Source organism: Symphalangus syndactylus, chromosome 19, assembly GCF_028878055.3.
Source record: "Symphalangus syndactylus isolate Jambi chromosome 19, NHGRI_mSymSyn1-v2.1_pri, whole genome shotgun sequence".
Lineage (NCBI taxonomy): Eukaryota > Metazoa > Chordata > Mammalia > Primates > Hylobatidae > Symphalangus > Symphalangus syndactylus.
Window position 1 is genome coordinate 34631184 of NC_072434.2, and position 72089 is coordinate 34703272.

Genomic DNA, 72089 nt, shown 5'->3' on the forward strand with positions numbered 1-72089 from the left:
AATAATAAAGATCAGAGCAGAATTAAATGAAATAGAGAATAAAAATATAATACAAAGAATCAGTGAAGCAAAAAGTTGGTTTTTCAGAAGACAAGCAAAATTGACTAATCTCTAGCTAGACTAATCAAGAAAAGAAGAGAGAAGACACAAATAAACTCAGAAATGGGAAAGAAAAGAAACGAAAATAGAAAAGGAAATAAAGAAAATCAAAATTACAAAAGATCATCAGAGACTATTAGGAGCAACTATACACTAACAAACTGGAAAACCTCAAGGAAATGGATACATTTCTAGAAGCATACAACCTACCAAGATTGAGTCAGGAAAAAATGAAAAATCTGAACACACCAATTATGAGTAGCAAAATTAAATCAGAAATAAGGTCTTTCAACAAACAAAATCCCAGGACCAGATTAATTCACAGCTGAATTCTACCAAATATATAAAGAAGAAATAATACCAATACTCCTTAACTATTTTTAAAACATTGAAATGGAAGGAGCTCTCCCTAACTTATTCTTCAAGACCAGCATCACCCTGATACCAAAACCAGACAGGACCACAGCAAGGAAAAGACTACAAGCCCATATCACTGATGAAGAGAGACAAAAACATTCTCAAGAAACACTAGCAAACTATATACAACAGTGTATCAAAACCAAAAACAAACAAACAAAATAGCATAACCAAGTGGGATTTGTACCAGGGATAAAAAGATGTTTGAACATACACAAATCAATTAATGTGATACATCACATGAAAAGAATGAAGGACAAAACCATATGACCATATAAATAAATGCAGAAAACATATTTGATAAAATTCAACATTTATTCATGATGAAAACTCAACAAACTAAGAATAGAAGAATCTTACCTCAAAGCAATAAATGCCATATATACTGTATCCATTGTTCCTTATCCTCAGCTCTGGGAGGCACAGGTGACTCTGCCACAACTTTTGTCACCCTGTGGAATGCACAGACTGTTGACATTCAGGAAAAAGGCCATAGAATTCTCTCTGGAGGAGTAGGAATGACTGAACTCTGCACAGCAGAATCTGTATAAGAATGTGATATTAGATAACTACAGAAACCTGGTTTCCTGGGGTCTTAAAATCTCTAAGCCAGACCTGATCACCTGTCTGGAGCAAATAAAAGAGCCATGTAATGTGAAGAGCCATGAGGCATAGCCAAACACCCAGGAATTTTCTTTGTGATCACCTTTAGAAACGGAGAATACATAAAACATCATAAGCTTATAAAATGTATATTTTAATCATATAACAACTTCAATTGAATTAAAAAAAAAACCCTATACTTTGAGTACTACATCCCTGCACCACCACCACCACTGGTGCAAACACACATGCAGAAACCTGTTGCCCCACAACCACACCCCTGCCAAGCTGCCACCACCACTACTATGAACGTCCATTCAGAGGCCAGCAGTCTCATGCCCACCAGAGCCACACCCTAGCCAATAAGCATGCACCCTGCCATGCTATCACTGGTGCTGGCAGGTGCAAACAAGCACAGAACCTGCTGCTGCCCTCTTACAAAATCTTTGGCTGCCACCACCCATTGGAGGCATTTTTACCACCCAGTGGTCTGGTAACACCTCAGCTCCTCCAGTGTAGCAGGTTCCTAAACACGATGGGCCAGAGAACAAAGCCGAGAGCCCAATACCTGCCACCCAGAGATAGAGCACACAACACTGGAGTACTGAGCTGAGTCTTAGTCCCCTAAACTCTTTCAGAAATGAAGTCAGTAGACTGAACCCATCTTAGACTATAATCAAACCCTCAAGGATATAAAAGAAGCTAAAATCAAAACAAAATCCATCCAAACAATAGCAGCTTCAAAGATTCAAGGTATATCAGCCCACAAAGATGAGAAAGAACCAGAACAAAATCTCTGGCAACTCAAAAAGCCAGAGTGTCTTCTTACTTCCAGGTAACTCTACTAGTTTCCCAGCAATGGTTCTTAATCAGGCTGAAATGGCTAAAATGCCAGAAAAAGAATTCAGAATATGGATCGGAAGGAAGATCACTGACATTCAGGAGAAAGTAAAAATTCAATCCAAGGATTCTAAGGAAGATAATGAAATGACATAGTAGATGAAAAATGAAATGGTATTTTAAGAAAGAACCAAACTGATCAGATAAAGCTGAAAAGCTCATTACAAGAATTTTAGAATACAATCACAAGTATTAACAGCAGAATTGACCAAGCTGAGGAAACACTGTCAGAGCTCACTGATATAACTTAGACCAAAAGAAAGAAACAATAAAGAAGAATAAACAAAACCTCCATGAAATATGGGATTATGTAAAGACACCAAATCTATGACTCATTGGCATCCCTAAGAGAATGAGAGAAAGCAAGCAACCTGAAATACATATTTTAGGATACCACTCATGAAAAATTTCCCAACCTCACTAGAAAGGTCAACATTCAAATTCAAGAAATGCATAGAACCCCTGAAAAATACTACATGAGAAGACCATTCCCAAGACATATGTTTATCAGATCATCCCCATGACACATAGTCTCCAAGATTAAAATAAAAGAAAAAAATGTTACAGGCAGACAGAGAAAAATGGGAAGTAACCTGCAAAGGGAGCCCCATCGGGTTAATAGCAAACCTTTCAGGTGAAAACCTACAAGCCAGAAGAGATTAGCGGCTGTATTAGTCTGTTCTCACACTGCTATAAAGACATAGCCGAGATTGGGTAATTTATAAAGGAAAGAGGTTTAATTGACTCACAGTTCTACATGGCTGGGGAGGCCTCAGCAAATATAAAATCATGGCAGAAGGCAAGAGAGAAGCAAAGGTATGTCTTACATGGTGGCAGGCAAGAAAGAGAACAATGAGTGAAGGAGGAGGAACCCCTTATAAAACCATCATATCTCGTGAGAACTCACATACCACCACGAGAACAGTATGGGGAAAACACTCGCCCATGATTCAATCATCTCCCACCAAGTCCCACCCTCGACACATGGGAATTGTGAGGATTACTTACACTTCATGATAAAATTTGGGTGGGGACATAGAGCCAAACCATATTAGGGGCCTGTATTCAACATTCTTAAAGACGAGAATTTCCAATTAAGAATTTTATATTCAGCCAAACTAAGCTTCATAAGCGAAGGAGAAATAAGATCCTTTTCAGACAAGCAAATGCTAAGGGACTTTATTACCACAAGACCTGCCTTTCAAGAGTCTCTGAAGAGATAGCTAAATATGGAAAGGTAAGACCATTACCAGCCACTAAAAACAAAAAGAAAAACAAAAAACTCACTTACGTGCATAGACCATTGACACTATAAAGCAACAACACAAACAAGTCTGCATAATAACTAGTTCACAACTCAATGACAGGATCAAACCCACACATATCAATACTAACCTTAAATATAAATAGGCTAAATGACTAAATTAAAAGGCACAGAGTGTCAAGTTAGATAAAGAAGCAAGACAAAATGATATGCTGTCTTCAAGATGATATGCTGTCTTAAATGCAATGACACCCATAGGCTCAAAGTAATAAGATGGAAAGAAATCTACAAAAAAATTGAAATCAGAAAAACAGCAGGGATTGCTTTTGTAATTTCAGACAAAACAGACATTAAAAGAGATCAAATAATACAAAGAAGAGCATTACATAATGGTAAATGACTCAATTCGACAAGATCTAAGTATCCTAAACATATAAGCACCCAAAGCCAGGGCACCCAGATTCATAAGCAAGTTTCTAGAAACCTATGAAGAGACTTAGATAACCATACAATAATACTTGGAGACTTAATACCCCACTGGCAGTATTAGACAGATCATTGAGGCAGACAACTAACAAAGATATTTCTGAACTCAGCCAGGCCGGTGATTCACGCCTGTAATCCCAGCACTTTGGGAGGCTGAGGGGGGTGGACCATGAGGTAAGGAGATCGAGGCCATCCTGGCTAACACAGTGAAACTCCGTCTCTATTAAAAAATACAAAAAAAATAGCTGGGCGTGGTGGCACGTGCCTGTAATCCCAGCTACTCAGGAGGCTGAAGCAGGAGAATCACTTGAACCAGGGAGGTGCTGGTTGCAATGAGCTGAGTTTGCACCACTGCACTCCAGCCTGGGTGACAGAGTGAGACTCTGTCTCAAAAAAATATATATATATATATTTCTGAACTCCACACTTGATGAAATAGACCTAGTAGACATCTAGAGAACTCTACCCCCAAAACAACAAAATGTACATTCTTCTCATCTTCACATGGCACATACTCTAAAATCAACCAAACAATAGGATATAAAACAGTCCTCAGCAAATTCAAAACAACCAAAATTATACCAACTACATTTCTGTACCACAGCACAATAACAATAGAAATCAATGCTAAGCAAATTGCTTATAATTATACAATTACACAGAAAATAAACAATCTGCCCCTGAATTATTTATATGCAAACAATGAAATTAAGACAGGAATCAAGAAACCCTTTGATACAAATGAGAGCAAAGATACAACATACTAGACTCTGGGATATAGCAAAAGCAGTTTTAAGAGAGAAATACTCAAATTGAAAAGTTAGAAAGATCTCAAATTAACAACCTAACATCACAACTAGAAGAATAATAGAAACAAGACTAAACTAAGCCCAAAGCGAGCAGAAGACAAGAAGTAAAAAAAATCAGATCTAAAGGAAGCTGTGAAAAATCAGGAACTATTTTTTGTTGTTGTTGTTTTTGTTTTTATTTTTGAAAATTTAGTAAGATAGATGGACCACTAGCTAGACAAATAAATAAGAAAAGCGAGAAGATCCAAATAAACACAATCGGAAATGACAAAGAAGACATTACCATTGACCCCAAAGGGGAAAAAAAAAAACCCTCAGAGACTACTTCTGTGCACACAATCTAGAAAACCTAGAAGAAATGAATAAATTCCTGGAAGCATACAACCTTCCAAGATTGAACTGGGAGAAAATTGAATCCCTAAAGAGACCAATAATGAGTTCTAAAATTGAATCAGTAATAAAAAGCCTACCAACCAGAAAAAGCCCGGGACAAGATAGATTCACAGCCAAATTTTAGCAGATCTATGAATAAGAGCTGGTACCATTCCTACTGAAACTATTCCAAAAAAATTGAGAAGGGACTCTACCCTCATTCCTTCTATGAGGCCAACGTCATCCTGATACCAAAATGTAGCAGAGACACAACAAAATAAGAAAACTTCAGGCCAATAACTTTGATGAATACTGATGCAAAAACCCTCAATAAAATATTTGCAAACTAAATCCAGCAGCATGATCAAGTAAGCTCTATCCTTGGGATGCAAGTTTTGTTCAACATATGTAAATCAATAAATATGATTCACCACAAAAACAGAACTTGTTAAAAGCACATAATCATCTCAATTGATGCAGAAAAGGCTTTTGATAAATTTCAACATCGTTTCATGTCAAAAAGCCTCAATAAACTATGCATCGAAGTAATATACTTCAAAATAATAAGAGCCATCTATGACAAACACAGCCAACATCATATTGAATGGGCAAAATCTGTAAGCATTCCACTTGAAAACCAAAACAAGACAAGAATGTCCTGTCACCACTTCTATTCAATATAGTACTAAAAGTCTTGGCCAGAGAAATTAGGCAAAACAAATAAACAAATAGAGGGCATCCAACTAGGATGAGAAGAAGTCAAACTACGTCTGTTTGCAGATGACATTATTCTAATACCTAGAAAACCACACAGTCTCTACTCAAAATAACCAATTCAACAAAGTTGCAGGATACAATTTCAATGTACAAAAAATCAGAAGCATTCCTATATAACAACAACATTCAGGGTGACAGCCAAAGCAAGAATGCAATCCCATTCACAACAACTACAAAAAGAAGATAGAGAAATACAGCTTACTAGGGAGGTAAAAAATCTCTACAATGAGAATTACAAAACACTACTCAAAGAAATTGGAGATTACACAAATGGAAAAATATCTCATGTTCATTGATAAGATGAATCAATTTTCTTAAAATGGCCATACTTCCCAAAGCAATTTACAGATTCAGTGCTATTCTTAGTAAACTACCAATGACATTCTTGACAGAATTAGAATAAACTATTTTTTTAAATTCACGTGGGACCAAAAAGAGCCTGAATAACAAAGGCCATCTTAAGCAAAATGAACAAAGCTGGAAGCATTCCATTACCCAACTTTAAACTACTACAAGGCTACAGTAACCAAAACAGCAAGGTACTGTTACAAAACAGGCACATAGTCCAATGGAACATAATAGAGAGGCTAGAAATAATGCTACATACCTACAACCATCTGATCTTCATTAAAGTCAACAAAAACAAGTACGGCTCATTCAATAAATGGTGATGTGATAACTGGACACCTATATGCAGAAGATTGAAACTGGAGCCCTTCCTTATACCAAAACAAACATTGACTCAAGATCAATTAAAGATAAACGTAAAACCTAACACTATAAAAACCCTGGAAGAAAACCTAAGAGATACCATTCTCTGGTATCTTTGCCATATATTTACATTCTCTGGATGTAGAACCTGGCAAAGGCTCCATGACAAAAACTCCAAAAGCAATTGGAAAAAACACAAAAATTGACAAATGGCACCTCATTAAGTAAAGAAATTCTGCACAGAAAAATGAACAAACAGACAACCTACAGAATGGGAGGAAATACTTGTAAACTATGCATTTGACAAAGGTCTAATATCCAGAATATATATAAAACTGAACAAATCAAAAAGCAAAAAACAAACTACTTGATTTAAATGTGAGCAAAGAACAGGAACGGACACTTTTTAAGAAAAGACGTACATGCATCCAACAAGCATATGAAAAAGTACTCAACATCACTTATCATTAAATAATGTTAATCAAAACCACAGTGAGATACTTTCTCACACCAGCCAGAATTGTTATTATTAAAAAGTCAAAAAATAATAGATGCTGGCACAGAAGCAGAGGAAGGGAAATGCTTATATATTGCTGGTGGGAATGCAGTTAGTTCAACCATTGTGGAACACAGTTTGGTGATTTCCCAAAAAACTCAAAGCTGAATTACCATTCGACCCAGCAATCCCATATTTGAGTATATACCCAAATGAATATTAATGATTCTACCATAAAGACACATGTACATGTATGTTCATTGCAGCACTCTTCACAATAACAAAGACATAGAATCAACCTAGATGCCCAACAACAGTAGACTGGATAAAGAAAATGTGGTACACATACACCACGGAAAACTACACAGCCATGTAAAAGAATGAGACCGTGTCCTTTGCAGCAACACAGATGGAACTGGCAGCCATTATTCTAAGCAAACTAATACAAGAACAGAAAACCAAATATTGCCATGTTCTCACTTATAATTGGGAGCTCAATATCAAGTACATAATGAATGCAAATAAGGGAAAAACAGACACTGGGGCCTACTGGAGGGAAGAGAGAGGGAAGACGGTGAGGATCAAAAAACTACCTACCAGATACTATGCTTATTTCTGAGAGACAAAATAATCTGTATACCAATCCCCCATGACTTGCAACTTATCTATATAACAAACCTGCAATATGTACCCCTGAACCTTAAATAAAAGTTAAGAAAATAAAGGCCCTATATAAGAAACTCACAGCTAACATTATACTGAGTGAGGAAAAGCTGAAAGTTTTCCTCTAAGATCTGTAACAGTACAAGAATACCCACTTTCACCACTACTATTCAGTAGTGGAAGTGCTAGCCAGAGCAATTAGGCAAGAGAAAAAATTAAAAGACAACCAAATTGGAAAAATATAAGTCAAATCGTCCCTTTTTACTGATAATGATTTTATTTCTATGAAAGACTAAGGCTCCACCAAAAGTCTCCTAAATATTATAAATAAATTGAATAAAGTTGCAAGACACAAAATCAGCATTCAAAAATCAGGAGCATTTCTATACATTATATTAAGCTAGCTAAAGAAATCAAGGCAATCTCATATACAATAGATTGTAACCTTAACCAAGGAAGTGAAATATTTCTACCAGGAGAACTACAAAATACTGATGAAAGAAATTAAAGATGACACAAACAAATAGACATCCCATACTCAAGGATCAAAAGAATTAATGTCATTGAAAACGAGCATACTCCTCAAAGAAATCTACAGATGCAATGCAATCCTTAACAAAATAGTAACATCATTTTTCACAGAACTAGAGAAAGTAATCCTAAAATTTGTATGGAGCCCAAAAAGAGCCCAAATAGCCAATGCAATCCTGAGCAAGAACAAAACTGGAGGTATCACATTACCTGACTTCAAAATATATTACAAAGGTAGCCCAAACAGCATGGTATTGGTAAAGAAACAGACACAGAGATTAATGGACAGGATAGAGTCCAGAAATGAATCCATATACTTACATCTAAATGATTATTTTTAAAAGCACCAAGAGCCTACCCTTGGGAAAGAACACTATCTTCAATCAATGGTACTAGGAGACATTGGATATCTGAATACAGAAGACTGAAAATGGATGCCTATCTCTCCTCACATACAAAAATCAACTCATGATGGGCCAAAGACTTAAACATAGACCTGAAAGTACTAAACTAGGTAGAAAAACAACAGGAAAAATACTTCAATAGTGTTTTAGGTCTAGGCAACGATTTCATGTCTAAGAACTCAAAAGCACAAACAATTCTAATAAAAATAAGGGAATGAAACTATATTAAACTAAAAAGCTTCTGTACAGCAAAAGAAATTATCAACAACTTGTTAAATGGAATAAAATATTTGCAAGCTATTTATCTAATAATGGACTAATATACAGAGCATACAAGCAACTCAAACAACTGAACAATAAAAAAAAACTCATTAAAATTGGGCTTAAGACATGAACAGACATTGCACAAAAGAAGCATACAAATGGCCAATAGGTATATGAAGAATATGCTCAACATCACTAAGCATCAGGGAAATGCAAATCAAAAACACAATAAAAAAAAAAAAACCATGTTGGAGAAGATAAGGAGAAAAGGGAACTCTCATACAATGTTGGTGAGTATGTAAATTGGTACTACTATGGAAATCAGTATGGAGAGTCCTGCAAAAATTAAAAATAGAACTACCATATGACTTAACAATCCTACTTCTGGATATTTATCCACAGAAAAATAAATCTGTACATCCAAGGGATACCTGCACTCACACGTTTATCACAGCACTATTCACTATAGCAAAGATATGGTATCAACCTAATTATCCATTGTAGAAAAATGGATAAGGTTTTTCTGTGGTATATATCCACAGTGGCATACTATTCATTGATAAAAAAGAATGATGTCATTTTCAGCAGCATGGATGAAACTGGAGGTTATTATGTTAAGTGAAATAAAGCCAGACACAGAAAAATAGATGACAGACGTTCTCACTAATATGTAGGAGCTCAAAAACCTGATCCAATGGAGATAGAGAATGATAGATACCAGAGCCTGGAAAGAGTGTGTGGGTGGGAGGAGGGGATAAAGAGAAGTTGGTTATGGGTACAAACATACACTTAGAACAAGCAAGTCACAATATTAGATAGCAGAGTAGGGTGAATATAGTTAGCAACAATGTATTGTATATTTCAAAGTAGCTACAAGAGAGGACTTAAAATTTTACCAACACACAAAAATGATAAATATTTGGAATGATGGATATTCCTAATATTCTGATTTGACCATTATACATTCTATGCATGTAATAAATACTCACATATAACCTCATAAATTTTAAAGTATTTTGTATCAATAAAAAATTAAAAATCCAAATATGTACTTGTGTACATATATACCTTTATTCTATGTATTGCTAAACATATACCTGTACTTTATATTATTTATTGAAAAACCAACAGTATATTCAACTCGATACCAATAGTTATTATGAAAATGACACGGTGAATAGGGGCAATTATTAATTTTCAGGCATTTATTTTGCTTTTAGTAAACATTCAATGCAAAGTATCAAATAGAGCTATCCTATTCTTGGAGATAAAAATAAATTTTGGTGTTAAACCAACATTCAACACATGATAGGAAAACTATTGTGTATTGGTATCCCTGGGGATGGACATTTAGGAGTCCCTGGCGATAGAAAGAAGGTATGGGCAGGTCCTTATATTTTCCCTAGTAAGCCCAGGTTTCAGGTTTCTTCATTGATAAAATTCTAGAACGTCCCATGCTTTCCTGATTCTGTGCCCTCTTCCTCTGTCACTTTAAAGAAATGGATACTTCACTACTTAGAAAAATTATCTAAAATGTGGAAATAGGACAAAAAGATAACCATGTTTTTTCAACGTCATACTGAAACATTTTCTAATAGGTCCACCAAAGGATTTCTGAGCAGTAGAAAAGATTAACTTAAAAGTTATATTTTTATTGCCCTGCAGAATATTTCATATATACATATAGACGTGTATATATACATATATATACACGTCTATATGTATATATACACATCCATATATACATCCATATATATATATGGAATATATGTCCAGATATATATCCTATACATAACATGGTATATTCCATATATAATATATAACGTATATATAATGTATATAGTATATCCCGTGTGTGTGTGTCTGTGTATGTGTATGTGTATGTGTGTGTGTGTGTGTGTGTGTATTTATATGTGATATGGTTTGGCTCTATCCCCACTCAAATCTCATCTTGAATTGTAGCTCCCGTAATTCCCATGTGCCATGGGAGGGACCCAGTGGGAGGTAATTGAATCATGGGGGCGAGTCTTTCCTTGTTGTTCTTGTGACAGTGAATAAGTCTGATGGGATCCGATGGTTTTATAAAGAGGAGTTCCCCTGCACATGCTCTCTCTCTTGCCTGCTGCCATGACGTGATTTTGCTCCTCCTTTGCCTTCCCTCACTATTGTGAGGCTTCCCCAGTCACATGAAACTGTGAATCCATTAAACCTCTTTTTCTTTATAAATTACCCAGTCTTGGGTATGTCTTTATTAGTAGCATGAAAACAGACTAATACAATATGCAAATTTATCTAAGTATTCTTTTGAGTAGATAACTATGGAAATCTATATTCTTCATTTTTTACCTGAACCAACTCAGCTATCCTAAACGTTCTCTCATTAATAAGATAGTCATTGAATGCTATCAACTATAAACTTACATAAGAGTAATCTTTTAGTAAAAAATTATATAATGGCAGCTCCACTTCCGATACTCCATGCTATCACTATTTGATATTGCATGTGTAACTAATTTTACCAAAGTTATGAAGCAGAGAAATAGTTATAGCACATACAGACGTACAATGAAGACTGAATCGGAGATCTGACTGCTGTTAAGTTTCCTTTAGTTATCTCTAAAAAGGGGATTGACTTTTTATTGTGTGCTCCAACATCTGTTATATCTCTTTCCTCTGACATCCTCCCCTCATCTTTCTAATTAATTACATCTGCCCTTTTTCCCAAACAAAAATTTATATTAATTTACCCACAGACTAGTTTAGCTATAATTTTTAAAATTATATCCTAGTCCATTAAGGCTATTCCCTGACACCTTCACCTATGTGCACAAAGACAACTGCTAAAAGAAATATCTAAAATAGTGTTATTTTTCTCCTAAGGTCAGGTTGTTAAAGAGAGTGAAGTTCTATATGAAAACAAGAAATTGATCTGTAGTACAGAAGTGTGAAAAGGCTTGCGAAATGGGAGGTGGGGAAGACCTTTCAATCAAGAGGGTAGCAAGAGGAATCAATATCCTCATAAGAAAGCCCTAATTCAGTCAGGCTATATTTAAGTTTGTAGAAACATCTAAAGAAGAGTTTAATATCAAAGAGTAGTATTGAAGAATCTTTGAGGAAGAGCAGAGGAAAGAGAGAATAAAGCATCTGAACAACATGAAAATAATTTTATGGGGAAGAATATATAACCAGAGAGTTGATACTTGGCCAAGTACTAAGGATGAGAAGGATGAAAACTGTGTGATAACATGTCTGGAACAAGAAATTCCTTATCAAGACTGAGCTTCAGCATTGTAAACATAGAAAACTCATCGATCAGAATGTAAAAGGCCAGTAATGAAAGAAATTATCTATGCTAACAGAAGGGCATCCTGCCTCAAGAGAGGTAGTGTGACAGGAGACGAAATGATATATCGGCATCTGACAAAGATAAACTTAGCCTTGATGATGTATTTGGTTATAAATTACATTTGAAAAAGAAAAGCAGCCACTGACATCTGGGTTCTAGTCTGGCACTGTCGGCTTTTGATGTTGTAACAAGCTGTCCAGGCACTTACAAATGAGCTGTGCTTTTCTTCTGGTAAACATAAATATTTTCACAGAGCACCAATATTAGACAAGAATAATCTGTGATTGAGATGAATCAAGGCAAAAACAAGTCTATTCTGTCACAATCATGACTGAACACAGGCAAAAAGGAAAGTTGTCCAAACTCCAAAAATGACCAAACATGTCCTCTATTCTGGCTATTATAAATGACTGCTTCTTAAAAAAATGATTAACTTCACTCTATCTATCTTCTAAAGAAGAATTATTGAAAAGACTCAATTATACAATCATTTCTGTTTCCTGGTAATATCCAATTCAAAGAAAAGTCCCACTTCCTTGTACCTGCCCCAAAATTACTTAACACAAGCCCAAATTCTAAAATACATGTTTCTAACCTCCTTTTACTGAGACATCTTTCAGTTCCCTATGGTGTGCATTATCCCTTTTTATAGTGAGTCAATAATCCTAACTTTAAGTACAAGGGTGCTCCTCATAGCCTTTGATGATAGGGCACTGACATATAGAAACAAAATCATTTATTTATAAGCATATGCACTCAGACAATGTTAACACGATGTTCAGTCTATAATTTGTACAGAAAGTTCAGTTTTCTTTCTTTTATTCTGGTGGAAGTCTTCAGTGAAATAATTTGAAAGATGGCCCAGGCCCAGGATCCTGACCAACAAAATGCTGCTGCACACAGATAGTCTCACATGGTCACAAAGGAATAGAAAAGTAAAAAATACATGTCACAGCAAAGACACACATAGCAGTTGCTTGCTGAGGTGTGGTTGAAAACATTTTAGCCTTGATGATCATGGTGAGACCACGTCAAGCTACAAGAATTGGCATAGGTAGAACTAAGAATTACAGCCAAAACATGCCAAGTAGCTTTCATTTCTGCATCTTCCCCTAAACTGAAACCTATTTATTATTTTTGGAGATTATTATATAAACTTCAAGAAAAAGAGCAAAAGCACATCAAAAAACAAGAGGGTAGGGTTCTTGCTAAAGTTCGTTAATAAAATAGTTTACTTTATTCATTTTAGGGCTTTAAAAGAACATTGACAATTATGCTCAATACCAGAACCTAAGAAATAATGCTGATCTTGACTTACCATTATCAATACTCCTATAACTATTTGTGTGTGGGTGTGGAAGTGAGAGCTCCTTGGAGGCACTTGTTCATTTATCTAACACAATTTATCTTAATATTAGCCACTTGTAAGAATTGTAAAAATAACAGTGTCAAGTTTCAACCAGAGATAAAATGTATTATAATCTCTTTTACTTCTACAGGTGTGGGCACTGTCGTTTTTAAAGAGCTCCCTTGTGAGGGAATGTCGATAATAATTGACAACACAATGGACATAATTCAAATTAATCAGCAGAGCCGCTACCTTCCTTGAAGGATGAGATCAGAGAAACTTTAATCAGAAAAGACCCTACCTACATGGAGTCACTTCACAGTTTGCACCACTACTGTACAACTACCAAGGACCAATGAGATTAGAAGTTAAATCTCTCAACGAATATAAGAATAAGTATTGGCTACAATTCCTAAACCCCTGCAAGCATCAAAAAATTATTTCAATTAAGTTTATTCAAAAGTTACACCAAATTCAAAGCCAAAATGTTCTCACTACTTTACATCACATTTCAATATTTGCATAATCAACTATTGTCCACCCAAACTAACCAGCCCAGAATAACTCAAATCAATAAATAAGTAAATATCAATGATATAAAATTCACCAGACTTGCTTTTACTCTACAGAGAAATAACTAAAACACTTAATAAGATGTCAGCAGCAATGGCAGAGTAAGTACCTCCAAACATCATTTCTTCCATGAAAGCAATGCAAAACAGGCAGAAATGGTCAAAACCAACTTTTTCACAATTATGAAAATTAACCAAAATTTACAAGAATCTGGGAAACATTTGGTCAATGTTGGTAGCAACAGCAAGCTTTGTGGTATTTGAACATATCCAATCACTCCAGCTCTGCAACACTCTTGAAAACCAATAGTCCATAATCAAGGTGAAAGCCAGCAGCCTGATAGACACCGGAGTGGGCAGAACAGGGTTGGTGCCCCTTCTGAGCCTCATTTCCAGAGAATTATCATTATTTTACTTGTCTAGTGGTTTCCTGGAATACCCCTCTGATGGAAAAGTAGTGTCAATTTGACCTGACTCAGTGCTCAATCATTACAGAAAACCTTTTCTCCAGGAAAATCCATATGAAGAAATAAACGGCACAAGTAAAGGTAAAAACATAGGTACATTTAAAAAACATATATATGTGTGTGTGTATATATATATATATGTATGTATATATTTGTTTCTAAGTCTTACATCTTATTTTTTCTCTTATCAGATTTAGAAGAAAAATGCATAACCCAATAGTTATAAATTTGCATTGATGGGCACCAAATGGATAATGATGTAATTTTCATGGCAAAAACAGAACAAAGAAGGGGTAGTAAAATAGAGCTATATAATAGTAAATATTTGCATATAATTAAAAGTAAATTGATATTGATTCAAACTAGATTGTTATAAATTAAGATAGTAATTTTAATCTGCAGGACAACACTGAAAAATACTAATAAACAGTATACTAAAAATTACAGAGATTAAAATGATACATTAGAAAATACCTATTTAACATAGAAGATAATAATTGAGGAAAAGAAGAACAAAATAGACAAAATACATATGGGAAACAAATAGCAAAATGGCAGATATAATCCTATCAAATAAGAAATCTCATTAAATGTAAATGGTTTACATAGAAGCAGAGAGTAGAACAGTGGTCACAAGGGACTGGAGAAGACAAGAGAGAGTGGAGGATGGAGACGTTGGTCAGCAGGTAGAAAGTTACAATTATATAAAAGGAATAAGTTCTGGTGTTCTATCACACAATAGGGTAAGGGTGGATAACAGTTAAGATATATTTACAAAGCATCTAGAAAAGAGGCTTTTCAGCATCCTCACCACAAAGAAATGATAAATGCATGTGATGGTCACACTAAACACCCTGATTCGATCATTGTACAACACGTACATATATCAAAACATCAAATAGTACCCCATAAAGATGTACAATTACATTGCATCAATTAAAAATATATATAATTTGAAAATGTAAATTGTTTAAACTCTCCAGTGAAAAATAAGAGTATGTCATAAGAGATAAAAAATGAAATGATTCCAGAAAATGAGGTCTAAAAGAGACACACTTTAAAAATCAAAAGCACAAATAGATGGAAAGTAAAATAAAATGGAAACAGAAACAACATTTGACAGTAACCAAAAGAGAGCTGAATTGTCTATACTAATAATGAATGAAATAAACTTATTTTTCTTTTTTTGAGATGGAGTCTTGCTCTGTTGCCCAGGCTGGAGTTCTAAGGCATGATCTTGGCTGACTGCAGTCTCTGACTCCCAGGTTTGTCAAGCGATTCTCATGCCTCAGTCTCCCAGATAGCTAGAACTACAGGCAAGTACCACCACGCCTGGATAATTTTTTTGTATTTTTATTAGAGACTAGGTTTTGCCATGTTGGCCAGGCTGGTCTTGAACTCCTGACCTCAGGTGATACGCCCACCTCATCCTCCCAAAGTGAGGGGATTACAGGCATGAGCCATGGTGCCTGACCCTAAATAGACTTTAAGATAAAAATTGTTATTAGACTTAGGGAAGGACATTCAATAATGAAAAATATCCATTCAATCAAAAGATAAATAATATCAAACATATATAAAATAGACAAAATAGCCCCAAATACGTCAAGCCAAGATTGACAAAATTTATAGGAAAAATAGACAATTTAATAATAATGTTTGTAGACTTTCATTTCCCACTTTCAATAATCAATAGAACTGGAAAGATTACTCGGATAATAAGTGACTATTAGAGACTTAAAAGACATATATAGAACACTATACCTTCAAACAACAAGATAACACATTCATTTCAAATGCACGTAGACCATTCTCCAGGATAGACCATGTGTTAGCCAAAACACAAGTCTCAATAAAATTAAAAGGATTGAAAATATATTAAATATGTACAACTATAGTAGCATGAGATTACAAATAAGTAAAAGAGGTTGGAAATTTACAAACATGCGAAAACTAAACAATATATTCTTATATAACCAATGATAAAAGAGAAACTAGAAAATACTTGGAGATGAATGAAAATGGAAACATAACACACAAAAACATTTGGGAAGCAGCAAAAACACTACTCAGAGGAAATTTATAGTTATAAGTGCCTATATTAACAAAGAGGAATTATTCTAAATCAATTAACTGTTTTAGGATCAAGAATGAAAGAGGGAGTATTACTACCAAATTTACAAAACCTAAAGGGATTATAAGAGGATACAAGAAATAATTATGTGCCAAAAAATTAGATAATCTAAGTGAAATGGACAAATTCCTAGAAAGAACAAACTACCAATTCAGACTCAAGAAGAAGTAGAAAGTCTGAATAGATTAATACAGAGTAAAGACATTGAGCTAGTAATAGAAAAACAACAAGAAAATTTCAGAACCCTATGGGCTCACTCATGAATTTTATCAAACATTTAAAGAAGAACTAACACAAAACATTGATAAATTCTTACAAAAAATAGAGAAAGAGAAAATATTTCCCACTTCTTCCTATGATACCAATCCAGACAAAAATACTAAAGAATTGTATCAAAACTCCAAACTGTTGTCAAATCCAAAGTCACAGAATTTGCGCTTATGTTTTCTCCTAGGAATTTTATGATTTTAGTATGAAAGACAACAAATTTGGAAGACTCACATTTTCTGATTTTAAAACTTACTGTAAAGCTACAATAATCCATATTCTGTGTTATTGACATAAAAATAGACATTTTTCATGAAGGGTGCTAACATAAATCAATAGTGAAAAAGTCTTTTTAACAAATAGTCATGAAATATTCACATCCAAAAACACGAAGTTGTATTCCGACCTTGCCCCGTTTCAAAAACTAATTAAATATGTTATCAGTGAACTAAACATTACCACTAAAAGTATAAAATTCTTGGGAGAAAACGTAAGTGCAAGCTCTGGTTCTGTGACCTTAGATTTGGCAATAGTTTATTAAATAGGACGTATAAAGCAAAAGCTACCAAAGAAGAAAAAAAATAGTTAAATGAGACCTTATCAAAAATTTTCAAAATGTGCCTCAATATGTGCTATGAGAAAGTAAAAAGATAACTCATATAATGAAAGAGAATATTTGCAAATATATCTAGTAAACATCTAGTATTAAAAACATATAACAAACACAACTCAATATAAAACAAATAATCCAATTAAAATTAGCTATAATTTTGAATAGACTTTTTCTAAAAAGATAAACAAATGGCCAATAAATGCAGAAAAAGATGCTCAAATTCATACTTTTATAGTATATAAAATTTTCTATATATACTTTAATAGTATAGTCATTAAAATATATACTTTAATATATATTTATATATTATATATAATTATATATATTATATATGATTAAATATTATATATAAATATATAAAATATTAAAATATATACTTTTATAGTATAGTCATTAGGAAAATGTAAATCAAAACCACAGTGAGATGCCACTTCACACTTTCTTCAATAGCTGAAATGATTTTTAAAAATGGAAAGTAAAAGTGGCAAGAATGTGGAAGAACTGAAACCCTCATTAATTGCTGGTGGGAATGGAAGATGAAGTAGTCACTTCGTAAAACAGTTTTACTGCTCCTTAAAAATTTAAACATAGGGTTACTGTATAACCAAGCAATTTCACTTCAAGGTATATGTCTAAGAGAATTAAAAAAACACATTCACAAAAAAAGTGTACATGGATGTCCACGGCAGCATCATTCACAATAGTCAGATATTAGAAACAAGCCAAATGTCTGTCAGCCAATAAATAGGTAATGGCCAGTAAATGGGTAAACAATATGTGGTATATTCATATCATAGAATAGTATTCAGCCATAAAAAGAACAGTGTATTGATCCACACTAAAACGTGTATGACGTTTGAAAATACAGTAAGTAAAAGAAGTCAAACACAAAAGACCACATAATGACAATTTATAGAAAATGTCAAGAATAAGAAAATCCAGAGTTAGAAAACAGATTAGCAGTTGGCGGGGGCTTTGGGAAGCGGGAAACAGGAAGTATGACTTTCTTTCTCCTGGGGTAATGAAACTGTTCTGGAATTATGTAGTTGTGATGATTACACAGTTCTATGATTATACTAAAAACCACCTACACTTTAAAAGGGTGAATTTTGTGGTAAGAGAATTATATCTTAAAAATAAAAACAAAACCCTTCAATTATCCAATTAATTATTTCACTGACAAATGCATTAAAGGCCCTCAGATGGATGTCTATTTTCCAATAGAGATATTAAGGTTTCAAAATCATCATAATGTGTCTTCCTCTCTCCAGAATTTATTCGTTTAGAGAATACAAAAACATGTTCTTTGTTTTCATGACTTCTCCAACTCTATCTGTATGGGCAATCTTTCACTAAATCTGAAGCGACTCACTCCACAACTACTAAAAGATATGCACTCAAGCCTATGTCTCCACTGTGCCCCATTTTTTCAAACTTTCAGAGGGCTAGTAGGAATTTACACAGATAAAATAAATTACCAGTTAACAATCTTAATAGCTATTCTTCACTCAATTCCTAATGATTTTAATGTTCCCAAAATAAGATATATATTTTGGCCTGAACCTATATTGTTATTAAAAAATATCAGGGAGGCTGGTGTGAAAAGGTAAAATAAAAGCTAAGCACAATAACTGGCTTAGCTTTCCTGAGATGCTAGTCAATTTCTTGTCAGTGATGTGTTGTACACCATTCACCAATTCACCAGCCTAAGGCATTCCGGGGCGGAGGGTGGGGAAACTACCAAAGAGTTAATTAGGTCATCATGCTTATATCTCAGGGAGAATAATACTCTAAGACATAAACAGCCTCTTCTAGAATGTGGCGTCTAAACTCAATTTTATATCTTTTAGAAATTTGTGATTATGGTAACTGTTGCGTGTAAGTTTTCTCTGAGGTTAGCTTTGTCTTCAAAGTATCATTTCTGCATGAGTTTTAATTTTCTGGGATGTGAAAGGTAAATTATGTGAGTATAGTCTACTCACACACAACCTCTAACCTTTTTAGATAAAGGCAGATGGCATTTTTAAAACTCAATGTGTAAGGAATTGTAAAATCACAATTCTTTGCCTTGTAGTTTGTAAAATTTCTTTACCTGGGTAGAAGGTTTCCGTAGCTCTTTCTCCCTCTGCTACACTTTTATATACTTCCTAAGACAGATGTTGGAAGCTAAACAGGAAGAAATGTTTAACATAATTTCTCCTCATAACTTTCGTTTCTTCATCTGAATATGTGAAGTAGTTTGTAATCTTTGTTATTCCGATGAATGCACTAACATTTCTTCTCATCACCTATTTGGATCCTAAAAAGGGACCTAATTTAGTTTCTTCTGAAGTCACCAGTCATATCCTCAGCTATGGGTGAGAAATCGGAAAACAGCAACAGAGCCTGAATCGCTGTGTCATTTCTTAGCTCCATCCAGTCCAGATCTTTCCTTCTCCTCCAGGAATAATCCTGGAGATATTATTCCCAAGGTCTTTGATATTCATAGTTTTATGGCCCTCTTTGTGGCTTCCTTACTCTCACTAATAAAGCTATTCTCAATTATATGTGATCTTGATAATTCCGTGTAACTTGTACCAGAGTATCTCTACAATTCATTAGTTGTTTCTGAAAAGGAATTTAGCTGGTAAACCCTAGTGCCCCAGCCTTACCTTACTGCCAAACCCATGTCAAAATAGCCAGCAGCTGACTTTGAAGTGAGAGACACAACAGGAGAAACCACTTAAACTTGGGCTGAAGGCTATGGTTCCTTCTCATGATATCCCAGATCCTCACTACTGTGGCCCAAAAGGCTTGATGTTGATCCAGGATAATACCTAATCTTCACATTGATTGTGAAAAACGAAGAAGTGGGATTGAGGGTAGAAACTTGTTCTCTCTTCCGGGGTCACAAGCACCATAGGGTGCAGAGCATGCTGGAGAACTTCATTTCATAAGCAGAGCTCTGCTTTTTCAGAGAGATTATTACAGTTCTCAATGGCTCTGTCATTGGCCACAGGCAGCTCTTTAAGCCTTATAATTTCTGTTGGCAGCAAGTGTGGAATCGTTTGGTGATTATTTTGTAATAATCATAGACACATGAATCAAGGGTGAGCCTGCTAAGTGTAGGTATGGTGTTCAATGTCTATAGGACAAGACATTAGTGACTTTTTAATATGCATGTGTGCTGAATGACTTATTAACCACTTTCAACTAAAAAGGTAAAGCTAATAATCAAGGAAATATGAAATCCTATCTTTGCCCTAAAGAATATTTTTCTCTTTTACAGAGACAGAATTCTGGAGGTAGAAGAAACATAAAAAAGTTAAGGGACTTTTTGTGGATTACATAAAACATAAGTAGGAAAATAGCACTCTATCCTAAGTTCTTCGAAGTGCAACTAAGTTTTCTTACCTCTAGCTAATGAGGAAAGACCAATAAAAGCACCACACAAATACTTACTAAATATATGAATTGCTAAATATTCTACTTTTTCCCATTATCTGAAAAGATATTTCTGCATAGTAGGAATACTACTAAGATAAAGTAAACACAAAGATATAAAGTATAGCACTTCTGTCAGAGATTTTCATTAATTGAATAAAAATATATTGAATTCCAACTAGGTGCCTAATTCTGTAATAGGCATTGGAGCAGCTTATGTAACTAAGGTACCGGCTCTATCTTTACTCAAACAAGTAGCTATTAGCTCAGTGGGAAAGTGAATTCTTAACATGATGTAATGCATGCACTGTAGAGGCATCCTGAACAGAAAAAAATGAAGCTTTTCCATTTGGTTTACATTTATCACTTAGAACGATTGGTGCATGAATTTTTATGTTGGTATTTTTTTCTTGTCCAGTGTCCCTGAAACTACTTCCACTTCTACCAATTTATGATTTTGAGCTGGATATAGTATAATTTTTATTTGCTAGCATCGTTGTTCCTTATAATTTCTTTATATATTTTTATCACTTGTGTTCTTTCTTGCTCTATATCCTGCTCTTGATCCCTCCATTTTCCAGTTCTATTTTTTTAAAATGTCTATTGAAAATGCATTCCTTTCAGTTTACATGTTTCCCCTTGATATGCCCTAATTATTATTTTTGATGTTTCCATTATAATATGTGCTATGTAAAATACAAAAGTTATTAAGATCACTATTATTAGATTTAGGTGTACCTGCAACAGGTAGTAATAATGAAGCCCAGATTACTGAATTGAGCACCTCTTTTTCTTCTTTAGGTTCAAGTAGGGTAATAGGCTGGACACTGTGTATTCCAGCTTTTCGGTAGCCCCTTTGCTTCTAAACATTCAAGAGGTCCAGGTGCAAAAATATCTAAAAGTTCTTTATACATTTTTCTCAGTTTACTTTCTGCTCTTAGTAAGCTCAAAATCATTAAGGGAACTGAATGAAATGTTAGTTCAGTCTGTTTCTTTCTCAAAGCAGAAGAAAATCTAATAAGGAGTTCTTAAATGAGTTCTATTAAACTTTCAGTACAAAAAATCTTTTGAAAAATGTTCTGGGACATGTCAGAATTTTTGACAGATATAATCATGTTTAACAAACTACTGAAGCTCATGGACATATACAGAAAATAAAATGCAGCATTGAGAAAATAAAGCTATACTTTCCTTGCTGGCAGTAACTGATAACTAATTAAAAATACTAGCATTAAAGTTTACTTGGTAAACATTTTCTTATTTTTACAGAAATAACATGATAAATAGAATATTAGATATTTTTCTTCTTTCACAAAAACGCTATGCTTTCTAGTTTTATAAAACTTTGTAAACGCCATTCTTTTTGTTAACTGCACCTATTTGAGATTTAAGGTTTCTGTATTTTATGTAAATTCAAGAATGGAAATGCTTTGTAGGACACAATATTCTAAATATTCTTTATGAATTTATGTATTTTTGCTGGTATTTTCATTGGCAATGCAACTGTAAAAATGACTATCTGCTTTCCTGTTCATGCAAAGAATATAAGCATGTTCTTAGGTTCATGATAAAAATTGATTATTAAACATTTTTGTCAATATGTGAGGTCATATCTGTAAGCATAATTTTTCACATAAACACAATTCTAGCAAAGGTACATTAAGAAAATGATTTTTAAAATGTAATTTCTGAAAGCAATTTTCTAGCAACAGAAGTATTAAGTGCTGGGAGGAAAAGTGGCTCAAATGGGTATCTTGAAAAATTACTTCAAGGTGCCAATTCTGGTTCATTACTTCAAAACCATCAGATGTGCTTGAAATGTATTTTCCCACATTCTTTAATATACTTGAAATAATAACACTAAGCATTAAAATACATTATTAACACTTAGAATCTTCAGAATCCCTCCACTTAAAGTATCACATTTTAATATTTTTCTTGTTATGTTTTTCTAGAGAATAAACAGAATATTACAAACTGAAAAATTTCTGAAACCAATGCTTTAAATCACTAAAATATTTAAAATATTCTGCCTAGAATGCATATTTTATTAATATTGTATCTACATTATATCTTTCTTAACATCATATATATGTATATATATTCTTGTATTTTTTAATTAAAAGCTGTTTGTCCCAGAAACACTAAATTTTTAAAATGTATGGCCATTAAGCATATAGTTGAGAGCTGGGATAATCATTGATGTAAATACAAGCTTTTTCTTAAAACTATGTATTATATATTTTTCTAAAATCTATCTGTATAAATGAAGAAAGTTTGGGTAAATTAATTTGCATTATATAAATTCAAGAGTTTGTTATAGTTTGTATACATTTCAATAGTAGTTAACAGTAAATTAAAATGCTTTTTTAAAAGAGGTAGCTTGTCTTTTGAGAATTGTGTTAGCATAGGGTGTTGCTTTTTCAAATATAGATAAAACATAAATGTTAAACACATATGTAATTACATTACTAAAAATAAAGAAAACACATGCAATTTATTTCATTAATAACATCTGCAAATTTATACATAAGTGATACGATTTCAAAATGGTGACCATTCTTTCATTCAAAATAGATTATTAGACTGATACATTAAAGGTGCTCTTAAATTTGAAAGGGTAGCAATGGAAATACAGACATTCACTGCTAGTGTTGCTATCAGCAAAGGGATGAAGTACTAGAAATCTGTATTTTAGATGTGTTTCATTTTTGTAAAATGAGTTAAAATCTGCCAATATTTGTTTCATTTATTTCTCCAAATTTAAACTTAATAGTCATGCAATTGGGTACCTCAGTAACACCTGAATTTGATCATGATGAGGATTTGTGTGTGAAGTCATATATGTTATACATGAGAATCACACAGCTCTGTTCCTTTCTATCTGGGTCTCAGAAAAACTACTTACTCTCCCTGGGTATAAATTTCCTTTCTATAAGGAATAAATATGCCTATTACTCAGAGGTGTTGGAATATTAGTTGAGATATTATATGCAAAAGTGTCAAAAGTTGTGACTCACACATTATAAACACTAAGTAGCAGTAATGTGAATTATAAAAGAAAGGGAAGGAGGGCTAAAAGCAGTATTTTAATAGGTTGATTCAATAGATTATTTATCGCTTTTTCAATTCTATTGGGTAATTAATTTTGTTAGTGTCTAAGATGAATGTGAAAGGGGTGAAACATATTCAGTCATTCAACAAGTATTTTAAACTCTCAGTTGTGTGCAACATGGTGCTAAACTCTATAGAAAATAAGAAAAAAACACATTTCTGTGTTTAAGAATACTGCCTGCTCGTAAGGAAGCAGTCAAGTAGTTGAGAATCCAACAATAACATACTCCAAAATAGTGAGTGGTAACTTGTGTGGTGTTTTTAAGATACAATAGGAACTCAGAGAAAGAGGAACTTTGAGTATATTCCAAGAATTCAGAAACACTTATTGAGCTAGACATAGAGAATGAGTGAATTCTACGTAGGTGGAATGGAGAAAGAAGTTATTCTGACAGGAAATTGAAGGAAAGAAAGGCCATATAGACTCTGAAAGCAGAATGGAACTAGTTGTGCCTTCTGACTTATTCATTTACTAGCTGCAATATCTGGGGTATTACTTAAAACTTGAGTTTTATTAAAACGACATGTGAATAGTAATACTGTGTAATAGTATCTAATGGTGTTTCCACTATGGGGCAAGGATTCAGAAACAATGAGAACAAAGAAGCAAACAACTTGGCCACAGCAGAAATGGATATATAATAATAGGTACACCATCGAGTGCTAATGTGGCCCCTTGTCCTGCTTACTGGTATGAGTCAATGAGCTCATAGTTCATTTCCTGTTATTTCAGGATGCGTTTGTTACTCTGTAGGTTCCAATTAATAATGAATACAGGCAGAAACTTGGTGAGGAGCTAGCTAGGGAGGCACGGCAGGGCAGGGGTGGGGGGTATTCTGTTCCTTTTCATTTGTATTTTTATTAAAAATTTTTTTACACTGCTTGACTTGATTTGTTAGGAGATCTAGGAGAAAGCAATTTAAGCTAAATCTGAGGCATCATTATTAAGAACCTTCTTGGCCTGGTTTAGCTAACTTATCACATCAGCAAAAGGCAAGAGAGAGTTATTGTTTTATGTGGGGAACGTAGAAAAATAAAATAAAGATGGGAATTAATGTATTCGCATGCACACACACACACACACAAACACACGCACACACTACACTCAAACAAAATCTTCCAGGCTACATAAATTGAGTCAGAATAAACAAAAACCATACAACACTGAAACAGTGGGAGATTATTTTGTGTCTCTTTGGTTGACTGGGGAAGGACATATATTGGAGCCTGCCTGAGCTGTCAGCTGCATGACTCCAAGAGGTGGCAGCTACAAGAGATAGATGAGAAGCCCACCACAGCCAGCTCCCCTTCCCACCCCAACATAAGAAAAACAGGGTATGACACCAATTCAGAGGGGAGCCAGCATGCAGCAGCAGGGAAAGAGACTGCAGGTGCTGATTACAAAGTGCCCTCAAGGCAAGTTGCTGGCCTTACCTGTTTTACTTCAGTCTGAAGCTCACCAAATGACTTCTTTCCACAGCCTGCCATTCTGGTCGAGTTGCTGGCTTCCTGGTCATCCGGGTCTTGGAGCTAATTGTAGAAGGAAAGCAGCTGAGTCAGTGAATAGCCCTGATCACACTTCACAAGATGAACCTGTGCCTAGCTACCTACTACAATCAATGAAATAGTCCTCACCTGTGCAGCTTCATTTGTTTTTTTTTTTTTAGGTCTTGGAGCTAATTGTAGAAGGAAAGCAGCGGAGTCGGTGAATAGCCCTGATCACACTTCACAAGATGAACCTGTGCCTAGCTACCTACTGAAATCAATGAAATAGTCCTCACCTGTGCAGCTTCATTTGTTTTTAAATTCTATAAAACATGTTTATAAAAATCAATTAAAATTAATGTAAGAGCTTACCAAATCATCAAAAAGTAAAGATTCTTATTACCACTAGCCAGGTCAAAGAGTGTAACTTCGCCCTTCCATGTGCTCTGTTCCAATCACAAATTCCTGTCTTCCTCCAAAAGTAAACACCACTCTATTCCGTTTGTTTCTTTAGTAGTATCACCTAAGTGTGTGCCCATAGACAACAGAACTTTGTCTTGCTCATTTGAAAAAGTTGACATACGTGTTAAATTGCTTTCATTCATAGGTTTTCTGTTTGACTATTTCTTTTTCTTTCTGTTGAAGAACCTGGGAGGTTTGGCCTGCACACTATCACTCAGTCAATTGCACAATCTTGTAGTAGGTTGGCGTGTTCCTGTGTCTACTGCATTTCCTACAATTTGTCAACTGGATTCAGAGGCTAGATCATATTTGATCAGAGACTCAATCAAATCAAATGTAGATTTTATCCTTTGGCAGGAGTATAAATGGCATTTTCTTCTCTCGAGATATTTGTAACATCTGGTTTTCCCATTTTTCTGTGAGTTATAAGTTGTTGGTCAGTGCCTAGATTCATTAATTCACTGGAGATGATTACAGAATGATCATATTTGAAGTGTTTTAATGTATTTTTCATACTTTGCTAAAATATTTTTATAAAGAGACATCCCTTCATCTACTTCTTGGTTTCTTGTATTAGAGTTTATATTGGAAAGGCAAAATAAAGGAGCGATTCACATTTTTTATTTACCTGTTTTTATTGTAATTAATAGGCTTCTTGTTCATTACAATAACTCTCCAAAAATCAACAATCAATTTTAACGTTCTTATAAACTCATAAATATATTTCTTGGGTTTTATCCATTGCTCATATCATTCTAACTGTAGCTTAAATTATCCCATTTCAGCCCATAATAGCCTTTTCAAGTAGGTTTTTAGGTACTTTTACTATAAGGTATTTTTATTTTATAATTTTCTTGCCATATTTTGTACAAAGATATTCTAGGTTTCTCTTATGCTAGTCTAAAACCTGGAATCAGTCATTTATTCAAGAAACCCTGGTTGCCATTAGAAGTGAATTGTATTGCAAGACAATAATTTGAATAACAGGAATGCTCATCACTCCTGGATTAGTCAGGCTGCTTCTTTCAAAAGAGAAAATATGCATTTATAATTTTTTAAGATAAAATACGTCAGGTATTCATACCGATATTTTACATTCAAATCAGGTCTAACAGTTTTGTTGCTTAATCTCTTCTCTGTTGCATCTGTATCTCATTTCTTCCACACCGAGAGAATCTTAGTTCTCCAAGACCCTGGGGATGATAGAATTAGAATATCTCATAATAATTAATTTGCATTTTAGCACATTATAAAAACAGGAGTCTCAAGATAATATAGCATTACCAATATAAATTTAATTACTAAAACTCATTTTTACATATGCTCCTCCCATTCTCTCCACATCTTTTATAGTTATATTATGTCTCCATTGTCATTTATATTTACCTCTACAAATAACCATACATGTCATGTTTACTATCATCCTTGTGTCAATGTCTTTTTAGTCATTTTAATTATGTAAATATTATTGTCCAATTGAGCTACTACATTCCTGCATTTTGAGAATAGTTTATTTCTGAATTTTATAAATTGAAAGTTATTTTGTGTTCTTTGAATTTGAAAGTCTTTGGCCCATATATTATTTTCTGGAGTATATTAAATGTTAGTTCACTTTTTGCTTACTAAAAGAGTTGTTTTCAAAAGCTGATGTAATATAATATTCTCTCTCTCTTACATCTATGTTTCTTTTTTTGCCTAGATGCTCATATAATGCTTTTTTAATTTAAAGTCAGTAATTTTATTAGTATATGTTTTAATAATGGTAATTCTGGTTCAATAATCCCAGATACACAATGTATTCCTTAATATGCAGTTTCACTGTTTCACTATTTTTTAATTTCAGAAAAGTGATTTTACTTAAGTTTTTAGTGTTAGGTCTGTTTCCCTGACTTTGGTTCTCTGCTTAGTGACTCCTATTTTCTGTATAGTAGATTTTATTAATCTTTGAAAATTTTACTCAAATCATTTTAAGATTTTTTTATTTTAAAAGGTATCATTCATTTCATCTATTTATTTTGAGATATCAGTTGTGTTTATTTGCCCTTATAATTTCTCTAGTTTGATTCTTATTTATAATTTATTTCTTATATTTTTAATTCTTTTCTGAGCTATAACATCATTTCTGAGTTTTCCTTTTCTAATTTATTATTTCATTTGTTGTACAAACTTGCTAATGTCTTTTAGTTTTCTGTGGAGTAATAAGTTATATTTTTATGTTTTGGAAGCATGTTGTCTGGAGATCTAGCCATCTCTGTATGTATGGATGCTCTTTTGTCTTTATTCTCTCTTTTTTTTTTTCCTTTTCATAATTTTGTACAATCTGGTTCATTTTTGGTTGATCATTTTGATGAAATGTTTGTTTTATTCAGGTTCTAGAAGAAGCTATGGCTCAAGAGTTTTTCTAACTTAACAGTGTTATAGTGACACAAGTCAGTATAAAAACTTCCACCTTGAATAATATACCAGTAACACAAATCTTCAGGTGATTATTTTAGGTATTAAGGATGCCAGATTTTTCTTACTATACAGTTCTTTACATTGTTTGACTAATTCTTCAGTCAGTGGGGGTCATATCATGCAGCTCAGTATGGCACAGATTGTAGACAGCATGAAAATATTTTAGCCTAGAATGGCTAATTGTGGGACATATGTGGAAGATGTAAGTAAAAATTAAATTCTCCTCATAGCAAGTTTATACAGAGGAAGCCTCCCATATTAACCTTACCTTGTCTGTCTCTTACTTTGTATTAAACTCTACGATCACCTCTAATAAACTGTTGTTCCCAACAAAAGCCTGTACCATAAACAACAATGCATGTATACATCACTTATTTAATTACACAGACCAGACAGAATGAATACTCTATTTCTCCCTCCCATATGAAGACTATATTTTCCTGGTTATATACCATTCTCTCTCCTGAGCATCCATATTAACCACCTTGTCAACACACACACACACACATACATACACACACACACATTCAAACACACATATCTTAGTCATTAAGGCTAGAAGCAATGAGGAACTACCACTACAAATATACATACATGCACACACAAACAATCTAGTTAGGCAAGGCTATGAGAGAGGATTTTCCAAATGCATACAGAGATAAGGGTGAATCCTAGTTGCATGGAAAGTTTTCTATCTACAATCAAGATCGGGCATTAGGGTTCAATCCTCTGTGTGTGACTTCTAGTGGGAGCCACTAGAATGCAAGAAGAGTGATGATTTTTAAACCTCTCATTACAGTTGACGTGCGTTCCCATGTTCACGTCTTCATTTGGGTGGCAGCCATTTTCTACCAGTAATTATGAAGGCTTTAAAAGTTCACTTTTCTTTACTGAACCTTGTGCCAGCACCATGTTTCATTCACAAAGCCAATACTTTAAGATCCTGGCTTTTCAGATCTCAGAACAGAATGCAACAAAGGTGATTCTAGGATAAAGAAAATGAAATGTAAAAACAGATGGAGCAACTATCTACATGTGCATCAGAACTAGGTATTATGGTGCCTTCATGTTCCTTGAAATACCACAGGTAAAGATGAAACACTAACATGATATTTTGCATGCTGTCAGCAATGATGTGGAATGAAGCTGTATTAGTCCATTTTCATGCTTCTAATAAAGACATACCGAAGACTGAGAAATTTACAAAAGAAAAAGATTTAATGGACTCACAGCTCCATGTGACTGGGGAGCCCTCACAATCATGACAGAAGGTGAAAAGCACATCTCACTTGGTGGCAGACAAGAAAATTTCTGCAGGGAAACTCCCCTTTATAAACCCATCAGACCTCATGAGACTTATTCACTATCATGAGAATAGCATGGGAAAGACCTGCCCCCATGATTCAATTATCTCCCACCGGGTCCCTCCACAACATGTGGGAATTATGGGAGCTGCAATTCAAGATGATTTGGGTGGGGACACAGCCAGACCATATCATTCTGCCGTTGGCCCCTCCCAAATCTCATGCCCTCACATTTCAAAACCAATCATGCATTCCCAACAGTCCCCCGAATTCTTAACTCATTTCAGCACTAACTCAAAAGTCCACAGTCCAAAGTCTCATCTGAGACAAGGCAAGACCCTTTTACCTATGAGCCTCTAAAAGCAAAAGCAAGTCAGTTTCTTTCTAGATACAGTGTGGGTACAGGCATTGGGTAAATACGGCCATTCCAAATGGGAGAAATTGGCCAAAGCAAAAGGACTAAAGGCCCCATGAAAGTCTGAAATTCAGCTTGGCAATCATTTTAAAGCTCCAAAATGATATCCTTTGACTCCATGTCTCACATCCAGGTCACGCCAATTCAAGAGGCGGGTTACCGTGGTCTTGGGCAGCCCTGCTCCTGTGGCTTTGCAGGGTACAGCCGCCCTCCTAGCTGCTTTTGTGGGCTGGTGTTGAGTACCTGCGGCTTTTCCAAGTGCTCAGGGCAAGCTGTTGGTTGATCTGCCATTCTGGGGACCCCAGTGGGGACTCTGTGTGGGGGCTTCAATCCCACATTTCCCCTCTGCAATCCCCCAGCAGAGGATCCCCATGGGAGCACTGCCCCTGTAGCAAACTTCTGCCTGAACATCCAGGTGTTTCCATACATACTCTGAAATCTAGGTGGAGGTTCTCAAACCCCAATTATTGATGTCTGTGTACCCGCAGGCTCAACACCAAATGGAAGCTGCCAAAGCTTGGGGCTTCCACCCTCTGAAGCCACAGCCTGAGCTCTATGTTGGCCTGTTTCAGCCATGGCTAGAGCAGCTGGAATGCAGGGCACAAGGTGGCACACAAGATGAGGACCCTAGGCCCACCCCACAAAACGATTTTTTCCTCCTAGGCCTTTGGGCCTGTGATGGAAGAGGTTGCTGTGAAGACCTCTGACATGCCCTGGAGACATTTTCCCTATTGTTTGGGGATTAACATTCAGCTCCTTGTTACTTATGCAAAGTTCTGCAGCCAGCTTGAAGGCTTGAATTTCTCCTCAGACAATGGAATTTTCTTCTCTATTGCATTGTCAGGCTGCAAATTTTCCAAACTTTTATGATATCCTTCCCTTATAAAACCTAATGCCAGCCACGCATGCTGGCTCACACCTGTAATCCCTGCACTTTGGAAGGCTGAGGTGGCAGATCACTTGAAGTCAAGAGTTTGAGATCAGCCTGGCCAACATGGTGAAACCCCATCTCTACTAAAAATACAAACAATTATCCAGGCATGGTGGGAGGTGCCTGTAATCCCAACTACTCAGAAGGCTGAGGCAGGAGATTTTGAACACAGGAGGCAGAGGTTGCAGTGAGCCAAGACTGCACCACTGCACTCCAGCTTGAGCAACAGAGTGAGACTCCATTTCAAAAAACAAACAAACAAAAATCCTGAATGCCATTAACACCACCCAAGTCAGCTCTTGAATGCTTTGCTGCTTAGAATTTTCTTCCTCCAGATACCCTAAATTATCTCCCTCAAGATCAAAGTTCCACAAACCTCTATGGCAGGGGTAAAATGCCACCAGTCTCTTTGTTAAAACATAACAAGGGTCACCTTTTCTCCAGTTCCCAACAAGTTCCTCATTTCCATCTGAGATCACCTCAGCCTGGACTTTATTGTCCATATTGCTATTAGCATTTTGGGCAAAGCCATTCAACAGGTCTCTAGGAAGTTCCAAACTTTCCCACATTTTCCTGTCTTCTTCTGAGCCCTACAAACTGTTTCAGCCTCTGCTTGTTACCCAGTTCCAAAGTTGCTTCCATATTTTTGGGTATCTTTTCTGCAGCACTCCATTCTACTGGTACCAATTTAATGTATTAGTCCGTTTCAAGCTGCTGATAAAGACATACTCAAGACTGGGCAATTCACAAAAGAAAAGTGTTTAATGAACTCACAGTTCCATGTGGCTAGGAGGCCCCACCATAGTGGCAGAAGGTGAAAGGCACAACTCACATGGTGGCAGACAAGAGAAGAGAACTTATGCAGGGAAACTCCTTTTAATAAAACAGTCAAATCTCGTGGGACTTATTCACTATCTTGAGAATAGCACAGGAAACGCCCACCTCCATGATTCTATTATCTTCCATCGGGTCCCTCCCACAACATGTGGGGATTGTGGAAGATACAATTCAAGATGAGATTTGAGTGGGGACACAGCCAAACCATATCAGAAGCTGATGGAAGCAATGGAGACTGCTAATTGTAAGAATAAGATAGGCTCAAATTAGCTACCAAGTATTCATTAGGTAGGAGAAAAGACCACCACAGTGTCTGTTGTTTTAGTGCAATGTTTAAAATACAGTGACTGACTTCTTGACTTATCTTAGCTCTGTTTCCCTCCCACACTTTTACTTCTCACATTCTTACCTACTGGGGGATGAAGAGAAGTTGATTAACAGAAACTAATAAAAAGTTTGATAAAAGAAATAAGATCTAGTGTTTGATAGATCAGTAGGGTGAGTAGAGTTTATAGTAATCTATTGTACATTCAAAACAGCTGGAAGGGAATAATTAGAATGTTTATAGTGTAATGAAAAGACAAATACTTAAGGTGTTGGCTATCCCAAGTACACTGATCTTTACAAATTATGTGAATCTATTAACTTATCATATGTACCTTGAAAATATGTACATGTATTATGCATCAATAAAAAATCAATGGCATAGATACCTTTTTAGAAAGCATGACAAATAAAAGTGCACAATTTTTTTAAAAAAAGATAGAGGGATAGCACTGGCCATGCTGGGCTGGAACTTTTTGCTGCCACCCATGTATTATCGCCATACTGAGGTGCATGGTATGCCTCCACTAAATAAAGAATGAACAAAACAATGAAAAGAACTGCAAAGTAGAAAAAATATGATATCTTAAAGACCTAAAAGAGTCATTTGGAGATTTGTATTCTTGGTGTACTACTCAAGGTGGAAGTTTATGTAGTGATTTGTATCACTTGTTTATGATGGCATCTGTGCTATTACCATATTAAAAGTTTACATCTCTTTACATTGTCCAGAATTGTTGAATATTTACTGGGAATGAGGAATGTCCAAGGAACCAGTGAGTAAATTATACTGAGTCGTATCCAGGTCTGCTGAATGTCTAAGGCTCTTGCAAAAAGTGGTCCATGGATATATGTGCCTGTAATACCATAAGGAACTGATTTCTATGGTAAAGATAATTATTTATGTGTTGCTTCCTGCAGTCTAATGGTATAAAAAGAACAAGTCTGTGTGTTTTCTGGCTCAATCAACCTTGAGTGAGTGGAATTAACTAAAGTAACTAGAGAAATATTGGGAGCTGTTTGTATAATTTTAGTTGACTTCTTTATATCACAAGGCCTTTGCAGTTTTGTTTGCAGGTTGGATACTAAAACAAAATGAAAGCTATTTAAGCTGACTCTGTGTTACCATTCTTGACAGGCTCTGAACTCTAATAAGCCTCTATAGTGTAGCCTATTTTAATTGGCATTAACTGTTTACATTCCTATACAACCTGCAAATAATATAAATTCTAATTAGGAAGCACTTTTGTTTTATTTATTGTTGTATCTTAAGAGCCTAGTATCATCCTCAATAGGTGTATGATAAAAGAACGAATGTGGTTCCCAGATACATATGGAACTGTTTTGCAGTCGAATAAACCAAAGTCTTCAAAATTACATAGTTGTGTATCTCAATAAGATAGTAAATAAAAGGCACATAGAATAAGATCGTTGTAATAGAAAATTTAAGAGATTTTTCAGAAAAAGACAAGTCATTCTATAAATAGTGCATGCAGTATAGAAAGGCAAGGTACCGTGAAATATGTGAATGGGAAAATACTTTGGAAATAAAGAAATAAAATCAGTGTATTTCTCAATACTACACAGATGGTACACATGAGAAGAGCAAAAACTGTTTCTAGCTTTTTAATTTAGAATAATTAATGTAGTCACTTAGTATTAAAATGCTAAGAATTTACTGAAGAGATGAACTCAGCATGAAACATTTATAGGTTGAGTAGATGACATACATTAATCCAAAGATGTCTTCATAATTATTATTATAGAACTACAGTAGAAGAAACAAACTGAGCTTCAGCAGCTCTAGTTATTTTCGCATGAGTTTAAAGATTTTGAATAATGAGAGCTGTTGAATGATGCAAGGATGGTATTGATTTTTTATTTCTAGAAGTGTTCATATATAGTATTTGTCAGATTTATTTATAGAGCCTTTCTATTTCAGAAATTATGTTTTCCTTTATTTTTTATCTATATGTACTTTATGCAACCCTTGAGTCTGTTATTTTATTTTTAGTCCTTTTTTGATAGTATAAAAGAAGTAAAAATCTTCACTCCTTACAATTTTTTTGCATTTTTTTTTAGTTTACTAGAGCACTTCATCAAATTTCAGTATAGGTAAATAAAATATTTAAACATCATTCAGAGCAATTCTGTGGAACTAGTGAATTTTATACACACAACTAAAACAGCAACAATAAGTCAAAATTTATACAAGGCCAAATGCTTTTAATTACTTTCCAGATATAATTATGCATATACACAGATGGCAGATAGAACAGCTTAGTTATACAAAAGAAGGTGCATGAATAATTGCTATAGCTTGAACAACAAAAGTAAGTTGTTTTACATATAAAATGATAGGATAAAAGATGTAGTGAATTTGAATCTGGTTTAAACAGGAGTCCTGATTGACATTATAGTCTCAATAACACAAAATTGTGATAAACAATAGTGAATAAATAATACAGAACACACCTAAATAGCTGCTTAGAATTGCAGATGGATGCAACCTTGTCTCATTGAAGGTCTTCAGGCACAGCTGAAACATTCAGCTAAATAAGGTTTAGATGATGGAGAAGCTGGCCACAAGCTTTTCTAAACACCCAAAATGTATGTAAGCAAGCATTCAGAATTGGCTGCTGTGTTTCTAATGACAAGCAACCATCAAAACCAATAGTTAAAGCTAAGAATAACATTTGGCTTCCATTTTCTCAGGACACAGAGGAACATAAAATATAATAAATAATGCTTTATATTGACTTAATGAATATATTGCTTTATTTTACCACGTTTTAATTTCCACTTAGATTATCACTAAGATTTGAAAATAAAAATAGTTTTAGCTTATTATTAGAAAGAATAGAAAAAACTGAGTAAATGAGTAAATTATAATGCATTTTAAATGCTGACTATCTGCCCTCATTTTTAAAAAGGTTTAAAAATTAATTAAAAAGTTATTTTCAAAACAAGATCTTTTCTTAATAACTTTTTTAAAGTCTGAATATGCACATTCTACTACTGATGAACAGCAATATTCTCCATGGTGTAAAAATGTTTCAAAGTTTTACACATGTGCCTGAATTTGAATTACATGGGTAAAAAAGATTACCTTAACCAAGCTCTATAGGAATATGAATCATATATAAAAAATCTTTGTAATTTTATTGAATGTATTATGATATATACATATATTTACTTAAACAAAATACAAACTTGAAAACAAATATTTAATGACAGTAGTAAAATATTTCTGCTTATATCTTAGGGCTGTCTGATTCAAAAAATGTTAAATCCAAATGCAAACTTTCTGATTTTATTTTTATTTTTAAATGTATCCACTATATGGAAAAAAGGTGCCTTCATCACTCACAGTCTGAATAGAGATTCCCAATTATGTCATTTCACTTACGCAGGGTATTAAATGCCTCATGGTTTTGATGATTTTTTGAATTAAATAAGTTAAGTACATTTATTGGTATACTTACTTGTAACTCCTGAGTCAATTGTTCTAAATGAGTACTTTGCCAGATTGGAACATGAGACTATGCTACAGGAAACAGAGAAGCCATTTTTCAATTATTTTAATTGATAATTAGTGATGATATCTTCTTTATAATAGGTGATATATGTATACAAAAATTCCAATATGTTATGTTAAAGAGTATAGTGACTATTTAAAAAATTATTTTATTGCAGCAAGAGCACATGAGTTCTACCCTGTTAACAAATTAAGTATACAATATATTATTACTCTAGGTATAGTATTGCACAGCAAATCTCCATAGCTTATTCATCTCGCTTAACTAAAACTTTATGCTTGTCAATTAGTAACTCCCAATTTCCCTCTTCCCCCATCCCCTGGCAATCATCATTCCACTCTTTGATTCTATGGATTTGAAATTTTAGATGCTTATGTAAGTGGACTCATGCAGGATTTGTCTTTCTGTAACTGGTTCAGTATCACTTAGCACAGTGTCCTCCAGGTTCATCCATGTTGTTGCATATTGCAGGATTTTCTTCTTTTGTGATGCTGAATAGTATTCCTTTGTGTATACATATCAAACTTTATTTACCCATTCATGAATAAATAAAGCTGATGCACACTTAAGCGGATTTTACATCGTTTGTTGTGAATAGTGCTGCAATAAAAATAAGGGTGCTAATATCTCGTCGATGCTCAGAGTCACTAATCATCAGGAAAATGCAAACAAAAACCACCTATCAGGATGGCTATTATCAAAAAGAAAAAACGCAAGTGTTAGTGAGGATTTAGAGAAATTGGAACCTTTGCATACTGTTGGTGGGAATCCAAAGTGGTGCAGCCACAAACAGATGGAGTTTTCAAAAAAAAAAAATGTAAATAAAACTATCATATGATCTAGGAATCCCACTTCTAGGTATTTATCAAAGAGAGTTGAAATCAGGACCTCAAAGAAGTATCAGCACTCTTATAATGACTTTCACATTAACTCAACATAGTTTTCTTGAGCAACCTCAAACTCCCTTGGCCATTTTCCCAAATCTGTTGCTTTTTCAATTATTCCAGGTTGGCAATTTTTTTTTTCTAAAAAAGGACAAACAGTCAACATTTTAGGCTTTGCAGGCTGTAAGGCTTCTATTTTACCGAGATTTGCCAATGATTTGTAGAAGTAATTTAAAAGCTGAGCAATTGTAAAGCCATCTTATCACAAAAGTTCATTTTATTCACGTAACTCATAAAAGTCAGTATGGTTTCATTAAGAAACTGTTCCATCAATGATATAAAAACATTTTCATATCGTCAACAAAATAATTGTTGCATATGAAATTATTACTCAGCATACCTATCTATTAATTAAAGTATACACTTTAAAACCATTAAGAAATGAAGGAAATATAACAAAGTCTCACCGAATTGATTTTTAATATGGTTTGGTTCTTAGGTTGTTATTCTTTACAATTGCAGTTACTATATTGCACATTCCAATAATTGTTTATTATTTTATTCAAAACATGCTATGCATATAATGATTATACAGATATAGTAAATATTTATACAATTTCCATTAAACAGAAACAAACTTAGAAAATAATGAATCCCCTCAGATTTCTTTTGGTAATTTAAAATATATATATTTTATATAGTGAAATTGAAATAAGGCAAAAGAACTCATTTAACTGGCTATGACCAGAGAATTATCTTTATATTCTACTTGAGTAAAATATAATAAAACCATATGACTAGATCAAAAACTTTGCTTTTTTTAGATTTAATGTCATCCTTAGTTTGGGAGATAGAGTGAGTAAAGACAATTTCTGAGTATTGTTAGGGCATATCCTTATAAACACACACTTCCTCCACTAACAACTACTTGTTGGATATCGTCATCTTGAGCAATATGTTCTTTCAGGTAAATTCATTTAGTTATTTCTCATAAAATATTAAGTTCTGTTATATTATGTGCAAAGATTTGTGTTAACCAACCTCGAATATCAGAAATGTCTTCAGTTTCAAGTAACTGTGAGTGTAGTGAAGAATGTAACTAAAATGTAAGCAGGAATTAACGAGGTGTGTAGGCAAAGGCATATGTTTTAGATAGAGGAACAGTGTGAATGATGACATGTCATCAACAAATATGTAGTGGGAGTTTTTTGTGAGCAAGGAGTGTTCTAAGAACTGTGATATGGTAGTGGGTAACAGAATGAATCACAGCATTCACAAAGTTTCCGTTCTTGCAGAAGGAGACAAACAATAAACCAATGAGCAAGAATATCTGTAATATGAGAAGCTACATCACACAGTGGACAAAAGCATAGATGCTTGAGACAAATTGCAAGGGCTTGAATCTCAGCTCTGCCACTTGACAACTCTGTAGTCTTGGGCTAATTCTTAACATTAGCTTGCCTAAAGTACCTCATGGGTAAAATGGATATAACAAAACTATCTCTTAATGCTGTTACGAGAATTGGATGAGTTAGTGCAGGTCAAATGCTTAGAATAGTGTGTGGAACATAATGTCATAGAAATTTTGCTTTTATTTTCGAGAGCTACGAGGGGAATAAGCAGCTTAAGGAAAATAGGGAAGAGTGTGTGGTGTGGTAATGTGATAGAGGATCATCAGGGAAGACCACTCTAATTAGGTGACAGTTGATCAGAGGTCTAAAAAAGGGTGATGAAATACACCATGGTGAAAGCTGGGAGAAGAGTGTTCAGGCAGCAGGGGCAGCAAATGCAAAGGTTTATAGACCATTCTAAGAAGTTTGGCTTTTACTGATATTGACATGAAAAGACAATAGAGGCATTGTGGCAACAAATGACATGATTTGACTTATATTTTAATCATATTGCACTGACTGCTCTAAGGAGAATAGACCCTCAAGGATCAAAAGAGGAAGGTCTGTTAGGAGGCTATTGCAATAGTCTGGGAGAGAGGATGATAGCCTGAACCAGGGTGGGGCCAGTGATCACATAAAAAAGAAAAAAAATACGGGCATGGTGGCTCATGCCTGTAATCCCACTACTTTGGGAGGCTGAGGCCAGCAGATCACCTGAGGTCAGGAGTTCAAGGCCAGCCTGGCCAACATGGTGAATCCCTGTCTCTACTAAAATACAAAAATTAGCTGGACATGGTGGTGGGTGCCTGTAATTCCAGCTACTTGGGAGGCTGAGGCAGGAGAATCGCTTGAACCCAGGAGGCGGAGGTTGCAGTGAGCGGAGATTGCGCCACTGCACTCCAGCCTGGTTGACAGAGCAAGACTCTGTCTCAAAAACAACAACAACAACAAAATTCGATCTCTAAATTTTTATGTAGGTAGTTTTTAGGTATAATTAAATTTGCATTTTCTGACAGATAGGGTTTGGGTTAAAGAAAGAGAAGTCAAGATGCTACCCAGGTATTTATCCTGAGAAACCATAAAAATACAATTTTCTTTTATTAAAAAAGACTATTTGACGGATAAGGTTTCGAGCCTTCGAGAAAATAAAAGTTGCAAACAAGTGCAAAATGGTTAGTTTAGCAAAAAACATGGATTGGAAAAGGAAAGCAAAAGATATGCCCTTTATGTGCAGAAGTTTTTGAGGTGAAGCCAAGTATTTTAATTTGTAGATGTCTTCAAACAGTTCTTTCTTGCTTGCTTCCTTGTTTTACTTCTTTCTATAGAAGATGATTTCTGTTAATTTCTTTTTTCAGCACTTTGTAAGTGGGAAGTATTTACCTAATTGAAAAAGCAAGTATGACTTTCCATATGAAGGAAAACTTAATACCTGAATAAAACCAAAGCTATTTTAAAAAGATAGGCTTTATTGGAACCCTCTTGGGTTTTCTTCTTTGTACTTCTTAAGACAAATTACACGAAACACAGTGAAGAGGCCTCTCTGTTGCCACTTGTGTATTTCATCCACATGGAAAATCTACTTCTGATCTTTTAGAATATCACAGATAGCATCTTAAAAATTTGTAAAGTATGTTGACTCACATTCTCTATAAGCTAACTGCTCAAAAACGTGTTATTCTTGAGTTTCTAGATTTTTATTTTCGTTTAACCGTTCATTAAAATAATTTCAAAACATTTCTATAGAACTTCTTTTTATTGTAACATAGAAAAACAAGTTTCCTTGTGACTTACTTCCTAGAAATAACTCTGAAAGCTATTGGTGAAACCCACAGAGTTTACAAAGTACTATGTTTAAAAGTTAAATAGTAATCTCTCTAAAAGATCAAGATTATTTGGTCAATATGATTTGTCATCAAATAAGAGGACAGATATTATACTTTGTTGCAGTGTTTTTTAGAAAATATGTATCTTGTTATATCTTTTAGAGCAAAAACAACCTGAGGAATACAGGCAAAATTCCTTATAAAAATAGTAGAATTAATACAAAAGTAATGTAAAGGTTGATATTACAATCTTTCACACCGATAGCACCATTTCACAAATTTATATACATGTGGAGTAAAATGAAATCCTAAATGATGCAGTTTATTGTTTGGTGACAGAAATGTGGATTTCGGAAATTTCAGTTTCAAAAACTGAAATTTACAATTACCACACTGCTATGTATTTTCATGTAGCACATCATCAAACTATTCAGAAAATTGATTGATTAGCTAAAACATAGGCCAGAAGTATGTATAATGCTGTTAAATATCAAATATAGTGGCTCCATATTTATTTACATAAATAAAATGCTTTCAATTTGGAAACAGTCTTAATAGCGAGTTAGTTAGATGGTTAACTAGGTTCAAGCCCCTCCCCAATCACCACAGTAGGCCAGAACAAAAAGCTCTCCAATTAGGAATAATCAGAACAAGGTTGCAACACTATGCAACTCGTAAACATAGCCATTCCTGAGACAATACAGAATGGTTATAGGACATTAGAAGGGAAAAGCATATTAATAATTTACAAAAATCACATATAGAATGGATGACTATTGCAGATTCAGCTATTTGTAAGTAATCCCAAAGGATCAGAACATGTAAAATTCTGATTTATTTGTTGTTTGGTGAACCAAATTCAAATAGCAGCAAAGAAATTTCAGTGTGTAATTTACTGAAAAATACGAATGAATAGATTGACAGTGACACATGTGAAGTGGGATTTGAAACACTGAACACAGATTATACCAAGAGGCTGTTTTACACTGGAAAAAATAATCTGTAGTTAAAAGAGTAAATTCAGGAGTTAAACCAACCAACTACCTTCATGACGTCTACAACTAATTTTTCTTTCTTGTGAGGGGAGAAGAGCAATCCTCTTTCCTAGAGTTGTTTTAAGTATTAAACATGGCAGATGAAAACATTCTCAATAGTTACTGACAGTAATTGCTATTGTTTAGTAATTTTCCTTACTGGACAACATGACAGATGAATGCAGTGGGGTGCTGAATCATAAAGTTAGTCTACTTACTTTTCATTATAACTAAATATGTTTGCCTCAAGTTTGTTTTGTTCAATTTTTCGGCTCCTTTTAATTTAAGCTGGTTATTTACTATTATGTTCCTTCATTCCCTATTGCCAAACAAAAAAGACTACAAATCACATACAAATTTACACATAAATCAATTTCACAAAACTTACACATGAAATAGCTTCTTAATAATTTTCAAGACATGAGATATGTATTTGGAGAATAAGACAAAGTGAGAAAGAGGATCTCTTTTTAACTTCAAGTATGTGTAAGAACTGAAGATATCAAACATAGTAAAAATTCAATAAGGAAAAAACAATATTTTTATTCTCAAAATTTAATCCATACCTTTAGTTGACATCAACTACAAGTTTGCATACTTCTCATACTAAATTATCATTTAATATATGAAAAAATTGATTTACAAATGCAAAATGAGATTTAATTGAAAGAATTTGTTATCTTCACCAAATTATCTTAAGTATCAATTTATCCTTGTACTTCAGATTTGATTGCACCAAATACAATGGATATAGTCCTAAAATTTTAAGTATTATTTCATACAATAAAATAAATAATCAAAAAGCCTATTTAAATAACTTATTCTCCACATTAGCACTGGAGATTGCTGTATTAGTAGAATTTTTGCATTGTGCTAATATTTAGAGAGAAACTACTCTGTATCAAGCACTGTGCTATAAGAGACATTGTCACCACACTCATTGAAATACAGCCTACAGCAAGAATTGGGTATTTAATCAAGCTTGTCCAACCCACAGCCCATGGGCTGCATGCAACCCTGGATGGCTTTGAAGGTGGCCCAACACATCTTTATAAACTTTCTCAAAACATTATAATTTTTTGTGACTTTTTTTAGCTCATCAGCTATCGTTAGTGCATTTTATGTGTGACCCAAGACAATACTTCTTCTTCCAATGTGGCCCAGGGAAGCAGAAAGATTGGACATCCCTCTACTAAATAATCACACAAATGAGGAAATGAATGCATAGGATTCTATGCATATCTTTATGGTTCATAAAAGAAAGTGTAACAAAGGCTTAGATTGAGTTGTCCAGAATGACCTTTATAAGGAAATAACTTTTAACTTGAGACTGAAAGAATGAGTAAGATTTAGTCAAGTGAACGTATTCCAGGCAGAAGGAATAGCATGCGTGAAGGCTTGGAGTGGCTGCTGCAGATGGAATGCTGCATTGTGACTACAATGTAGAGAATTCAAGAATGAGTGGTACAGATTTATCCTGGAGAGACAGGAAGAGTCAGACCATATTGGGTCCTGCTGGCCACATTTAAAAAAATATTAGTTTGGAACACCGTTTTGGTGTAAGGCATAAGAGTTAAGAACCGATGTTCTACTCTAGGTAAATGATTTATTTCATTACCTGTTCCAGCTTCTAGAGCTTGCTCACCTTCCTCATTGTCTCATCTTATTTTGCCATCATTAAGACCATTACATTGCTTCTCTTTGACCCTTTTTCATTATCCCCTCTCCAGGGATCTCTACCTCCCCTCCCCTCCCCTCCCCTCCCCTCCCCTCCCCTTCTCCCCTCCCTCCTCTTCCTCCCTCCCCTCTCCTTTCCACTCCTCTTCTCTCCTCTTAACCCTTATTCCCCTCTCTACCTCCCTGACCCCAGATGACTCATGTGCTTAGAGTGGGCTCACTATTATAATCCAGAAAATCTTACCTCAAAGTCTGTAACCTCAATCACATACCTCTACAAAGTTCCCTTTGCCATATAAGGTGACATATTCACAAGTTCCAGGGATTCGAGCATGAATATCTTTGGGAGCCATTTCTGCTTTTATTGAAAATTATCTGGTGAGGAGAACATTACCCCATGAGATAATCTCTCCCAGACATAAAAAGGAAAGGATAGGAATTCCTTCTGATGCTAAAAGAAGTAGGCTGTCATAGGACAAAAATGCAATGATAGATAGATAGGTAGATATAGATAGATAGATAGATGATAGATAGATGATAGATAGATAGATAGATAGATAGATAGATAGATAGATAGAGAGATAGTTAGAGATATAAAACTCTCTCTAAATCTTCAACTCTATCTCTACCTATCACTAGAGGGATGAGAAAGAATGAAAGTATAAAAAGTGAAAGGCCAAGTGATCTGAGAATTTCTTGATTATCATCCCCATACATTTTTTGGTACTGTTTTTGGTGTCTACCCCTAGGTAGTGTTGAAGCTCTGAATTAGGTGCTGGAGGATATGAGGAAGATCTGAACATTTTTCAGAACTGGAGACAGAATGTGGTTGTTATTCCTCTTACTTCTTTAAAAAAAAAAAGTGTCAAGTCCATTATAGAATCTTTCACTAAAATGGAGTAGAGGCTGGGTGTGGTGGCTCATGCCTGTAATCCCAGCACTTTGGGAGGCCTAGACGGGCAGATCACCTGAGGTCAGCAGTTGAAGACTAGCTTGTCCAACATGTAGTGAAACCCTGCCTTTACTAAAAATACAAAAATTAGCTGGGAGTAGTGGCACATGTGTGTAGTCCCAACTACTTGGGAGGCTGAGGCAGGAGAATCACTCGAGCACTGGAGGCAGAGGTTGCAGTGAACCGAGATCGTGCTACTGCACTCCAGTCTGGGTGACAGAGCAACATTCTGTCTCTCAAATAAATACATAAATAAATAAATAAGTAAATAAATAAATAAATAAAATGGAGTAGAGTGGCTACAGGAAATTACAAATGACAGATTATGTGTTTGGGCAATGATATGACCTGGGACAGAAATTTGCCTGGTTCCCAATCCAGTGGCTAGTATAGATAATTTAAGAAATGTAGACATTTCCATGAGTCCTTGAGGGGCAGAAGTGAAGCAGTCTGTAATCAAGAATCAGTTTGCCTTGCAGAGATACATATTAATGAGAGACAAGAACTATGCATCAGAAGTGATAGGATGAATATCCCCAAGGGGCACATGGCTGATTTTCTGCAGGTCAGAAGCACAGAAAAATCTCAGGAGAGGTCTGTGGCCAGCAGAGGAGGTTTGCAACCAATGAGTATTGGCATTGCATACAGAACAGACTGTATGTTAATTGGGCAACAGGGATAGCAACAGGGGTAAGTATCTACCATTAAAAATGGGGCAACAGAATCTATAATGAACTTAAACAAATCAACAACAACAACAAAATAACCCCATTAAATAGTGAGCAAAGAACATGAACAGACACTTCTCAAAAGAAGATACATAAGCAGCCAACAAACATATAAAAAATTCTCAATATCACTAATCACCAGCAAGAATGGCAATTATTTAACAGACAAAAAAACAATGGATCTTGGTGAGGTTGCAGAGAAAAGGGAATGCTTATACATCGTAGATGGAAAGTAAACTAGTTCAGCTACTATGGTAAGCAGTGTGAGGATATCTGAAAGAACTAAAAATAGAATTACCATTTGACCCAGAAATCCCATTATTGGATAACCCCCAGCAAATAAATCATTCTACCAAAAAGACATGAGCATTCATATGTTTACCGTAGCACTATTCACAATAGCATAAATGTAGAACCAACCTAGATGCCCGTCAACTGGTGGATTGGATAGAGAAAATGTGGTACATATACACCACGGAATAGCATGCAGCCATAAAATGGAATGAAATCATGTCTTTGCAGGAACATGGATGCAGCTGAAGGACATTATTCTAAGTGAACTAGCACAGAAACAGAAAAACCAAATGTGACATGTTCTCACTTATAAGTGGGAGCTAAACATTAGATACACATGGACATAAAAATGGGAACAATAGTGGAGATTTCAAAAGGGCAGAAGGAAAGAGGGGCAAGGGCTGAAAACCTTCCTATTGGGTACTACATTCACTATTTGGATGATGGGATCAATAGAAGTCCAAACCTCAGCATCATGCAACATATACATGTAACAAACTTGAACATGTGTCACCTGAATCTAAAATAAAAATGAATAAATAAATGAAATGAAGAACAGGCAGCAAGGGGTAAGCAGGAGTCCGAAAAGAAGTACCAGAAAGCTAAGTACTAGGATCACACAGGAAATTTCCTTTGAAAAAAAGTTGCAACTTGAGGAAGGAAAATGTGTTAAGAAGAAATTCTGAAGGATGGAGAAGTTATAAAATGAAACTGAATTCACAGAGAGAGAGAGAGTGAGAGAGAGAGAAACAAACTGTTTCAACACAAAGAGCATCCCTCCTCAAATTCCAATTCCATCAGTGACAAAAGAGGCTGTGGTTCCAGATGAAATCAATTCTAGAAAGAAAAGAAAGAAGGGTATTTTTTTTTTTTACCGCGGAGGTTGGGGTTGTTTTGTTTGTTTGTGTTTTAGCATATCTGAGCTGCTTAGACTTTGGCAAACTCCCATATGCAGCAAATTCTCTTTTGGAAAATTGAAGTCAATTGAAAAATGCATTCTGACATAATCTTATCTTTTGCAAGACTAACAGTTGCCGCAGACCTACTTATTTAGCTCAAGGATAGTTTAATATTTTATTTAAAAGAACATACTTCAATATTTGCTCCTTAACTGCATTCTGTGTCAACAGCTGTCATTACAGTTTTTGGCATCAGAGTTGTTACTGCAAATTGACCTTCAATAAGTCATATAACCTCACCCAAGTAGATGACAAAGCTTTGAACAAATAATGTAACTTCATAGTGAACACTTCAGGTCGGAGAGTAACATGCACTTTGTTTCTCACAAGATAGAGCACTGGATTTTCCTATGGAGTTCATTTTAAATCATCCTATTTTTTGGTAGACATTAGGCAACTTATATAATATTGTATATTAACTTTAGTTTTGGGCTGTTTACAATGATCTGAAATTGTTGTTTGTGATATTTATGAATTTTAAAATGCTATGTTTCCCCTTACCTAGATTATATCCAAAATTTTGCAAATTGCTTCCCCTCTAAATTACCAGAGTACAAAGAAATATCAAAATGGAGAAAGGAAAGAATTAATAAGATGTTCTCGGGTATCAAGATAAAATAACTATCCATTTTTTTTTCACTACCTGGCTTGTTTACTGGATGTGAAACAGAGTTTACAATCTTCAACTTCCCTTAAATAAAATCAGAAAGCCTTAATTCTACCTCTTTCATGGTACTAAAAAACTTTTGAAGTTTATGAATTATATTTATAATCTTTTACCTAAGTATTAACTAGATCTATAAGGCAAAGTGAGACAGATAAATTTTATCTAATGAATAAAATAACACATTAGTAAAAATGTTCTATAATCATTACACTAAACTTGCCTGATATGTTAGTTAACATCAAAACATTTAACTGGATGATGTACTGCTTGCAGATCCAAAGAAGTACCAAAGAAGAGGTCCCTCTATCCAGTAAGACCTGCCCTGTGATTGTACATGAAATGGTTATGGAGAAAGGGAAAAATGACTGCCTGATCATGAAAAATCATTAATCAAATCTGAAGGCACATTCGCCCTCAGTGATGCCGTGTAAACACTGTGAAACCGAAGTTATCGAGTTAGTTTTGTCAACACTGGCATGTCTTAACAAAATTGCTTCAAATTATATGTTTGTATGTGTATGTATCTATAGGTACGATTTTCTAGGAAAATCACCTTTTGGGTTTTGAATCTTGAGTCTTATATCTGATGCATTAGAAGGAAATTTTCTTCCTTTGGCCACTATGCTATGTCTACATTATTGGGAGTCGGTAGGGATTTTATTAAAACCAAATAAATGACACCTGATTTTAAACTTAAGAATAAATGCTATGTTTGAAGTGAAATAGTATGAACACCTTTGAACTACATATTGTGTGTCAATAAATTATTTTTGCGTAGATAACCCAGTCTTTAAATGTCTTTACAACATCCAGTAGCCTAATAGAAGAAAGCTACCATTGGTGACCCTTCCTAGAGACTTTTCTACTTCATGCCGTTCCTGCTGCTTCTTCTACCATGCCTAAGTGAGCCAGACACAGAGTTTAAAGAACACACAGGGAGCCAGGCGCGGTGGCTCACACCTGTAATCCCAGCACTTTGGGAGGCCAAGGCGGGAGGATCACCTGAGGTCAGGAGTTCAAGACCAGCCTCGACAACATGGTGAAACCCCGTCTCTACTAAAAATACGAAAAATTAGCTGAGCGTGGTAGCAGGTGCCTGTAATTCCAGCTTCTCAGGAGGCTGAGGCAGGAGAATCTCTTGAACCAGGGAGACAGAGGTTACAATGAGCCAAGATTGTGCCATCGCACTCCAGCCTGGGCAACAAGAGGGAAACTCTGCATAAAAAACAACAACAACAGCAACAACAACAACAAAAAAAAAACACAGGCTGCAGAATGGTTCTGTCTCGCTTTCTCTGTTACCAACAGAGCGAGTCACATCCTAACTGAGCCAGTGAGAAGCTGGAACCTGTTTCTCTTCCTGGACCACAATTTCCTCTGTCACCCCCTCCCCACTTTAGAGTTATGGTTGGTAGGTAATGACATACCAAATAAATTGTGTTCTCTGCGGAAAGTCTAATCATTTAGAGAAAAATTAAAGAACCGTATTTCAGTTTCATCTTTATAATTAGAAAATGAGTCTTTAATTTGACTAAGAAACTGTGCATTTGTTCCTATGTGCACGTAAATGTATAGTATGTGCATTTTAGGGGACTAAGACATCAGGGTTACCTGTGCTTAAGGGTAAGTTCATGTATTTACTAGTCATGGGAAAGGAATTCAATTTTTCTGGGCCTAAATTCTCTAATCTATTAAACGAAGCATGGTTCAGTGTCATTAATTTGGGTGGTTGTATAAAATAATATAATAACAACAATTAATATTTACTGAGCACTTACTATGGCTCAGAATAACCTGTTTTAGATTTAGTGTCCCATTTTACCTCACAAAAAGTCTTTAGTTAATATGACAAAGGAACAATTTTTAAAAACTTGAAAACCTAACCTTTGTGTAAGTTAAACCAAATTCTGATATACTGAGCACACAAAAGTGAATCAGTGACCATGGAACATTTTAGAGATTAGAGCAAGTACCACTGAACATTATTTTAGATATGCAGTTCAGTAACTGTATCAAGTCAACTGATATTTTTGACAGTTCTCCTTTATGAAGTCAGTGACTATATCAACACGATTTGCAAACGCAGAGAGCACAAAAAATTTGAAAAAGAAAAGATCTATTTTTATGGTTCAGATATATTATAAAAACCTTGACCAGAAGGTCTCAAGAGTGTAGGGAGGAATTTGCACTCTTAGAGTTTATCATTGAATTCAGAATCCTGTGTAGAGTACTTGATTAAGGCGATAAGGCTACATCTGGAAGGCAGAGAGTCTAGCTAAACAAGCAGTAGGTTTCCAGTGTCACTCTATACACTGTAAGTAATATTCTTTTACAGATTCTTGCATGGTTCAGAGGATTAAAGCTTTATCTTTCGAAATAAGTCCGATATCTCCATGTTATTTAACACCTAGCCCAGTCTGAACTTCTAACACTTAACTAACTTTTCATAAGAAAATTAAAAATATGTATTTGGCATGGAAGTATATTAAAGTGATTCCTTAGCACCTACAAAGATTAGTATGTTAAATCTAAATTATTTTCCCTGTTAATCAACAATTCTAAAAATGGAAAATTTGGCTTTTGTAATATAAATATATATTTGATCAATTATCAGAACACGCTTTTTAAATGGGTTAAAAGAATATTTTTGGAAAAGAAGAATGATTCAAAAAAGCTTATGTCATTTTTTAAAGACGGGGTGTAGATATCTTTCCTATACAGAAAATTAAGAAGTAAAAATCTCAGTTGTCCCCATCATTAAAGAAAGTATCACTTCATTCTTGTTTTTTTTTGTTATTTTTACTATTTCTCTACTATACACACCCTCTAAACCCAAACAATGCTATTTTAAATTTGATTTTTTTTTTTTGTTTTTAGAGACAATAAGGAAAATGCAGCTGGACGTGGTGGCTCATACCTGTAATCCCAGCATTTTGGGAGGCCAAGGCAGGAGGATTGCCTAAACCCAGGAGTTCAAAACCAACCTGGGCAGCATAGTGAGACTCTAACTCTACAAAAAATAAAAAAACTAGCCAGGCATGGTGGCACATGCCTATAGTCCCAGGTACCTGGGAGGCTGGGGTGGGAGGGCTGCTTGATCCTGGGCAGTCTAGGCTGCAGTGAGCCATGATTGCGCCACTGCACTCTAGCCTGGGTGGACAGAGTAAGACCCTGTCTCAAATTGAAAAAAATAATAATAATTTAAAAAGAAAGAGAAGGAAGGGAAAATGCAGAATTTGGTCAGCTTTATGAAGAATATTACACTCTTTACGCATTTGTTTAAACACAAAACACAATCAGTTACACATGCCAAACAAGGCAGGCCAGCATGAATTTATATTCTTCACCCCACGAAAAGCAGTGTGATCACCTACTAATTGTCTAATCAGCTTACATTTTACATAAATCAATTATCTTCAGTTAAAGACTCTAGGGTTCTACTGTGAGCACTCAGTATTCTGGATCCTACATGCAGGTTATCTCGGAAGATTATCTTATTGAAACACTTAATTCATTTGACACTACTGACATTAACTTCAAATATAAGCAGCTTCTTCAGACTAATAAGAAAATCTTAGGTATTGTGCATCTTTTACTAAGTCTAGGTGCTATGGACTGAATGTTTGTGTCCCCTCAAAATTTATATTTTGAAATTCTAATCCCCAATGTGATGGTATTCAGAGGTGGAGACTTTGGGAGGTGATTAGGGCATGAGGGTAGAACCCTGATGAGTGGGATTACTGCCTTTATAAAACGACATTTAAAAGTTTGCTTCTCTTCTCTGTTCTCTGCCATGTGAGGCTACAACAAGAAGATGGCCGTCTGCAAACCAGGAAACAGGCCCTCACCAGGCACTGGATCTGCTAAAGACTTAATCTTGGACTTCACAGAATACAGAACTGTGAGAAATATGTTTGTCTTTCAAGCCGCCTAGTCTATGGTAATTAATTATAGCAACCTGAACTAACAAAGAAAAAAATAATTGTGTCATTGTCTGTGGATAGAAATTTGGAGAAACACACTTCATATTCAGACTTAACAACATGAATATCTTTTATAGTTATGATTTATGATCTAATAAATTTTAATCTTCTATGTTCAATAATTCTAAAACCTACCTCTTAAAGAAAATACAAGCCAAGCTCAATTATTTTAAGTGAAAACAAGACTACCATTTTAGTTATATTTATATTCATTTATTTTTCTAATTCCTTATCCTTTCTGATCAGTTTCATTTCAAGGAGTAGAGAAAAATAAATTATTGAGATATTAATTGGCTTTTGTTATTAATTTAGCTATAAAACAAATGTACAATGGGGAACAACAACTTGAATGTGCATATAAAAACTATAATAGTAAAATATGATATATATGTGATGTAATATATATATGCCCTTGCTCTGTCAACTGAGAGGGCCTAAAAATAATGTCGATCCAGTAAGAACAAGCACACCTCATGTCCAGCTCCTGGTTTATAATACTATTCTTTAATAAAAGAAACTAGGGCTCCTCAGCTCATTCTAGGGCTAGGAAATATACAAAATGAGTCTGGAGCATCTTGTAGGCATTACCAGAAAGTGAGAACATTTTTAAAAACAAATCAACAAACACTTCAATGGTGGAATACGTCAGTGTGACACAGAGCCAGCTCTAGAACTCTTAATGGCCAATGCAGGAAAAATCTGAGCAGAAATTAAAATACTATTGAATTGTAACCCAAGTATAAAATAAATATCTAGGAGTCCATATGGATATAAACAAATAACTGAGTAAAAAAATAAGTGGGGGAAGAGGGATATCTTACGCAGAACCTTTCAAATAATACGTGTAAATGCCCTGTCCTCAAGGAGGTAGATAATAGCACCACATTCTGTATGTGAACTGTGTACAGTGACTTCCTTCCAAAAAGGACAGTTTGAAAAGAGGGAGGAAATGGTAACTTTGTAGTGGAAAAACCTGACGAATACTATCTTGCCCAGGTGATCAATGACAACATCAAGAGTGATAAGTCATGTAGATAGTGAGTACCCTTTGCATGATATAATGAGAAGGGCATTTCATTTCTTTCTCCAAAAACTCATAATCTCAGCCTAATCATGAGAAAAACACTGGAGAAATTTCCACTGAGAGATGTTCTGCTGAATACCACTACTCCTCAAAAAATGTCACAGTTCACAAGATAATTCTGGGAAACTGTCACAGCCAAGGGGAGCCGAAAGAGATATGACAACTAAATTCAATGCAGTATCAGAGATGGGAACACAGCAAAGACACTAAGTAAAACTAAGAAAATCTGAATCAAGTATGAAGTTTAGATCACAAGAATATATCAATATTTGTCAATAGTAACGAATATACCAGCCAAATGTAAGATGTTAACAATAGGGGAAATTGAATGTGGGATGTATGGGAATTCTGCACTATCTTTGTAATTTTTCTGTAATATATTTATATATGTATAAATATATATATAAATATATTAAAGTTTAAAAATATTTAAATAAAAGAACACTACATACCTTTGTGAAAAATGAGTTTAGGTTAAGTAAAATGCAGCTCTGCCCTTTCTCATAAGAGCATTTTTAAGTACTGATTCAACCAGGGTCCTGGCTGTAAGTTCCTCCTCCATAGATTCTTTCTTTCCAGCCAAGTGTATGCTTCCTCTGTTACTTCTATAATTCTTTGCATATACTTCTACTAAAACATTGATAACCTGACTAATGATATACATTTACTTTCCTCTCCTTCTAAATACCACTTTAGGGAGTTAATAAAATAAATCCATCTTCATATCTGCAAACTTTACATAGCACAGTACCAAAGTTATAAGATAAATAAAAAATTTGTTGAATGTCTTCATAAATAAATAAATATACATACAATGCTTTAAACCTAAATATACTCATGGAAATCAAGTATTTTTTAATCATTCACAATATGCGTTAAATTGTTGTAGAGTTGAAGGTTATATGGCTTTGACAAACATTCTTCGTCTGTCCAAACTTTAGTCAGGCTCCTGAATTTTCGCCTAGACCCATCTGTGTACTTTCTTGTAAAATCCAGTTTCAGCAAAGAACCATGTTAAGTCAGTTTAGCAAGAATTCTCCACTCTTGATAATCTGATCATTCTCAATATCTGATCAGGTTTTTCATCTTCAACCATTTCAAAAGTGGTATCTGGTCAGACTGGCCTGTATTTAGCAAGAATCTTCCTTACTCCTGATGTTTCCTCTTAGTAATTTTCCATCCACTGACCCTTGCCCTTATCCTTTGCCATAAATTCCCACTTGTCAATGTTATATTCAGAATTCAGCTTAAGGTCTCTCCCCTACTACAAACTCCCATTGCAGTGGTTCTTATGTCTAACTCGATGATCCTGAATAAAGTATTCCTTTCTGTGTTTTAATAAGCGTCATTAATTTTTTATTCTTTAACAGCTTCAAACTAGTAATATTTTTCATCAATAGAACTGAAATGGTGATCTCTAATTTATAAATGTTTTTTCATTGTCCGTGAGTCAAATATAATTCACACCTTAGTTGTTACATATAATTACTGAGAATAACACTGAGGTGTGCCAGATAGTTTATTTAGGCAGACTATATTTTTATAATTTGGTCTCACTTGCTTTCTTAGCTTCATCTATAATTACTCCAATACAACTATGTTCCAGTCAAACAAACTTTTTTAAAAAAAACTATTCTATTTCATAGAATACCCACTTTCTATACCTTCTATCAGTAATACTTTCTATCCTCCCAGTTTGGGAATTTACTATGAACATTTCAAGACTAATACGAGGTCCTTCAAAAACATATGGTAACTATCATTTATAAATTTATTCCCAAGGGCAATTATGGAAGTCTAGCTATATCTTTATGAGTCGAAACTTTCTGAGATGAAAGGGTTCAGAAATGCCTTAAGCGCTCCAATTAAACAAATTGGAAAATAGTAACTACAACCAATAAATCCTTAGAACTAACTTGCAAATTGCTCTTTTCTGCTTAAAAAAAGAAATGCCGGCCGGGCGTGGTGGCTCACGCCTGTAATCCCAGCACTCTGGGAAGCCGAGGCGGGTGGATCATGAGGTCGGGAGATTGAGACCATCCTAACACAGTGAAACCTCATCTCTACTAAAAAAATACAAAAAGTTAGCCGGGCGTGGTGGTGGGAGCCTGTAGTCCCAGCTACTTGGGAGGCTGAGGCGGGAGAATGGCGTGAACCTGGGAGGCAGAGTTTGCAGTGAGCCGAGATCGCACCACTGTACTCCAGTCTGGTAGACAGAGCAAGACTCCGTCCCAATAAAAAATAAAAAAATAAAAAAAAGAAATGCTTATCTGCATTCTTTAGGTTACAAATGCACTATTAAGATTGAACATAAATATAAATTTAGATTTATAAATTTTAACTTTTTATTACGATTTAAGAAAAATATATTAAAAATGAATTTCCAAATGCGCGAAATTTCAGTTACCTTTCTTCACGCAGTCAGTTGACACATTTTTCTTGTGAGGGCCAAGTTTGGATTGCATTTGTCTCTGCTCTGTTCTATATGACAAAAATTTATTTCTTCTAATCAAAATCCACTCTACTTTTATCGAGATGCGTTCAGACATCTCGATATTTTTTGCTTGAACTTAATCTTATTGCTAATAGTTCTAAGCCGTAGTTTGCCTATATATCAAATCTGAAGAGAACAAGGTTTAGAGAATGAGAAATCTAAAGTAAAATTAAAATCTTACAAATGCATTGATTACCTGAAATATTATACCTGATAATATTGTCAAAAGACAAAATTAGAAGAAATTTAGTATTAAAGATAGAATTGGCTTTTATTAACAGTTTATAAATTGAACAGTATCACATCTAGAAATAAATAAGTCCTCCATCGGATATAGCAGAACAGTTGGTTTTTGTAAGGTAGGAACATGGAAACAGAATAATTAAAAAGTGAATTGGTTAATAACAGATTACTTCAGGTTACTTTTCTTACAAGAGTTAAAGCAGAGGGGATTTCCTAACCAAGCCATTCATGTTGACTAGGCCCTTTCCAATTGGTCGCTAAGGATCTCCTGTTTTCAGGAAAAACTGGTCTGTTGGGAGAGTTTTCTGCTTCCATAAAAGTTTTACTTTGTCTAGCATTTAGCATGAATGACTGCATTTGGGTTTGGTCTGTTGGGGCCTAATACAGGAGCTCAGATCAAACAAATTTTATTTAACAGTATTTTACTACTTTTTGAGGGTTGGAGTGGAAACAAACACCATTCACTTATTCTGAAATTATATATGGCTAAAACTGGTCTTGAGATTGCCTATCCATTTGAAAACTCAGAGAAATGCAGTCTGTTTCATGTTGAATAGAGCACCATAAGGGCAGAATTGTATCTGAAGCTTTCCAAAATATTTCTCATTATAACAACTAATAAAAATAGATGCATACATTGTATCTGTAACTATTTATAGCACCTATCACGTTGCAATTAGTAATCTGCTTATTCTTCAATATCTTAGGAGAGATTATCATTTCTTCAGAGTGAGGGCCATATTTTATTCATCATTATATATTTAGCAACTGGTTAATAATAATAATGATCAAAATTAACTATGGTTTCAAAGAGATTAAGCAATTTGCATCATATCGTATCACTAGAAAATAAAAAAACTTGTTCAAACCCGTATCTTTTACATTGCAGAACCCACGTCCTTGCCTTTTATACTATAATATGGCTTATTTATTCATTTAACAAATATAGTTGAAAAATGTACTATATGTGCTAGGGACTGCTCAACATTGGGATGTGTCAGTAAACAAGACAAAAATCTTTATTTTCATGAAAATTATGTCATATGAAATAGGAAAGAAAAAAACCAAACAACAAAATCATATATAAAAAATATGCAAGATCATAGTAGAATAGCATGAAAACTTTTACAACAATATTTTTAAAAATATGGGTGAATGAGACAGTTTTTTGAAAAGTAGACTAACATAAGAAATTGAAGAAACATGAGAACCCTGAACAGACTTGAAAAAATTGTGAAATTGAATTCCAAATTTAGAATATACATGTAGAATAAAAGCACTAGGTTAGGTGATGTAAAATTTTCTCAATTTTCAAATGTTTTACGGTGATGCACGGTTTTACCAGCTTTAAAAGCATTAACATGGTCTGCATTATACCACAGCTTTAGAGATGGGAAAATGAGGGGAAGGTGCATTTTAGAAGGCTACTGAAACATGGAAAAACTTAAGAAGTTGAAAAATAAAAAATTATTGATCAATTTCGGTTTTGAAATAGATGCAATTATTTTAAAGAAGATATTACTTTTGAAGCCATGAACACATGTATACACATATACATACGGAAATATATATATATGTATATATATATATGTATATATATATATATATATATACACACACACACACACATTGCATGGCCATTATAAACAATATGTGTCCCAGAAACACATTATAGCTAAATATTGCAGAAACATTTGTTGCGTATCACTACATTAGTACATTAAAGGAGAAAGCAAATTAGTCATTTAAATAATGATAGTATATTATTTATTAAAATTTGGCAGGCATAAAGACATATTTATTTAAAAGAGCTAATGGGGGAAATTTTGTAGATAATATAATCTTTCATATGCTGATAAAATATTAAAATACTAAGCAAATACTGTGCTGTGAAACATCAGAGTTATTCAACTTTGATGCAAAAAATACAAAAAAAAAAAATCACCATTTTACTAAGAGACAAAGCCAGCCAAGTAGGACATGAGAGAAAAAAAATCAAAGTATAATGATTGGAAGTAGAAAGAAATAAATCTGGACACATTTTGGAGAATGCAACTGTCTACCTAGAAAGTAAAAGAGAGTCCACAAACTACTGGAATTATAGAAAAATTAAAGAGAGTATCTGAGTACAAAGATCAATATGTAGAATCAAACGTATTTCTATCTACCACAAAAATAGTATAAACTGCAATTTTAAACAATATCATTATAAGTGACTCCTTGAACAAATGTTGAGTATAGTGACTTCTTTCCATAGAGTACTTTATGGAAAGAGTGAAATAAAAAAGAATAACCTTGCCTTGGAGAAACTTGACAAACATTACCTCAAACCACACGACCAAGGTGAGTATCAATAATATCAGGAGTTACGTTGATAGTATGTAGGTGAATATCAACAATCATGTTGATAGCATGTATCCTTGATATGATATGGTGAAAATGGCACTTTGTCTCTATGGCCATCTACTCAAAAAACCATAACTATGGTTTAATCATTAGAAAATTATCAGAAAAATCTCGATTGGGAAACATCCTAAAAATACCTGATTAGTACTTCTCGAAACTTTTAAAGTCATCAAAAATAAGGAATGTCTGAGAAACCAACCAGAGAAGGCTAGGGAGTCATAAGGATTAAATGCAGTGTAGTATCATGATCCTGGAGGAGAAAAATGCCATTAGGAAAAATTAATACAGTCTGAATACTGTCTAGAACCTAGCTAACGATAATATGTTAAAAATAGTTTTGTTAGTTGTGATTGATGTACCGTTGTTAAGTAAGATGCTAAAAAAGGGGGTGGTCTTTAGGGACTCTTTGTATTATCTTTTCCACTCTTTTATAAATCTAAAGCCGTTATAGAAAAAACACTTATTTAAAAATGACATTTGTAATAACAACAAAAGACACAATACACCAAGGAGCAAAGCTAATAAATATGTATTGATATTGTTAAGACTGCTGCAGAAAAAGAATAGAATAAGCTCTAAGAAATATTTGCAGAGGAAGACTAAAAATCATAAAACAAGATAATTCACAAATTCATTTGAAATTAATCCAAAATTACAACTGCGTTTTCTTCAAAAATCTTGTAAGATTTATCCTAAATATCTTGTGGAAAAATTTGAAAACCAAGGATAGAGGTTGACCAAACAAACAGAATAAACTGCTTCGAACATACCTACAGCTATTCGAGTTCTTCATATATGACAGAAGTGGCATTGGGAAGTGGAGAGGAAAGTATGGGTTATCCAGTGTGTTATTCTGAGATACTTGCCCATTCACACAGGTGGGGAGGTAATACATAAAATTGTATCTCTGCCTCACACCAAACTGAAATAGTCATAGGTAAATTAAATACTCCAATATGGAAATGTGAACATCATAACTGAAAATAATTAAATAGAAAATAAGCGAATTGTTTTGATTATATCAAATAACCGCCAACACACAAAGTGAGAGAAAATGTTCACCTATAGGTAAAAGGGAACATTGCAATGAAATCTATAACTATGCACTCAAATAAAATTTCTTAGATGTACCCTCATGCCAAGTTGAAAAAGAGAATATAGCAACAGAAAAGCCTTTATAAAGAGATGTTTTAAAGTTTTCTCTTGACTTTAAAGATATTAAATTTTTTACACTAATGTGCAAATTGTTAAATATTGTCCCAGTTTCAAACCTGTTCTTCCATGTTAACAGGTTTGCAATAAGGGGGCTGTCACTGCAAACCACAATTTCCTTTGCCAACTGACTCTCTTGGGCTGTAACAACAGAGAATACTCAGGAGGCTGGAAACATGGGGAAGGGAGGAACACACAGGCTTCCTGTTTGCTTCCTTTTCTGTCCTTCTTTGTTTGCTTTCTCTTTCCTTCCAGTCAGTATTGCCTTTGCACTTTTTTTTTTTCAGCAGTAGTTTTTTGCTGTTTTCAGTTTTCAAACAATTACAAAACCACCCTTATGTGCATTCTCAGAGATGACAGTGCCAGCTGGCTGGGGCCCTGACTGGCAAGGTCTGCGTCCCAGGTCAAGGGATTCCTCTCTCAAGCTTTAAAGCATCAATAATTCACCACTCCCTTTGGTAACGGTTTCCTGTTGTTTCAACTCTTGTAATATTGCTGTGTTCCATTTTTTTCTTTTTAATTTTTCTATATCTATTTAATGATTCTTTTTTTGTTTGTTTGTTTTCATTTTTTTTTGAGATGGAGTCTCGCTCTGTCGCCCAGGCTGGAGTGCAGTGACACCATCTCGGCTCATTGCAAGTTCCGCCTCCTGTGTTCATGCCATTCTCCTGCCTCAGCCTCCTTAGTATCTGGGACTACAAGCACTCGCCACCACGCCCAGCTAATATTTTTGTATTTTTAGTAGAGAGGGGTTTCACCATGTTAGCGAGGATGGTCTGGATCTCTTGACCTCGTGATCCACACACCTTGGCCTCCCAAAGTGCTGGAATTACAGGCGTGAGCCACTGCACCCTGCCTACTTAATGATTATTTACACTGAATTAACTCAGCTAAAATAACTGGGGTTGTTTCCTCTCCAACCCTCCTGCAACTTTACTGATCCAGCAGTTGTGTTTTAAAGTTTGACTTGTTTTTAAGAATATTTTTCTTACATTAATAATTTTTTTTAATTCTATTTCTAGAAAGCTACATAGACTACCTGTTTTGGTCATTCCCTTAGCAGCCTAAAAAAAGATGCAAAGATGTAGTGAGCTTTTACATATTCTATATAGAGACATCTATTAATTCTACTGAACATACTTGTCAGCTATTTAAACTGTTGTCCATGTGGAGCATTTGATGTGAGGAAGGAAAGTTATGGACCCAAAACAAGTCAAATAAACAAGTTAAATTTTGGTACCAATATGATTTACCAATATCTTGATGATCAGGAAGAAGCTTGACTATTACACAGTTGAATCTATATGATGTACTCTGATACACAATCAAACTTCTTTAAATTGTATGTTACCTAATTGAGACCTCAGCAACATGAGCATTTATTAGTTTGTGAGAAGATACGATATTTTAAAATTATATAATTCAAAACAGTTTAAAGACCTCTTGTGAAATTATCATATTGACTCCCTAATTTTCCTGCATGGCTGTGCTAATTAAATTTTAGTCTTCCAAGCATATGTTATAATTTAGTGCACTGGCATATAAAATTTTATGTAGGATTCAGTGTTCCTAATATCTCATAGGATCCACTGTACCACCGATTTAAACTAATAATGCTGAAAAAGATGTTTACCTTCAAGATCCCTGTGGCACTTTAAAAGATCAATCAACTTGGCACTTTTGAAAATTTAAATTAAATTGATGATGTCTCATTACACTCTCTTTGATGATTATGTTTGCACAGAAGCAGAATATAAATCTTAAGAAAACTGGCTCTGAAAAGCTAACTAATAGAAAACATGATAGATGCTGAATGTAGACATTGTGACTTTTGTTCATCACTGATAGAGAAATTAATCATTTTAATTATTTTTCATTTATATCTGAAGTACACCTTATGAACTTAAAAATTTTAAAATAAGATGAAATAAAATATAACTGACTTTTAAATATTAAGAAATGTATGTTTGTTTATAATACTAATTTGCTGTTCACATAATAATTTTCAGAATAAGCCCAGAATTATGTAACTTGTGGAAAATAAACTATAACATAAGCACATATCCACATGATCTATACGTCAAAATATAAACGATCCTTCTAAAATTGTTTATTTTTAAAACAAAAGTAATTATTGGCCATTAATATTTTGTACATATAACTTAATGGTGATTTTGTCCCTTTAAATTCATTTACATAGTTTGAAAGAGAAAAAATAATCATCTTAATTGATGCAAAAAGGGCATTTTCTAAAACTGAATATCCATTCTTGTATAATAAATAGTAAATTAGTAACTAAATCCAACAGTACATCAAAAAGATAACATATCCACTCTACTCCAGCCTGGCAACAGAGTGAGACTCTGTCTCAAAAAAAGAAAAAAAAGAAGATAACACATCATGATCAAGTGGATTGCATCCCAGAGCTGCAGAGATAGTTTAACATGCAGGTCAATAAATGTGATATATCACATAAACAATTAAAAACAAAAACTGTATGATCATCTCAACAGATGCATTAAAAGCATTTGATAAAATCCATCATCATTTATGATAAAAAAAAACCCTCAAGAAACTAGGCCTAGAAGGTGCTTATCTCAAAGTAATAAAAGCCATGTATGACAAACCCACAATCAACATCATACTGAATGGGGAAAAGTTGAAAGCATTCCCCCTGAGAAATGGAACAAGACAAGGATGCCCACTTTTGCCACTTCTATTCCACATGGTACTGGAAGTCCTAGCCAAAGCAATCAGGCAAGAGAAAGAAATAAAGGGCAGTCAAATTGGAAAAGAGGAAGTCAGACTGTCACTGACAATGATATGATCATATACCCAGAAAACCCTGAAGACTCATCCAAAAGGCTCCTAGATCTGATGAATGAATTCAGCAGTCTCTAGTTACAAAACCAATGTACACAAATCAGTAGCACCAACGACCAAGCTGAGATGCAAATCAAAAATTCAAACAGCTGCAAAAAAAACAAAACCAAAACCAAAACCTAAGAATATACTCAACCAAGGAGGTGAAAGACCTCTACAAGGAAAACTACAAAACACTGCCAAAAGAAATCATAGTTTACACAAACAAATGGAAACATATCCCATGCCCATTGACAGGAAGAATCAATATTGTGAAAATGACCATACTGCCCAAAGTGATCCACAGATTCAATGCAATTCCATTAAAATGCCATCATCATTTTTCACAGAACTAGAGAAAAACAATCCTAAAACTCATATTGTACCAAAAAAGAGCCAGCATAGCCAAAGCAATACTAAGCAAAAAGAACAAATCTGGAGGCATTGCATTACCAGACTTCAAATTATACTACAAGGTTATAGTTACAAAAACTGGTATAAAAATAGGCACATAGGCCAGGCACAGTGGCTCACGCCTGTAATCCCAGCAATTTGGGAGGCTGAGGCAGGTGGATCACCTGAAGTTAGGAGTTCAAGACCAACCTGATCAACATGATGAAACTCCATCTCTACTAAAAATACAAAAAAATTAGCCAGGCATGGTGGCCGGCACCTGTAATCCCAGCTACTCAGAAGGCTGAGGCAGGAGAATTGCTTGAACCCGGCAGGCAGAGGTTGCAGTGAGCTGAGATCACGCCACTGCACTCCAGCCTGAACAACAGAATGAGACTCGGTCTCAAAAATAAAAAATAAAATAAAATAAATAGGCACATAGACCAATGGAATAGAATAGAGAACCCAGAAATAAAGCCAAATACTTACAGCCAATTGATCTTTAAGAAGCTTGCAAAAACATAAAGTGGAGAAAGGACATCCTATTAAATAAATGTTGCTGGGAAAACTGGCATGCCACAAGTCAAAGAATAAAACTGGATACCTGTCTCCCATCTTCTACAAAAATCAACTTAAGATGGATCAATGACTTAAATCTAAGACCTGAAATCATAAAAATCTAGAAGATAGCATTGGGAAAGCTTTTTTTGGACATTGGCCTCAGCAAAGAATTCATAACTAAGACCCCAAAAGCAAATGCAGCAAATAAATAAATAAATAAATAAATAAATAAATAAGACCTAATTTAAAAAGCTCCTGCACTGCAAAAGAAATAATCAGCAGAGTAAACAGACAACTCACAGAGTCGGGGGAAATATTTGCAAACTATGCATTGGACAAAGGACTAGTATCCAGAATCTACAAGAAACAAATCAGCAAGAAAAAAATATCCCATCAAAAAGTGAACAACAGACACGAATAGACATTTCTCACAAGATATCCAAACAGCCAACAAACATAGGAAATAATGTTCAACATCACTTATCGTAAGAGAAAAGCAAATTAAAACCACAATGAGAGACCACCTTACTACTGCAAGAATGGCCATAATTTAGAAGTCAGAAAACAATAAATGTTGGGGTGAGTGTAGTGAAAAGGAAACATTTTACACTGCTGATGGGAATGTAAACTATTACAACCAGTATGGAAAATAGTATGGAGATTCCTTAAATAAAAGCAGAACTACAATTTGATCCAGCAGTCCCACTAATGGGTATCTACTGAAAGAAAAAGAAGCTATTATATGAAAAAGACACATTACACGCATGTTTATAGCAGCATAATTTGCTATTGCAGATGTGGAACCAACATAATTGTCCATCAACCAATGAATGAATAAAGAAAATATAGTAAACATACACCATGAAATACTACTCAGTCATAAAAAGGAACAAAATAATACATTGTGCAGCAACTTGGATGGAGCTGGAGTCCATTATTTTAGGTGTAATAACTCTGTAATGGAAAACTAAATACCATATATTCTCACTTATAAGTGAGGATTAAGCTAGGATGACAAAAAGATGTTCAGAGTGATATAACAGATTTTGGGGATTCAGTGAGGAAGGTTGGGAGAGGAATGAGGGATAAAAGACTATATATTGGGTACAGTGTACACTACTTGGGTGATGGGTGCCCTAAAATTTCAGAATTCAACACGATAGAACTCATCCATGTAAACAAAAACCATCAGCACCCCAAACATAATTGAAATTTTGGAAAAGGAAAAACAGTAAATTAGGAATAGAATGATAGTTTATTTTAGATAGATAGATAGATAGACAGATAATAGGTAGATAGATAGCTAGATAGATAAATATTTTCAAATTCCAGTTTATATTTTAATGAATATAAGAGGGATTACAACTCTACAATTCGAAACTCTGGTAATTAAAAAATAAGATTAAATTATCAATAAAAATTAAACAAGGCAAAACAAAACTAAGCAGGGAGACACATCTGTAGTCCTAGTACTCTGGAGGCTGACACAGGAGGATCTGTTGAGTCCAGGAGTTCAAGACCAGCAAGGACAACATAGTGAGATTCTGTCTCTACAAATAATAAATCAATTTTTTTTAAAAGGCAAAACAATCATCTGCATTCAGTATTTATTGTGTATATTACGGCAATAACAGTCTGTTTAAAGTTAGAATAATAAATGATATATTAAAAATAAATCTGTCAGGAAATAAGCAGGATCAATATGAACGATAATAGTTTCTTGATAAACATAGGCCCTGAGAGACAGTTGATAGAAATAAAATAACCAAATATTGTAAATTCTTAAGTTGGAATCCTAATGGAATTTTTTCTTAATTTGGCAAAGTTAAATTGGAAAAATAAATTGTTTCTAGAGCATGCATAGCTTTCCTGGTAACCAACCCCTGTTGCGAGGTGGGCTTTTCTGGCACGAGGCCCCGTAGTGTCCAGGAGCCAACAGCTTCCAGCAGGATGTTCTAGAGCAGAGTGCCTTCAGTGAGAACATCCTTTGAAGATAATTCGCCCACACTCTAGAGCAGTTATTAGAAGACTAGAACTGGTATGCCAAATCTAGGCTATCAGGTGTTTTTGCAAATAAAGTTTTATTGGAACCTAGCCATATCCATTTCTTTAGTTAGTTGTACTGGCAATTTTCACACTACAATTGCAGAATTGAGAAATAGTGACAGAGATTGTATGGTTGTCCACAAGGCCTAAAATATTTATTATATGGCCCTTTATGGAAAGTCTGCAACCCTTGCCTTAGAAGGAGAATTTCCAGCAAGATTCAGAGGTCAAATTTCCAAAATGTTCTTCTGCTGCATCTCCACAATTACTCTGATATGGATTGACTCATGGCTGTGTTCCCTCCTACAAAGTCTGAATCTAACTTCTGGGAGAAAGAGTTTCTTTCTTGTGCACTCTTTCTTAGCCCTGTAGATGGCAGCTGCTCCTTTTATCTGCTATTCATATAGTCTCTAGAGTTCTATGTGCTTCTGATTAGCTAATCCCTCATTATTCCAATTCTCTGTTAGAGCTAATAATTCTTTAAGGTAAACTCTCCATGTTCAAATTATTCTCTGCTGTCTCTTCATTGGCTTTCATTGATATACAATGAGTATGATTTTTCTCCTTTTATTTTTAACCTATGTGTGCATTTTATTTAAAGTGGGTTTCTTGTAGAAAGTATATCGTTTGTTCTTTTCTTTAATATATATACAACCTAGCCATCCATGCCTTTTAAATATATGTTTGACCACACATTTTCAGTGTAATTTATTAATATGGTGGATTTATTTATTATATATATAATATATATAATTTATTAATATAGTGTAATTTATTAATAGGGTGGATTCAAGTCTATCATCTTTGTTTTCTCTCTTCTCCATGTGTTCTTTGCTACTTGCTTTCCTTTTTTATGCCTTCTTTTAGATTAATTGAAGATTTATTGAATTCTACTTGCCTCTACATTTGACTTATTAATGTTTAATAATAATGATTTTAAATATTTGGTACAATATTCTAGATATTTATGATGGGAAGAGAAATCCAGTTCTTATTACTACACCATAGTGGAAAGTTGAAACTCAATAGGGAGTATTTATTGTATATGTTCTTGGATTTATATAAAACTATTTAAGTTTTATATAAAAGAATAAATATTCAAAAAGTAAAATAATACATAAGTTGATAAAAGCCAAAATTTTGAAAAAAAATAAGAACAGATGGATATCAGGCTATATAAAAATTTATAGTATGTTAGGACATAGGATAAAACCTACAAATCAGTTTGTATTGGTGTAGGACCAGAATAATTTATCATTTCACTTAATATAGAATCCAGAATGAGAAAGCAGTATTTATGAGAACTTTATGGATGATAAAAGCAGCAGTTTAATGGGAGAGAATGAATTACTTATTGCTCTTACAACAGATTGTACAAATGGAATAAAATGAAGTCAGATCTCTATGTCTACTTTATTATAAAAATAAATTTGAAATATTTTAAAATGTTTCATTTATTTAAAACCATATAAAAATGTTTTTAAGAATATCTAAATCCAGTGTAAACTAGAGTTTGGAAGAATGTTGATAACTCTATTAATTCAGATAGGCTAGATTGTGCAGCTATAAAAACTGCAAAAACTTAATGGTTATAAAAATAAAGGCCTATATGTCATTACATTGTACATCCATCCTAAGCTGTCTGTGGCTCTTATCACCCTGACATCAAAGCTTATGTGAAAATTATCATCATAGATGATGCTGGCTTTTGTAGTACACTCACTAGCTCTAAATACTTCCTCCCAGGAATCAGACTTGCTTTTTCTGCTCACAGTTTATTTCCCAAAACAAGTCACATGTCAATGCCTAACTAAAGAAATGAAAGTGTGAAGTAAAGTTCAATTCTAATGGGAACTGGAAATACTTGTTCAATACTTCTCATGAACACCTCACAAGCAAACCTCGAATCTCTAAAAAACTATTTGGGAAACTACATTATTGACTCCAGAAAAAAAATATATAATGAATAATTTATCATCATTATTATCTCTAACATGCAAAGTAATTCCAAGTTTGTGAGAAACAGAAACAAATGCTCCCAGTCCAATTAAAATTGAACAAAAGATAACAATAAGGACTCCACAGGGATCAAATCTCAATATCCAACAAATGCATATAAAGAATCTTAAGTTTAGTCTCATGAGGATAATAAATACTAAATCATTAATGAGGTATATCATCCCCTTTGAATGAAAACAAAATAAAAAGAATTTTTCACCTATGCCTGGTAGAGATATGAAGAAAATTTGCTGATAAAAAAGATGAATTTTACCACCTTATTGAAAAGCAGCATCTATCTATTAAAATTAAACATAAAATTTCACATATGAAGCAGAAATGTTACTTCAAGGAACCTACTCCACAGGGATTAAAAACAATGATTGAGAAAGGTCTATTGCTATAGACTGAAGTATGTTATTTCAGAATTCTTATGCTGAAGGCCTAATCCCCAGTATGTGACTATATTTGGAGGTAGGGCCTCTAAAGAGGTAATTAAGGCAAATGCGGTCATGAGAGTGGGGCTCTAATCCAATATGACTGCGCTCTTACAAGAAAAGAAAGCTACCAGGGCTATGATCACATGTTGAGAAGGGCATATAAAGACATAGCAGGAAGACAGCCATCTACAAGCAAGAGAAGCCTCGGGCACAACCAAACCTGCAGATATTTCATCTGGGACTCCCAGCCTCCAGAACAGTGAGAAATAAATCTCTTTTGTTTAAAAGCAACCCAATCCATGGTATTTTGTTACGGAAGCCCTTGCAGACTAAGACACGTATGTTCATATACAAAGATGTTTATTGAAGTATTGTCTATATTAGTAAAGAACTTTAAAAAGGAATACACATCTACCAGAAAATAACTGAAAATATTATGGTATATTCACTTCATGAAATATGATGTGGAGCTTATGAAGAATAATTCTGTCTATACTCCAGATGAAATGGTTAGAGTTCAAGCAAGAATGTTGGAGTGAGAATATAGAGTTGTAGAAACGTATTTATCATCTAATTCAGTCTAATTTTTTAAGTTTTTGTAAAAAATAAACATTTTAAAAATATATATAAATGCACACACGCGTGCACACACACACACACACTAGATCTTACTTCCTCTGAGAAGTCTTCCTTTATTCCACAAATATGGGTAAACTTTCATTATCTATACACCCATGAGGCATGACTTATACTTAATCAGTTGTGTAATTCTAAAAGGCTAGCAAATATAAAAAAATAAGCAGTTAAAAAAACTCTCTGCTTATTTTTCAAAGTTGCTATTGAAATATTTGTAGCAGAAATTGAATTTGTATAACAATGGTTTCTTATCCTTTGAATCACAATAAATCAGCAAATTTTATTTATCCTTGTTTGAACAATTCAGAGGTCAGGTGACAATAGTTACAAATTTTAAAAGGTAAATTTCGACTAAACAAGCAACACTTGAGAAGACAATTTATATTATCATCTCTCAATGTCAGTGAAATGAATATATTTATACAATTAGTTGTATCTAGAATGTTATAAACTATATTTCACAATCAAATACAATTCATGGGAGTTAGAATGGACAGTGTAATAGGCAATTTATTTTCTTATCCAATAATTTTGATTTATTATCTTGTTAAAAAACACACTATGAAGGAGAAACATTTCATCTTTTCCCAACAGTATTCTGGTAAAGAAACCAGCTAAAACCACTTTCAGATGAGGTAATTTAAACATGAAAGAAACAGAGACAGAGAAGGAGAGAGGGAAAGAAAAAATATATTTCATTTTAATCCTCATATAATATAAAATAGACTCACAGAAATAAAGATAGATGATCACGCTGTGTGGTGATTTTTTTTGTACTGCGCTATTTAGAGTTCACCAACCTTTTTATTCCCAGTTATCGTATTTTGTTATAAAATGTTCATGTGCTTCTTTTCCATAGCTTCTCTTTCTTTTCATGTGTTTATTTTCATTCCTTTTCATTCGATTTAATCATTTCATAATTGCTCATTGAAGCATTTCTGTACTTTAAAGCATTTTTATGCTCTTGAGATCACAGCCTGTCTTATTCACCATTGTATTTTTACTTCATAGCAGAGTACCTAAGATATAGTAAGCACCCCAAAATTTTAAGTGAATGAATGAATGACAGATACATTTTCCATGGGTATTTGAAGCATTTTTATGCTTTAAAGCAGCTATGGCCACTTTAAAATTATGGTCAGATTATTCTAACATCAGTGCCATCTCACTGTTGTCATCTACTGATTATCTTTTTACAATCTGCTTGAGATCTTCCTGATTCTTGGTATAGTAAGTGATTTCCCATTGAAGCCTGGGTATTTTGAGTATTGTGCTATAAGATGTAGAATCATATTTACATCCCATTTTCAGCAAGCCTCCTGTGCCACCATTCTTATTACAGCCAGGTGGGTGTGGAAGCCCGGGCTCCCGACAAGACCTCCACTGACATTGTTGGAGAAAGGTGACAGGGGTATCACTTGTTAGTGCCTGACAATGATGAAGGTCTGAGGTCCTTCCTCTGCTTCTCTGGCACCAGCTTGGCCGGAGTGCTAGGAGTCTCATTAGTCGGGCAGAGTTCGAGTCTAGGCTCTCCACACAGCCTTTGCTGGCAGGGCTGAGAATAAACCACAGGTTTTGTTTATTTTCGTGTGTGTATGTGTGTGTGTGTGGTAATTCGGTTGGAGTAGAATCGCTATTATCTAAAAGTTTTGTGACTTTCTTTCTTTCCTTGCTTTTTGGCCAGAGAGAGCAGATATTTTGAAGGTCTTCTTTTTATCTTCATGTATTAACATTTCTGGGAGTCTGGCTTCTGCAGTAGCTGGTCTGTACTATATGAAGCTAAAATAGAGCCAAGAGAACTCACCACCATGTCATTCCTTTATGAAAACCAGCATCTACCTATTAGAGTTAAACATAACTTATCACACATGAAGCAGAAATGTTACTTCAAGGAAACTACTCCAAAGGGCGAAAAGCAATGATTGAGAAAGGCCCATTGCTATGGACAGAAGTGCGTTCTCTCAAAATTCATATGCTGAGGCCCTGCTCCCAGTATGTGACTATATTTGCAGAGAGCACCTCTAAAGAGGTAATTAAGGTTAAACAAAGTCACAACAGTGGGATGTTAATTCAATACGACTGGGCCCTTATAAAAAGAAAAAGAGACATTAGGGTTGTGACCACATATAGAAAAGGCCGTATAAAGACATAACAAGAAGACAGCTATCTACAAGCCAAGCAGAGAAGCCTCAGGCAAAACCAAATTTGCTGACATTTCATCTGGGACTCCCAACCTCCAGAACGGTGAGAAATACATTTCTTTTCTTTAAAAGCAGCCCAGTTTATGGTATGTTGTTATGGCAGTCCTTGCATACTAAGACATGTAATGCACATATACAAAGATGTGTATTGAAGTATTTTCTATATTAGTAAACAGCTGTAAAAAAGGAATACATATCCACAGGGAAATAGCTGAAAATATTATGTCAGTTACCTTGCTGATATGACTTTTTCCCCCTACCTCTCAGAGTTCTTTTTTGGTTGTTTTATATATGATGTCCAGGGGTTTTAGCTGTAACAAATAGGAAGTATAGACAAATAGAGGAAGAGAGACTTATCTAGAAATTGGAATTATAGTTTTTTTAAGAAAGTAACATAAACTATTCTTTTTTCTTTAAGTTTGCAAGGACATATGGGAAAAAAATTATCAAAAAACCTGAAAACTCAACTATACTCTTTTTGTTCTTCTTCCTGAGGAGGATTTGCAATCTAATTATCTTTAGAAATTACACAGGAGGCTGTTCCAGAAATTGTATTGTTGCTGTTGACATATGACTACTCATTTCTCTCTCCAGCATGCCACTTTTCATATCTCACCATTAAAACAAGGGTAAAAAATGGATAGATTTCATTTAGGTTAGGGGCAGTCTAGGCAGATCAGAAAGTAGGTTGTTTTTTGTTTGTTGGTTTGTATTTTGTTTGTTTGTTTCTTTTCTCCTCTATGCTGACTTTGGCTCGTTTTGCTATCTTTTCTGCAGATTTCTCTTCGGTAGAGCAATCCTATTTCTGGTGCTAACAGGGCTATGATCTGTGAAAATCCTTCTATCCCCGTTTGTACTTTCACTCAATTAAATGTACTTAACCTATGTTTCTCTCTCTAGAGGCTCCTTTTGACAGCTAATTATCTAATTCAAACTGATAAGACACCAAGTTGTTAAACATCCCAAGTCATATACTTTGATTTAACAAAGATTTTTCTGAAGGCCATGTTGTAACTCAAAGGAATTTTCGTAACAGGAATATCAGGCACAGTGCCAGACCCATTGGGAACGGAGTTATTGAAAAGATTGATTTTGTGTTCAAAGGATCCAGTACCTTATAACTTACAATTTATATGTGTTCTCTGGCCCTGATTTAAGGATACTTTTCTACTCTCCCATATCAGGTAACCAGAATGCTTTTTGGGGAAAGTTGGCATCCATGCCCCATTGATATGTATTGGTAGTGTTTTGAAAGCAAGACATCACTAAGAAATAAAAATGTTTACATCCCATTTTCAGCAGGCCTCCTGTGCCACCATTCTTATTACTGCCAGGTGGGTGTGGAAGCCCAGGCTCCCGACGAGACCTCCACTGACACTGTTGGAGAAAGGTGACAGGGGTATATATACTCTACCTTCTCCTCTTCCCTATTTTAAATGCACTAAAACTTATTTTAAATTTTATAAGAAACATTCCTAAAATTTTGATAGAACAAAATAGAAGTTTAATCTTTTTTTAATACTAATGGCTGTAGTCTATTAAAATCAGTATTATTAGCCACTCCTTTATAGTTTTGTTTTGTTTGTTTATTTGATTTTGCTTGAAAGACCTATAAAGTCAGCCTTTTAGTATAAAAAAATCAAATAAACTATAATAACGCTGCAAAAAAACCCTAATTTTGTAAAGGAAACAAAAACCTAAGATATTTAAGAGTCAATCATATCACCTTTCTCAACATTCTCACTTGTTCCTCAGTTGACTTCCTCCTTCTCTTCTACTTCTTTTACTCCCTCCTTTTTATTTGCCTCGTTTCTCTCTGACACTTTCTTTGCTTTTTCTTTTTCTACTTCATTTCACTTCCTCATATGTTTTCTCTAACAGAAGACAATCTCAGCTATTAATCATTCATCCATATCTTATACTTACCTATAAGACAAGAGTGAGTTGCAAGCCATAAACTCATAATAATCATGAATTATCTGAATTATCTGCATTGGCATGCTTGCTCAGGATACTACCCTGTCTTTCATAGAACCTGGGTTTATGTCCAAGCATAATTTACCTAAATATACATTTTCTTACACTTTGAACATAATCTTAGCCTGAGTCTCCTTCTATCCAATAAGCTTGTTTGTAGATTCTATATCTTTTAAAGCAGAAAGATGTATTTCAAATTATTTCCATTGAGAAAGAATAAACAATAAATGCCTTTAATAGGTTTTTGAAAAGAAGTCACTGGTACACATATTTTAGAACTGGGCAATATTTTTCTCCACTCTTTTATAATTAAGCAAATAATCCATTATTGTTAAAGGAAGACTGATTTCATCTTAACTAACTATTCTAATAATTGATACTTTTATTGGGCCACTACTATGTCCAAGGCACCATGTTAGGAGAATTATGTGTGCTCCAATCCAACCAACAAACTTATAAAGACAGGTTTTAGAAACTCATTTTAAGTATTGAGGAAATTAAGGTTTGCAAGAGTTAAGGTATTTGTCCATACGTTACAGCTGCAAATGGCAAACTGCAATGCTAATAGAATTCTATCTGATTGTTCCATCACCTTCGGTTGCTTTTTCAACTGTGAAACAGAATCAAGTACATATTGTGACAACACTTCAGAGCCTATCCCAAAATCTCGTTTTAAATTTGTATCAGAGTGAACTTGGTGGCTAGAACTGCCTATATATGTCCAGCAGTATGAGGGGCAGCCATTCAGAGTTGCAGGTCTGAGTATGTCTTTGTGAATGATGAAGAGAGCTTATTCTCCTTGCTCTTTTCTTTACTGCCACCCCTCCCCCATTATTCCTCTCCCTCACACTGGTCTAGAGAAAAGGAGAGATAAGGTTACTAACTTCACCCAGTGTGTCTGCATGATCACCTCTGTTGAAGGTTTCAGCAGGGGAGCAGATTGAATGTAACTACAAAAATCAGATTTGAGGATTATCTATGGATTTCATTTTCTATCTTCCCCCAAGATAATAAAAAGTTGGCTATATCTATGTCAAATTTATTACCTCTCTTAACTAGTTTAGTTATTTATTAGGATTTCTATAATACTGCCTTTCTAGATATGCTGAGACATTTTAAAATGTAACATCTTGAAATGTAAGAATCATGACTTTTTAAATGGCTTCATATAGAATGTTTTTATGTGATCATATATGTTTTAGATGATCAAGAGGATTCTAGATGTTAACTAACAAATTTAATAATTGATTTTTACCTTTAAATGTGACATCATTACATTAAACTGAAGTGATTTATCCATGTGTTCTGAT